The following is a 57,373-nucleotide window of genomic DNA, read 5'->3' on the forward strand; positions in this document are numbered from 1 at the left end:
ATGTAATAATGGATGGTTTGAGAGATGTTAGAACTATTCTTTTAGTTGTTCTCAACGTCTTTGGATTCAATTCTTTCTCGCATGTATCAAGATTTATAAAAAAGAAATAAAAATTGCTAAGTATATCAAGATTTATATTGGATAGTAGTGATGGGTATCCTTGACTTTATAAAGAAACAAAGTTTAAGAAAATTGAAGTTTATAAGATTTTTAATACTAATAAACAAAGTGAGGCTCTGGCTCACATGTTGTGCATCGATAATGTGTATATGGTTGATTGTGAGATGAAGCAAGTGGGAAAGAGGGAACACCAAAAATGAAGCAACATTGACCCGAAGCAGAGTATTATTGGAGTGAGTGAGAGAGAGAGAGAGAGGAGAGAAGTGTTGTAGTAAATTGTTTTAGCAAACTTCTTCATGTGCCTTTATTCCCGTGCGTAAGCAAATGCCTCAATAGTCTTGCAAGGGATCTTCTCAGATCTTGATCACTTTCTTTTCGAATTCAAGCCAGAAGTACACATAATTTAATCATCATTTTGTCCTTTTTTGCCTGGTAGGATTTTTGCGCTACGATACAGTTAAAGCAGTTATTAGTATCTTATAAAATGATTAGGGACGGCAATCGGGTCGGGTATCGCGGAATCCATATCCAAACCCTAAAATTTTATCCATATCCGAACCCGACCCGAACCCGAAAAAACCCGAAAATGAATACCCGCGATCCATCGGATTTCGGATCGGATTCGGGTATACCCGAAACCCGATTTTTTTTTTAAATTTGATATTCATACCCGAACCCAAACCCGAAATCTGAAAATTTGTATAATTATTGATATTTCAAGTGCTTGGGATCGAATACGCGACTTGCATAAAAAGAGTTTTAACGTGTCATTTTCTACCACTTCACCACATCATTAATTGTGTTATTATATGTATAGCTAATATTTAGAAAAATCAACTAAATTGATATCCATTTTTTTAGATTTATCACTAAAAGATGTTTTGTTAACCTTATAAACCTTATCACCGGTTTAAATGATTGAATAATTGTATTTCATTGAACTTTATAATTAGTTAACTTTTAACACAAATGTAAAAGTATATGTTCTAAAAAATATATAATAATATGTATAATATATATTGTGACGCCTTCCAAACCCGGGGTCTAGATTTGGGGGTCACTTGCCACTAAACTAGGCCTGTCAATGGAGCGAAAATCCGACCCGACCCGATCCGATCCGAGGCCATTTTAGCAGATATGGATCGACCTATTAAAAATCCGATCTGGGATCCGATCCGATAAGAAATATCCGATTATATATGGAGCGGATATGGATTTAGGCCGATCCGATCCGTTAATAACCCGATCCGGTTATACATATATATATATATATAATATTTTTTAATAATTCTAATTTTAAACGTATTATCCTCGAATCAAGTTCCATTATCTATATTTCGTTTGGTTCGGTCTCAAGCGTACAGTCCATTTTTATAACCTCATTTCTATAACCCTAGTTCTTTTATCTTTTAGAGCCGCATAACCCAAAGTCTCAATTCATATAACACTTCCATCTCGCAACATCAATTTTTTCATACTTAGCATTAAAATATTGTACAACTCGGTATGTTTTATTTCAAAAAGAGAATTTTAGTTTATAATTTATTTTTGAATTTCATTGTATTTTACGTGTATTTTAATATTTTTTGGAATTGTAAATTTTAAATAAATTTTGTAATAAGTTAAGTTAAAAAATAAATGGAGCGGATATCCGATCCGAAATCCGTGATCCGAATGGATCCGGATATGGATCGGCCTATAAAAAATCCGGAGCCGATCCGATCCGAAACCGAATCCGAAAAAATAAATGGATATGGATTTAGGCCGATCTGATCCAAACCCGATCCATTGACAGGCCTACACTAAACTATAATAAAATAATCACAGCGGAATGATATAATAAATATGACCCCTTTACCTGCACTGGATCGATCACAGGTTATATTATGAAACAGACACTAATACAAACCAAGTGTTATTACAAACCATAAGTCTAATTAGTTTTACAAATTATTCAAATTTTATTACAAACCTTTATACTATTCAAGCGTCCCAAACTATCTATCTGGAAAACACACCAAACTATTTACAAGTGCTTGACCTCTGATCAAACCTGGATCTCAAGCCTGCTCTGGCTTAGCTGAAAGATTAGATTGATAGACAAGTATGAGCGAAAGAAATGCTCAGCAAGCAGTATATAGTTTGTAAGTGAACGACAATAACAATATCTGAGTAAAATCAGAAGCTGATATAAACTTTAAAGTTTAAGCGACAGTTTAATAAAACACAATTATGCACTATGATGTTCCTGATGATCAGTCATGAAACAACACCGGTATCCCGCAGTCATACCGTAAATATAGGTATCGATATCCCGCAGCCTTACCGTACCTATTGGATATCCCTGAAGAAGGCATATATTCGCCTAGTAAGATATTACACTTTCGTATAATAACTCACGTTGGACCGGTGCCTCAGTCTCTTATGCTAACCGATAAACAATTCACAAAATAATTTTTGATTAAAGGAGTCGAATCAATGACATCCGTATCTATTCAACTCCCCATGTCACATGGTCCGGAGTTATTTTAACAACTGATGGCGAAATAACCAGAACAATTAGTTATTCGCTAATCTCAATTCAAAGTTTCACTGTATAAAGTATATCTAAATAGTATAGTTATTCACTATCTATCAAATCAAAAGATTGGTTCTAGCAGAATGATTGCTAGAATACGAGAATGTCAATAAATATAGGAGTATTGATATTCAATATGCTAACAGAGTATTTGTAAACAGTTCTTATATTTGAATAGGTAAAACAATAAACTATTCTGAATTTAGAATAGAGAAGAATACTTGCTTGGTATGCTCAATAACCTCTTACTATAACTCTGTTTATAGCTGCTGGCTACTATCTCCGTCTAACACTTGACTGCACTCCTTGTTACTTGATTCTATAAACAAAAGGATTATCTTAATTGACAAAACCAAACTCAATCGACGTAACTATACGTCTTGACATCTACCCGATCGTTTATAACTAAGCATGGCATTTTAAACTGTCGCAGATAGCATGCATATCATGTAACACATAATCATGATATTCGTATAACACGTAATCACATATTTCATGTAATACATAAGTCAGATCATTAAAAGATACGTCTCAGTGCGTTCAGAATGAAAATCAGGTCAATATTAGCATTTACCGATCAAATACCGACTCAAACTGATACACAAATCAAATTACATTGCAATACAAAAGAAATTAGGACTCAAAAGTATTTTTAGTGGAAGCGCAATATTTTTCTGAGTCTGTACGCGTTCGTTTCGTATTAAACGGACGAACAGTTTAATTATTATGAATAAAATAAGAAATAAATGGAATTAAATCAATTAATAATAATATTAATTGATTTTTAAATATCAAAATATAATTTTAAAATCTTAAAATTAATTTTTAGAAATAGTTTGACTTAATTATAAATAATTTACATTTATTTAACTATTTATAAATAAAATTAATTGATTAATTGATTTTTAATCAATTAATTAAATTCATAAATAATTAACTAAAATAAACTATAAATAATTAAATTAAATTGTATTTTTGAAAATAATTAAAGGAAATAATTTTAGAAATTTAAAATAATTCAGAAAATAATTTTTGGTATTTAAAATAATTATTAAATGATTTTTAGGATCAAATTAAATGATTTTTGAAATAAAGTAAAAAAAAAATTAAACCAGAAACAAGTTTTCAGTCTGGGTTTCTGAAAAGAACAGATCAAAAGCGGGTCGTAATTACATCTAACGGGTCGGGTCAGGCTTCAACCGGGTTGCCAAGAACTCCGGTTGAAGGTCGACCGGAATCTGGGTTTTCCCCAGAAACCGGCGACTTCGCCGGAGTCCGGCGAATTCCCGGCGTCCCTATAACCCCCCAATCAATCCCGTTTCATCTAGTTTTTATACGGAATCAATTCTACATCGTTCCCTGCACAATTCATCAACCCAGAATCAACAATCACCCCCCAGATCATCTTCCCCGGCCAAAATCCAAGCCTATTCCGGCGAACTAACCGGAAAATCCCAAATTCACACCCTTCTTAACCAAACTCAGTGATTCCGGGCTTAAATTAAAGTTTATAGCAATTACAATCTATTTAAAGTTTCAATATCGATCAACAATCTCCTAATATCCCAAGAACTCGAAATCAAAAACGAGAAAAACAAGAACTTCGACCTTAGGCAAAACAGAACCAAAATTTACGTTTTAATATACTAAATCAATCACTGAAATCTCAGGAACATGAATTAGCCATCAAAAGCATCAAACAACTCCTTAATCTTTAAAACCGAATTCAACTAACAAAAAAATGAAAAAAAATGAAATACAGGATAATTAACCTTTGTTGTTGATGTTTGTACCAAAAGATATAGCTTCAAAAGGGCTTTAATTCGGATATTCGAGCTTCAAGAACGGACTACAGAATCATAGGAAACCAGTGGATTGATCTTTAAAGATTCAAGAACACCCCCACACCCCCTTTTCTATTTTCTGAATTTCGTTTTATTTTTTTCTGTAATTTTTGAAATAAAATAAAATAAAATAAAACAAATCTGCTATTTATATATATACAGGAATTTAATACCCCAAAATCAAATAAGGGTGTTTTTATCCCTAAATTATAATGATTAAGCCCCAAAATAATAATTACGGGGAATAATTTTAAAAATGATAAAATACAAAATTAATTTTAAAATTCCCCGAAAATTGCGAATAACTCAAAAATACAAAGATACGGGGTATTTGAAATACGAATAATTTTATAAAAATAAAAAAACGGATTTTGTAGGGTTTGTCGTCCCGGTAGGCTCCCGGTTCGTTGATTTTTGAAAAACGAAAACGATCCCTAAATTACCAGAAAATCCTGAAAACACGTAAAATACATTCAAACGCGCATAAAATCAAATAAAACAGATATCTTAATAAAGACGCTGACAAATACGCGTCCCGATTGCAGATAAGTTCATATAATTGCAATTTAAACATATTTTAATCAATCGAAAATTTTTTTGCCAGCACAAAAACACACATAACAGTTATAACATCTCATATCATGGCATTAATCACTTTAAATTTATAAAACACTTAATATTTATTTATTTAACATATAATATTCACATAATTTTCCTGGTTATTACATATATTATAATATATATATATAATTCTAATGTGTAATATATAAAATTCTAATATTACATATATATTTAATATATAATAATAATAATAATAATAATAATAATTCGGGTTTTCTCGGATTTCGGGTTCAGATCGGGTTCGGGTAGAGTTTCGGATTTCAGATCGGGTTTCGGATCGGTATACCTAATATCCAAATCCAAAATTTTCGGGTTTAAAAATTAAATCCATATCCAAATCCAAAAAATCGGGTTCGCTAAATCCAAAATTTCGATTTCAGATCGGTATCTGTCGGATCAGATTATTTTGTCATCCCTGAAAATGATCCATGTAGAATCAAACACCCATTGCTAAAGTATCTTACTCTTTCATCCCCATTTTACATGTCCCTTTGAAAAAATTACACATATTAAGGAAAATGTTAGTTGAATAAGGTTTTCCATGAAATACCCTTATTTAATGCATTGAAAAATGAGAATTGAGTTAAGTTTTAAAACGTCAAATTTTGGGAACAATAAATACAGGGATAGTTTTGAAAAATTACACTTAAATTTGTATTGAAACAAGAGATGAACAAGTAATTTGGGATAATTTTTTTTTCCAAAAGGGACATCTATATGGGGACGGAGGGATTATCATTTTAGATTTAGTTTGATCAGATTTGGGTTTGAGATCATATTATCCGGATACAAATCATACGAGGATCAGATCTAAGCTGAATATGAGTCGGTACCGTATTTTCATTTTCTAACCGGATAGTTTATGATCCACCGGATATGAGTCATATATGATTCACTAACATTAAATATCATTTTTATTTAAACTATTCGGATGATTATTAGTATATAATAAATATAATACTATAAAATTATAACCATAGAAGTCATACCTTATAAGAAAATTAAAACTTATGTAAGATATTAAGAATTGTAAAATGATTATTTACTTACAAATATACTGGATTAAAAATATATTCTACGTGTGGGGTCGCATCGAATATGAGTTATGGAATAAATCAGGTATCATATTAATATAAAGGCTTAATAACCTTTTTGCCTCAAAATTTGCACCGGTGTACTCATGAAATCCTGAAATCTCCCGGGTATCTAAAATGTGTTTTTTACCCTTGGACCGGGAAAAAAACGGGTGAAAACCCGCCGGTCTAAGGGTAAAAGTTACATTTTCAGTGCCTGAGAGGCAAAAAGTTATGATGATGAATTATACGGGTTGATGGGTATATTATTGCAAAATTTGAGGTTTAAAATAATATCAAGCCTAATATAAAACTTAATAAATTTATAAAATTAGAAAATATTAAATTTAAACAAAAAGAATAAAAAAATAATATTACATTCAATTAACTATAAGAAATATAACAAATGTTATAAAATATTATAAAACTACTTAATAAATATATAATAACAATCGATCAACAAATTAACAAATATATAAAAGGTTAATATTTTATTATTAAAAAGGTTTAGACCGGTAAATAGTATCGACCTAAATTTTGATCTGCACTATTCACCGACCTAAATTTATAACGGGCAATAGGCTACTGTTGGGTAAATTTGCACCAAAATTGTTCCAAATTTAGGGTAACATACCACTCTTGGAGATGGCGTCATAGGTTCATAGCCCTATTGTTAAAAGATATCAATACTTCATAAATAATAACTTTTCTCCTAATAATATAAGACTTAACATTACATTTATATGCGCTCACGAATTAAATTGCTATTGAAATAAAAGATGCACAAGTAATTTGGAAAAAAAATCCAAAAGGGACCGAGTGAGTAAATTATAATTCAACATGAGGGTGGTAATTAAACTATCCACACAGAATAAATTGCCCACATCGCACCATACAACAAAACACGATTTTTAATTTTTGCAGTGCGATTGTAATTTAAAATTTTGCTAAATACGATACATTGCGGGTTGTAATTTGAGCTTTGATACAGTGTTACAGATTTCTGAATCAGAATTATTCGGTTGAGGTACCGATTTACAATTTATCGGGCTATTTTTAAAAAATCGGATGATTTATCGGCGATTTATTGAAAATCGGTCAAATTGGACCAATATTTTTAACCGATTTTTGAGCAATTTATCGGGAATTTTTTGAAAAATAAACCGTTATCAATTGATAGTGTAATTAAAAACGAACCGCAACGCACCATAAAATAATATGTTATATGGTTGACCGGTTGTTATAAGTTTTGTATTCTATAAACAACACGATGAAACGTCGTAGAATAATAACCGGGCAGTTAAGCTTCAGTCACGGGGCATCTGTCTGTTATAAAGTGCACATGGCACTGGGAAGACTGTTGACCATTTGTATTCACACTTGTTGAATCATCTTTTGCTGTGAATTACTACTATATGAAAATTGAAAACTATACAACTAATATAGATTGTATATATAAATGTAGAAGAATATTTGCGGCAACTGCGGCTTCCTTTGTTGCTATCATTCAATTAGATGCCCATTTTCAATCTTATAGGTATTGTGCAGCCTCATTAACTTACTTGTGCTGATTATATTTTCGTTCAAGTAATAATACCTAACTTATACTCCCTCGTCCATCATCCCACCTAATTAAGATTATACCCTCTCTATTAAAATAAAAGCAGTTTTGACACGTATAAAAAAGCTTACATATGTACTTTTTAAAAATATATAGTAATTAAAACAGAAGGGAGTAAATTAATAAATTGCGGAGAGAGAGATTATAAAGGGAAGGTTGTGACGAAAGTGCAAGCAGACGGGACTGAGGAGGGGAAGTAGTAACATTTTGATTACGACGTTACGCGGAAAGAAAACTCCAGAGAGAAAATGACGGCCCAGCCCGCTTTAATTCTGTTATTATCGAATTCAATTCAATACGTCTGAGTTTGTATGAATTTCCCTCCTCGTCTAATATGTGTTTTGAATTTTCAAAACACATGCTACATGCTCATTTACTTTATCATGATTTATTCACGGAAGGAAGTGAAAATACAAATATTATCATTTTTAATAAATTCACAATGTGTATCATCTCTTATGCGAGCTTCTAATCGAAATTCGTACTCACTTTATTTTCAAATAATTGTCGCTTGATATTTTGGTACACATGTTTAGAGATTTCAAACTTCATCAAATTAAATATGAACAAAATCTCAAAACCCGAGACGCTTAAACAACGTTTCAGGCATATCAAAATCAAATCTTTTTGATGGGACAAAATTATTTACCCGTGGAACCGTCTATCTTGAGGTATGCGAATTAGTATCAAAATATTAAAATAATAATATCTAAATAGTTGAAAGAATATAATATTAATATATAAATTTGGACCAAAATTTAAATCAAATTATTAAAATAAAAATTTGACTCTATTCAAATTTAAGTCAAGATTTAGGTCAAAAATCCAACAGCCTATTAACATCACTCTTTAAAATAATATAAATTATTCAATACACTTTATATCCACTCCTCATTCAATTTTATATTATTAAAAATAACTTGAAGTCATTAAGTACAAAATAAAGTGGAAAGAGAGAAAGTATATCTTATCAATTTACTACTTATAAAATATTAGTTAAGAGCTAGCTATAGGCTCTTAAAAATAAGGAGAGAGAAGGGGTTCTTAAGCTTTTAAAGAGTCTCAAATATTCTCTTGGAACTCAAATTTAAACACAGCTCTTTATTTTTTACTTAAGAGGTTATATGAAGAGTTTGTTGGAGATGCTCTAAACTCTCGGGCTTCCCTAAAATTTTTCTTCTAAGAGCAAGTCCAATACTAGATGTAAAATGACTATAGTCATTGTTATAATTTGGCATCAAAAAGTGTTTTTTGGTGTTATAATAGAACTTTAACTCCAATGTTAGTTGTATTTTGAAATCAAATAATTCCAAATTTAACTCATTTTTGTCTTTCCCTCCTATATTAAAGTTTATCAATATTCATGTCATTTATGTTTACGATGATGTGATATGGATGCATAAATACATCTTTGATTTTAAATTTAGAAATCAGGATGCATGTATGCATATTTACATCTAAGGATAGAACTTTTTTGAAGTTGAAATTTTTAGTATTTGATTTCAAATTATGAAAATAACACTATTTGTAGCATTACATTTTTACTTACTCTAAGATATACGGTACCAGGCACACAACTTGCACACACCATAAAATAAAATACATGTGATAACCAAGATAGACAAGTGGGCGAAAGCAGGGGGCGACATCTCCCTATATAAACTAAACCTTCCCCTTGTTGCTTAACCAGAAAAGCGATCGAGTGAGGAGAGGCACACGTACACACACACAACACACACCCTTGCACAATTTGCTCTTCTAAAAGTTGTTCTTTTCTTTTTGATATTTTGTTAGGAGTAACTGTTAGTATTTTCTTCCTCTTTCCCCTCTCTGTAACCTCCCCCGCTTCTGTGCATCCCTTTCTGTTAATCATCTGTCTTTCGTTTCATACACATGCATATATTTCTGGTTTTTATATGAGTTTGTTTTTTTTGCATGCTCAAGATTCAAGCTTAACATAAATTTAAGGGATTAGCAACAAACAAAGTCAGGTGTTTTCAGAATACAGGGTTCTCTTGTTTATATATCTATCTTTTATACAACTTTTTTCTGGGGTTGTTTGTTTGTTTTGTTTTAATTAATCTCTAGGCTTTTTGTTAATATTTGCATCATTCAACTTCAAGGGGCTTGTTTTTTATTCCCCAAAAAGTTGATTTTATAATAGCAGTTGTTATTTTGTAATTTTGTAAAGGGAAGGAACTTGGGGGTTGCTTATTTGAAACCTCTTTCTTCATCACATCCCTGTTTAGTTTAGTATCTTTCTTAGAATTTCAAGACCCGACCCGACCCGACCCTTTTATTATTTGTTAAAGGGCCATGGGAGATCCAATGGATTTTTGGGATGGCAATACTAGCAGTAATAGTAACTATAATTATAATTATAATTATAATTATGATGATAGTATTAGTAATAGTATTAGTAGGAGAAATAATTTTGAAGGTGGTGAATTAATGGAAGCACTTGAACCTTTTATCAAAAGTACTTCCCCTGTAGCTCCTCCTTCATTTTATTGTTTACCACCACCACCACCACCACCACCACCACCATCATATAATGATACATACAACCCTCAGTCTCTCTCTTTCTGTCCCAGTGCTATGTACCCATCCAGCTCCTCAAGTACCCAACAAGGGTATTTGGGTTATGAATTTGGGTCACAGGCCCACACACAGCAATCAGGAAGTTGTATTGGGCTGAACCAACTTAGCCCAATACAGATCCACCAAATCCAAGACCAAATTAATCAGCAATACCAACAGCAGCAGTTTCAGTGGCCACCTCAGCGGACACTAAATTTCAACAACCCAAAGCCCGTGAAGCCAGCGTCGGGTTCGGGTTCTCCACAAAAACCAGGAAAGCTGTACAGGGGAGTGAGACAGAGGCACTGGGGAAAATGGGTAGCTGAGATCCGATTACCCAAGAACCGGACCCGTTTGTGGCTGGGTACATTTGATACAGCTGAAGAAGCGGCGCTAGCATATGACATGGCGGCTTACAAGCTCAGAGGTGACTCGGCAAGGCTCAACTTCTCACATATGAACCGTAATTTCGGGGACTACAAGCCGCTTCATGCAACCGTGGAAGCCAAGCTGAAAGCCATTTGTCAGACTTTGGCAGAGGGAAAGAGTGTTGACGCCATTAACAACAGCAAGAAGAAGAAGAAGCCAAAGACGCATTCCGCTGTGGCGCACCTAGAAGAAGAAGAAGAAGAAGATGTTGTGAAGGTGGAGGGAAGCTCGGATACAAATGGGTCGGTTTCGGATGGATCATCGCCTGTATCGGGTCAAACATTTCCGGAAGAGGATCCGGCTTGGGAAATGGGCTCAGCCCAAAACATTGGGCTACAAAAACATCCATCTTATGAAATCGATTGGGCATCTATATAGTATAGTAGTAGTATTGCTTTCTTTTTAGTACAGCCCAACTGCAATGAACTTTTTGGCAATTGCAGACTCTCATATTAGGGAGGGCTTTTTGTTTATTATTATTATTATTTTTTTAATTTTGGTTGTTGTTCCGAATTGGTCAGCTAATTTTTTTTGCTAGACCATTGGAGGAAGGTATTAATTTAATATTATAATTATTATTGTTATCCAATGTAATTTGCAGCATTATGTTTATTCAACTTATTAGCATCGAACTTACAGTATAATATATATGCCTTGATAAATTAATGTTACAAAACAGATGTGTAAAATTTAGGAGGTACAAAGAGTTCAGAGTCAAAAAGTCAACAATGCTATTGAGCCAGTGACATCCAGAAAAAAGAATTAAATTAAATTTATTATAATTTAGTCTCGATTAATAGAAACGAGAATAAGAGTTTAGTACAGAAAATGTAGAGTATAGTATCTCAATTTTTATTCTCACTCGCAGAGTTGCTTATGGGCATTCTTGTTGACATTCCATGAGGTGATATATCATAAAACTAATGGCTAACGGAATCGATATCGATATACAATTTGAAGAACATTTTGCTTATAATTTTATTCCGTCAAAGATATTTTCTGTAGATGATAAAAAGAAGAAATCGCAAAAGAAAATCGATGTGATGTTAATTGAAAGAAAGTTGAGAAGAAAATCTAGTAAAGTGGGGGTGGGGTTACAAAAAATTGTAGTGGGAATATATATATATATATATATGAACATGGATCCTTTGGCTATGCGCATGAATAAAGAATATTGAGGGAGCCCTGGTGCACACACTTGCTATCTTATTTGCATCATTTTTATTCTTTTCTTCGCTATCTCTCCTTTTTCCTTTCTCACATTTCAAATCATCCTCGCACAATACTTACCATTACTTTCCGAGATCCGGTACGTCGGTTAAACTTTATCTAACACATTACTTCAGATACATCGAATCTATATTTTAAAAGTTCAAATTTAAGAAATTTTTTATCCTTTGACGAAAAATATTCGCGAATAGTCTTTTCTCCTTTTCGTAAAAAATATTCGAATAAAGAAGAAAAGACTATTCACGGAAGGACAAAAAAAATTCTTAAATTTAAATTTGAGCTCTTAAAATAATGATGTAAAGGTTTTGAAATAGTGTATTAAATATGATTTATATAACACTTGATTATTAGGGATTAACATCCTAATCTCCGTTAACCCTTTTTCTCTCCCTTCGGTCGTTGCCTTTACTATTTTCTAAACTTGTTAACGAGTTTTTTACATGACTCGGTTTAGTTTATGACCAGTGTCTCACATTTGTATTCAAGCCCTACTCATTTAAATGAGCCCAACACAATTCAAATTTGTTTTCAGGTCCCACTCGTTTTTATGAGCCAAACACAACTTGACTCATGCTTGGATTGTTGAAGGCCCTAAATACATACATTGCATAGAGAAATAATCAACCAAAAGTCCTATATTACACTTGTCATTTCATTCTCTATTACCAGATTTTAATCATCTCTTAGATAACACCTGAGTTCTGCAAGTAAAAACCCCATATTTGGTTAAAAATACAAAGTATATATAATGACTTTCACTGCAATTGTGAGAGAACCAACATTTATATGTTTCCAGTGCCTGAGGTTTGTTGATAAGGTTACATATTATTCCAAATAATTTTTCTTTTTTTCAACACAAGTAAACGATTTTATTTAACAATATCAATACGACCAGGTGAAGAACAAGCTGAACAGTTAGCCGCGCCTTGTTCCCAGATCGCTTTACAAATAAAATTATAACATTAGGTAATGATTGCAAAAGAGTTTTACAATCTTTAACAATAAGACCAAATGGGGAAATCAAAGAAACGGAAGTAGCAAAGCTTGTACCAGGACTAGACAATTAGTCTGATTATTGGAATCTGGGAGTGGCAGAAATGTGCAGGTTCTGCAGAATGCAACTGAATCCGACTAAGAACCTCCCTTTAAGCCAATAACTTCAGTGTTAAATATATGATCCTATTGGGGTCTTGCTCTAATATTTTACGATTTTAGATGATTTGGTTACTCAACATTCAGCAATATGGGGGGCTTCACTTTTTCCAGCCAAACAAACTGCCCTCGTGATCACGGGCTAGCCAACCGAAGCCATACCTATGTTCAGAGCAAAAACTGGAAGCATCACAATTAAACTTGATGTTACCAACTACAGGTTAGTCCAGTGCTTCACCACAACAGCCTTATCATATTTGCTCCATAAACTATGAAACCAATTCGGAGAACTTAGCCATCCATCCTGGAAGAATTAACTATCACCTGAGATAAACAATTCTTGGCAAATGAAAATTCAATCAAGCAGTAATATACAGACTCTCTGGCAATTGAACAGAAAGGACATGCATCATCTACTGCAACAAACCTTCTCTGCAGATTAGAAAGAGTTGGGGGCCAATTCAAAAGAGCCCTCCAGCTGAAATTTTTGACTTTAGGAGGAATTTTAAGTTGCCAGAACTTACACCAAATATTTGTATTATCTGAAATGTTCCACCTGCCAGTAAACTCCTGAATGAGTTTATTTGCGCTTTTGACAGAATATTAATTGTGACTTTACACACACAAAAATGGAGCTAGAATTCCTAAAAGTTGGAAACTATGGTCCTAAAATTTTGCAACTGCAAAATCTATTAATTATTCAAAAATAGCAACTAACAACCTAATCAACAGGAATTCAAAAAACTTTGAATTATATATTCTCAACAAGATGCATACCATTTGTTTCAGAATGCAGATGTTATGTTATGACACATTGGTGCTGCACTGCTCTAATCTCTCAGTAGTTCTTAGATATGCTCAAACTCCTAAGTATAAGCATAAACTCCAATTAAAACCCCACCCCGCCTATCTGCCTCCCCCACAAAGCACACTTAAAACCTTCTTCTCAACCGCACACCACACCTAAAACCTTCTTCTCAACCGCACACTTTGTTGTAAATCTCACTAACAAATATAGCAACATAGAAGCAAGTGTATAAAGAATTTAACAAGTTTAGGCCAAGACCACAGTTAACAAAACAAAACATGCTGGTAAACAAAATCAGTAACTGAAATAACGTAGAGAGAAAAAAAGATGTACCCGAAACCATAGCTTTTAACAGTGAATGAAATACAGGTTCACAGATACAAAATGCCAAAAAAAATGATCACAGCTGAGTCACCAGGCCTTGCTCGAAGTCCTGGCTGCTCTTGAAGAGAATATTGCCCTTACCTGCTGCGTTTGGGATGCGCACAATATCTCCACCAGGATAAAACAGCTCGGAGTTCATGTTAACAGCAGCAACAAAAGCTCCACTTCGACCAGCACCTCAGTCGCCGGAAAATATCAGCACTTCAGGACTTGTGGGAGAGAAATGCAGAGAGGTTGAAGAGAAGAGAAGAGAATGTAGTGTGTTCTATATTATTCATTCAGTTTAGCCTCTATTTATAAGAGAGGAAAAATGAAACTGTCCACACACTTAATGTCTGAATTAAACTGCTTCATTAATGAAAAAATCAAAACTGATCAGATTCTGAATTCATTAATGAAAAATCAAAACTGATCAGCTATTGAATTTAAATTATTTGTAACAGCTTTTCACATTAACACCCACATTATTATCAGAACTTAAGTTAAGTTCTGATTTGATTCATCAGTTCTTCAGTTCTGATTCTGATATCAGAACTTGTTACAGATCAGATTATTTGCAGGTTCAATATACTTAGACTAAGCCCACTAACAAAGTGACTTAGCCTATTTCAGTACCCAGCCCAATAATCCAGTTACCGATAAATAAATTCGAATTAAAATAATTCTCAAATAAATAAAATCCTCGCCCAGGTCGCCTCGCGTACGCGAGACGCCGAGACATTCACCCAAATCGCCCTTCGACCCGACCCGGTCCGGGGCGGGGCGTGTGTGTGCGCGCGCGTGAAGCACATAACAACACAATGGACCATCACACACCTTAGTAGTTGTATACTACTTATGTGGGTAATACCATATAAAGCACACACCCTCCTTTATTTATTTCAATGTGGGACAAACATTCTCAAATTTTTTCAAGCTTTTCCAAGCTACTTTCAAATCTCATTTCATATGGATTTCATTAAGAAATTTTTAAAACCATACATGAAAATTTAAGTTCAAATATCATTGAACAATTTCCAATCATTAGATTTTAGGATTAACACCAAGAACATAATTAAATTAAGCTCTAAAATCCTAATTTTCTAACACACTTAACGCTTGCTATATAATCTAATTGAATGGTTGGTCAGTACTATACATCTAGAATAGTGTACACAACATTGACAGTTACCAGTTTTGTCGAAGAATTCAAAACTAAAATGGGATGATAAGAATAATAATGGGCATGGATAATGAAAAAGACTTGTTTGTTCTAGATCTAAATCAGTAACGCAAGGTACTTGATAATCTACATAATATCCTGGAAACAGTTGAATAAGTAACCAACACTCTTAAGTTTCAACATACTTATTCTTAAAAGTTGACATAAACATAAATACAATAACATATATGTGGCAGATGGCAATTAATTTAAAGTCATTTTCAACTTCACAGTGCTTGCCAGAGTAGCAGAATCTAATCTTCCGAATCCTGGTATTGCTGGAGGATCATGCTGCAACTGGACATGGGCTTCATCTTTCATGAAACCCAATGCATTTGCAAAACGAGTATCTTCAGTTATCCCATTGTAGAGGGTGAGTATCACGATCACGCCCTAGATCTGCAGTTGCACAGCCATCCAGTGGGCTGCCAACAAGCACCACATCACCGAGCTGGTCCAAGTGGTCTTCTTTTACGCTCAACCTGTATGTTCCAGTTGAGTCATAATCTTTATTGGTTTGTGAAAATCTAAAAATTTCCAATTTGAACAAGCCACAACCGTAAGCCATAATCTGAACTATGATATTGATGCTTAATCATGCAACGACCCCTGCATATTGCAAAATGGCTATAGCAATTGCTATAATATGAATTTATCCTTTCAAGAAAAAAATGTACAGAGGTTTATAGTGGTTAATATAAAAAATAAAGTTGTGTGCGAACTGAAGTACCTTTTTCGTCGAGCAGTGTATTATACTACCCTGCAATATTAGTGAAATAGGTTTACAGCGGTTAATAAGATGAGTAATATACTATGATATGAGGGCAGAGATGCACAAAAGGCCACATGGCCGAACTTTGACCGGACCTTAAAAAACTCGGACTTTGACTGGGCCAGGTTTTTCGGGTCTTGACTTTCACCGGGCCGGGCCGGGCTTTCCGAAAATATCAGAGCCTGTTTGGGCCCTCGAGGCGGGCCTAACCGGACTTTTTTTCGGGCCGGATCGAATCGGGCCGGGTTTTTTCTAATTTAAATCGGATCGAGTATTATTAGAGATTCCGAATAATACATATGTTAGCAACTAGATCATCGTAAAAATATATTAATTTACATGGAATATTCTATGAAAACATTTAAGTTCTACAAAAAATAAACATGTTTATAGAATAATATATTTTATCATTGTTATTATAACAATGATATCCAAATATATATAGTGTACTTATTATATCTTCCTTTATTATTTATGCAACGAAGTATATAAGTAATATTATTAATCACAAATATGTAAATATATATGTGTTTAAAGTATTATTTATATTTATAGTAAATGTGAATTTATAAATATATATGAAAATATATTAGAATAATCAAATTATAACCGGGCTTTTTCGGGTTTTTAATCGGGCCGGGCCGGGCCGAAGCCCAGACTTTTAACCGGGCCGAGTCGGGCCGGGTTTTGCCTAAAAATATAGGGTCCGTCGAAGCCCGAAGCCCGGGCCGGGACCGGGCTGGGCTTTGACCGGGCCGGGCTTGACCGGGTTTGATAATTTATTAATTTATCGATATTTTAATAATTTATTAATTTATCGATATATTAATAATTTATTAATTTATCGAGATATATTATTTGAAATTTTATAACATATACAAATCTCAAAATAATAATTTATTTTCATATATTGAATACTTAAAATAATATTAAAATATATATATGAATTTAAGTAAATTGAAAGGATTCACTCATTTAATTAGATTACGTAATGTCTTGAAGTTAGAGGGCCCTATCTTTTCTAGACCAGCCTCGGTCCTATATACCACGACATAAAATGAACCTTATTTAACTAAGTATATAGTTGGAACTAGGGCTGAGCATAAATTAGCCAAATCGACCGAAACCGCTCAATCCAAACCGACCAAACCGAATTTTACGGTTTACTAACGGTTTGGTTCGGTTTCGGATTGACATTTTAAAAACCGATTTTTTTCAGTTTGGTTTCGGTTCTTACCTCCAAACCGACCGAAATAACCGAACCAAACCGCATATTTAGAATGAAATATTAATATACATATATTAGTAATGTGCAATTAATAATAAATTTATAATTTATAATATATGTGTAAACTAAAACATATAAAAGAACTAATCTTAATATTTTATTCTAAGATATTAATATCTATGTATGTGTTATGTTTTCATTATTTTTATTTTTATTCAATAATACTATGAGAGTTGGTCGCATATTTCTCGTCTTCTTACCTTAATTAAATTTGTCAAAGTCATAATTTTTCTATATATTCTTTTTGAATATGATTATAATAAAAAATATAATTCTATAATATGATACAAACTTTCGATTCTTATTTAAAAGTTCAAGTTTAAATTAATTTTAACTTTATTTTATAGAAAAAATGGTTAAAACCGAAATCAAACCCAACCAAACCGTTTTAAACGGATTGGTTTGGTTTGATTTTTTCACATAACGGTTTGGTTTCGGATTGGACTTTAGGGAAACCGTTAACTTCGGTTTGGTTCGGGTTAGACCCTCTCCAAACTGACCGATACTCACCCCTAGTTGGAGTCAGTTTCACGAAAAGATATCCTTAAAGCAACAATTATATTACGTAATTTCCTCTTGTAATATGAATATAGTACGCCAAAACTTCATAATGCATTAAGAAAGATTCAAGAGGGAGTAAAAGGCGACATCAATTTTAAAAAGAAGCAGTTACAATTGAGGCTTACTATAAAAGTGCATTCTATAAATCTATAATTTTGATGTAACATGTAATTATTAATTTATATATTATATGTGACTTATATGGATTAATAAAAAATATTATCTTATAAATTTAGCGAATTATTAATTTAGCATAAATGGTCCGGCTCGGGATTACAAAAATTTATTAATTTAACGAGATTATTAATTTATCGAATATTAATTTATCAAGATTTAATTGTACACGAAAAAGTTAGAAATGCCCACAATTGAAGATGCTAAGAGATAAATCAAAAGTTGGAACACGTCTTTCTTGAATCAAAGTAGTTATCCATCGAATGAATTGGAACTAAGTGTTTCTTGAATCAAACTCTTTCATAATAAAATAAACACACATGCATTATCTAATCACCCTGCACCTGCAGAATACTGATATTTATGTATACTACACCATTATCATTTATCATGCTAGGGACAAGACAACCAACAACTATGCAATCCGATTCCTAGTAAAATAATACAAGATTACTCTGCAACTAGATTTGTTTCGCCAAGTTGAATAATCTTTGCCTAACTAAATTTTAAGTGGTCAAAGTCAAATATGAGACATCCACTATATATATGTACATGATCAAATACATCACTTTCACAAAAATTCAACTCTTTGCTGTTTCTTAAGAACATGCTTCCAGAGGTTGATGCTGTAGCGTTCCCACTGCCCACTATACATATTTTAAGAATGTAGGTGGGCTCCATTAGGTTCGTGTTCTTCAGTTCTTGTATTTATAGTCCCTCTCGGCTGCTGGCATATGAAAATAGAGTTGTAATTACAAATGGCATTTATAATGTCAACAAGAAAAGTAGTTTGCATCCTTATCATTTGTTGCAGTTTGATTTATAATACGTACGGTAGGACTGATCCTAGTTTCCTGGTTAAAGCCGTAAATCTTGGTGGCTGGCTCGTTACAGAAAGCTGGATTAAGCCTTCTTTGTTTGATGGTATTGTCAACAGAGATTTCTTGGTTAGTACTGTCCGTCATTACTAAATACTCAGTAATCGATTTTATAACGAGTTTGTAAATGGAACCCCTTTGTTGTTGATGTATACTGTATAGGATGGAGCTGGTCTTCAATTTAAATCCGTGACAGTTGGGAAATATTTATGTGCTGAACTTGGTGGAGGAAATATTATTGTAGCTAACAGATCAGATGCTTCTGGCTGGGAAACTTTTACCGTAAGTAACTTAACTATTCTACCATTCTTGTTTTTGTTAAGTAACCAATCGCTCTAAAACCTTAAGGTGGTAAAGGAAAGCTCCAACAGGATCTTATACTCTTCAACAGTTTTAACATTGGAGGATTAATTGCGTGTCTGGAGATTATGTAGGATTAATTGCGTGTCTGGAGATTATGTAATAGTGTGTTACTTGTCTATTTCCCCTCCTGCTTCTATTGATTTTAATGTCATTTTACACACAATTTGGTTGTTAAATTCCAGTTCAACGTACTTATTCAAATATATTGCTTTTACCAACAGGCATGGAGGGTAACTGAGACTACTTATCAGCTGAGGGTGTTCAACAAGCAATTCATTGACGTAGACAAGGATGCAAACAATGTGGTATTGGCTACTACAACTGTACCTGGTGAATCCCAGACTTTCCAGATTGTCAGAAATTCTGATAATGCCAATCGTGTTAAGATCAAGGCTTCAAATGGTTTCTTTCTGCAGGTGAATCACTAATTATTACTAGTTTTCTAATTCTACCTACGATTTCAATTTGCCTGTCTTTATTTATTTTTCATTTCTGCAACTAGTGTTTCAAAATCGCGGTAAGTCTCTTATGTATTGACTACTGCTAGACAGTATGGCAACAACATAGAATGGGTAAAAACAAAATAATAATTTTACTTTTAGTTTTGTTTTGACTGTTTAAACGTAGTCAGTATGCATGTATCATAATGCATAAATAATTACTGAGATTGACTTGCAGGTTGTCACTAATTGTTATTAATCAACTTACAAGAAGTTTTGATATAGCTAGCTAGATAGTTATGTGAATCAAATTGAGTATTATGCAATTCTTTGGGACGCTTATAGGTACGAACAGAGGAGTTTGTGACAGCAGATCACGATGGAGAGAGCGGATGGGGAGATAACAATCCTTCCGTTTTTGTGCTCAACTCTATAAGAGGCCCTGAAGGTGAATTTCAAGTCACTAATGGTTATGGTCCTAAAGCAGCTCAAGTCATGAAAGTAAGCTATACTAACTAGTATCAAATCCTGTCGTATAAATTACCCTGCTCTATCTTGACGTTCATTCGCACCCCTTTTATCCTACTCTTCTACCCTAATCATATTAACATGATTCATAATGTTCCCAATACATTCCACTCAATTGTATGGTGCATAGCTTAAGACTTTATTTCTCTTAGTGATCATGTTGCTTGTAATCCTCAGGAACACTGGGATACGTTCATAACAGAAGAAGACTTCAAGTTCATATCAGAAAACGGATTGAATGCCGTAAGAATTCCTGTAGGGTGGTGGATTGCCAGTGATCCAACACCACCGAAGCCATACGTTGGCGGATCCTTAGCAGCATTAGACAATGCTTTCACGTGGGCAAAGTACGTTAGTTTCTTGTTCACCCACAACTTTATCTAATTAGCCCTATTGTTTGTTCAATCAGCATAGCCGGTCAAGCTAGACGTTCAACTGATATGGTTACTCCTTTTCTTTCTGCCACAGAAAATATAGCTTGCAGGTTATTGTTGATCTACATGCTGCACCAGGATCCCAAAATGGCAACGAACACAGCGCCTCACGCGATGGTTCCCTGGAATGGGGAAAAACCGAGTCCAGTATTCAACAGACTCTAGATGTTATTGATTTCTTATCCGCTAGGTACAGTGAAGGGCCCTTTCTATATATGCTTATCAATAATCGAAATGTTGTTTCATATTTTTTCTAAGCAGTTAAGCACAGACAAGTGAATGCTTAGTTTTATAAAAAACTAAGATGTAAAATTTTTTACTTGAGAATTTAGTAATCTACATTTATGCACATAAATAGGTATGCAAAAGATTCAAGCTTTTATGCAATTGAGCTGCTGAACGAGCCTACAGCACCAGGGGTGTCCCTGGATACTGTGACCAAGTATTACCGTGATGGTTATGATGTGGTTCGCAAGCACTCGTCCAGCGCTTACGTGATAATGTGCAACAGATTGTCAGCGGATAACACTGAGCTCCTGTCTTTAGGCAGCGGCCTAGACAGAGTGGTCATTGATGTGCATTACTACAACCTATTCGCTGATTTTTTTGATAGAATGACAGTGCAGCAACATATCGATTATGTTAACAACAACAGATCAGCAGAATTGAGCATGGTCAATACATCAAATGGACCTCTTATTTTAGTTGGTAAGTGGTGTCACCATGAACAAGTATGAAATGGTATGAATGTATGTATCCTGTGTGGTTAAACATTTGCAATTGCTCAGCAAGCACTTGTGTTGTTTTTGTTATAAACAGGGGAATGGGTGGCTGAATGGGGAATTACGGCAACAAAAGAGGACTACCAAAGATTTGGCAATGCACAGCTAGCTTTATACGGGCGTGCAACATTTGGGTGGGCTTACTGGACTCTCAAAAACGTGAATCAACACTGGAGTTTGGAGTGGATGATCAAGAATGGTTATATCAATATCGAAAACACCGGAGTTACAAAATTGGAATCGTCAACTGTATTCACATGAATTACATCAATTAAAACATCTTACCTCATTAGCCACGTTATACTACTGATTGATTACTGCAGCAAGTGTATTTCACAGAATTAGTAATATCTTTCTTGAATAAATTCTCGGACCTGCGTTTTTTTTGTATTGTTTTTAAAAAATTAAATAAATATCAGAAATTAGAATTGGAAAAAATATTTCCATAAAAAGAAAGAAGAAATGCAGTCCAAATGTACTGTGAAACAGTATACATAAGTTTTTTTTTTTTTGACAAATATGACTTGTAGACTTATAAACTTATAAACGAGAACTATCCATGCGTGCTCCGTATACATAAATTGAGCAGACAGGAGCCTTACAGCCTGCAAAATCAAGCTGAGGGGTACGATGTTGTCGGCGACATTCCCACAAACACAAATACTGTCGTCTCTCCTCCACTTTACTAACAATAATCAACAACAACAACAACAACATCTTCTTCCCAAACAAACCACTAAATATAAAACTAATGTCCGCTCCTCAAAACGTAAATGCCATTCATTTACCCATGATGTTTCTGCTTACATGGACCCCACCTTTGTTGCTTCTCAACTTGAGTCGTGTTCTACTCTTAAACATGTTGAAATTCTTCACTCCATCATTACTAGGTCCTCTACTACTTCTACTTTCTTGTTTAATAATTTGATTTCTGCTTATATTAGATTTGGGGAGCTGATCATTGCTCGCAACCTGTTTGATAGTATGTCTAAACCAAATATTGTTTCTTGGACCGCTCTTCTTAATGCCTACATTACTTTTGGCTTGGATTATCAAGCTTTTAGCTTCTTAGAATCTCTTTTTAATTCTGGGATTCTCCCTAACGCTAAAACTTATGTTTGTATTCTTAATTTGTCTACCCGTAGATTAGATTTTCAGCTTGGCAAACAAATTCAAGCTTGTATTGTTAAACACTCTTGTAGTAACTTGATTGTAGATACTGCTGTTGTGTATTTTTATGCACAATGCGGTGATTTGGGAGATACATTTCGTGCGTTTCTATGGATGAAACACAGGGATGTAGTCAGCTGGACGACACTCATCTCTGCTTGCTCACGGCGACAGTTGGGCGACCAGGCTATTACCTTGTTTTTGCAGATGTTAAACCAGGGATTTACTCCTAACGAGTTTACAATGTGTAGTGTTCTCAAGGCTTGTGGGGATGAGCAGGCTTTGGGATTTGGAAGACAGCTGCATGGGGCTGTTGTAAAATATATATGTAAAAATGATGTTTTTATTGAAACTTCACTGGTTGATATGTATGCCAAATGTGGGGAAATCACATATTCTAGGACAGTTTTCAATGGCATGACAAAGAGGAATACGGTTAGTTGGACCTCCATGATAGCGGGCTATGCTCGAAATGGGCTTGGGGAAGAGGCTCTTCATCTCTTTCGGGTGATGAGAAGGCGAAAAATATCTGCTAACAAGCTGACCATGGTCAGTGTTCTAAAAGCATGCGGTCTTGTTAGGGATTTACTTGCCGGAAAGGAAATGCATGCACAAATAATAAAGAATTGTATTCACGGCAACGTCTACTTGGGGAGCACTCTTGTCTGGCTATACTGTAAATGTGGAGAGTACACCACTGCATATAATGTACTCGAAGGCTTGCTTCTTAAAGATGTTGTTTCCTGGACTGCAATGATATCTGGATGCGCTCGACTAGGCCATGAGCATGAGGCCCTTGGGTTTTTGAAAGAAATGTTAGGTGAAGGTGTGGAGCCAAATTCTTTTACCTATTCGTCAGCTTTGAAAGCATGTGCAAAACTGAAAAACGTCTGGCAAGGAAGATTGATTCACTCTTCAGTTAACAAGACACCTGCTTTATCTGATGTTTTCGTGGGAAGCTCTTTGATTAGTATGTATGCAAAATGCGGATGCGTTTCAGAAGCAACCCAAATTTTTGACAGCATGCCAGAAAGGAATTTGATTTCTTGGAAAGCTATGATTCTGTGTTATGCAAAGAATGGGTTCTGTGGAGAAGCTTTGAAGTTCATGCACAGAATGCAAGCAGAGGGTATAGAGGTGGACGATTATGTACTTTCAACAGTTCTTACTACATGCGGAGATTTTGGTTGGAGTAAGGAGCCTTCTTTAGAACATTGTTTGCATTTGCATGTGAATTAACTTTTGAACAATGCAAAACTCTGTTTCTAATACGGTTAATATATAGAAAATGGTCATAGAAACTACTCAATACTAATGTTAGAATCGTGAACTTTGCCCATTTATCATTAGCCTACACTGTTGTTTTAATATTTTTATCTTAGATAGTATAGATATTATAGAAGTAGGAGAAAATACATAATTATATAAACCTGTCATAATCCAAATCCAAGTAATTATATTTAATTTATTTTCAATTTTCTTTTAGTTTTCCGTTAAGGAGGTTGACGTTGCCAGACATAGCCTAGCCATCAAGCTATCAGAATGCCCTTTCATCATCTTTTCCATGCCTTTTAAATTATTTAACGAAATAAGCTTTTAAATTATTTAACGAAATAAAACATGTCATCTAATTAGTGGTTTAATAGATGTCAAAAGTTTCACCATGACTTGCTTGATATATTGGAGTATACTGAGTGATCTATATAATAATTACCCTCTCTTAAACCGTTGCTCAAAAACTAAAATATACCTTTTCATTACTTATGTTTAAGGAGACACTAATCATTCCTTATTTTGTTTTTATTAATCGAATATTGATTCCTCTTGTATCTTTAAGAGCAAAATACAATAGTCTCCTAACATTTTTAAAAAATATTATAAAAAAATAACTCTTAGATGATAAGTGAATTCTAACAATACTTCTCATATTTGATCCTCGCAAATATAATAATATTAAGTAAAAATTCACTAACAAAGGGTTATGAAAAACAGATGTAATTATGTAAAGTTAGAGTTTCAAGAGACTCTCCTAATATGAAGAGCTTCTAGTTCGCCTCTTTTTTATTAATAAAAATATGTTGTTACAAGGGTGAACCAAGAGATGGTTGCAGATGCTCTTGTTACCCGAGTTGCCATTAAATTCTTAATTTGTTAGCAAACATTTGCCCATGATTAAATTATTATCCCAACAGTTTTCGATAATATAAGGCATATTTGGATACATGTATATATACTATATCATACTCCTATTAAAAAAAGGTCCTGCGCATATGGAATTGAAGCTGAAATTACAAAGGGTATTGCAACTCTTGCAAAGAATAATTGCTATTCTACAGGAATTTTGTTCTGTGGCCTGTAATATTTGAATCTCTGTCAGATGCTATACAATTACAATACCTCCTTTTCAAGTTTCAATACAGCCATAAATGCTTCTTGAGGTACATCAACTTTACCAATGGCCTTCATTCTTTTCTTTCCCTCGGCCTGAAATAATTACATAAATATATGGGAATCTTTATTTAAAATTCTAAACATATGCATATTAAGAATTGTGATTCAGTTGTAGATGAATATGCGGTAAGTTCTTTAGATAATGGTGCATGCAGGCAACAGAGATCTAAAAATTTATCAACAAAGATGAGCTAAGATGAGCTAATAAAGATGAGCTAAGATAAGCTAAGATGAGCTAAAAAACTATCAACAAAAATGAGCTAAGAGCTAAGAGCTAAGAGCTAAGAGCACAATGCATGTTTATCTAATGTCACTATATTAAAAACATTGAATATACAAACTGTAAAATTTTCAATGCAAAAAAAAACCTGTTTCTTAAGCAATTTCTTTTTCCTTGAGATGTCACCGCCTGCATAAACGAATAGAGCAACATCTTGAATGTTATATAAGTTAAAATCGGTAAAATTTCAGTTGCAAGAAGCCTTAGTTTTCGTATTTTATTAAATGAGATGTGCGAAATGATTCCAAGGATATGCACATAATATATATTTTCAAGTGGATGTAAGCATTTAAATTAGATCATCAGGATTCAACCCAAGGCCAGGAGTTTCGGGTGGGCTGTGAGCCTGTGACCACATTTTTAATATTCAAGTCTACTGCATGCGTATGGGCTGTGGTACTCTATAAGTTGAAGTCTTTGAAGAAATTATGGAAGAAGAGGCAGGAGAACTAGCTGATGCTTTCATGGCCAATCTGCATATCCAAGCTCCCTGGGTCAACAACGGTCAGTGGCAGATGCACAATGTGGTTTTGGAAGAGGAGCTAGATGAGGACAACCTCTTCGATTTATTTGATCTGATGAGCTCAAGAAAGGTTTAGAGTTGAGTCACTTGCAGTTCTAATTTTAGTTGTTGGGATAGTTATCTTCAGTCAGTGGCTGATCTAGTAGACCAGTAGTCTGTTTCCGTTAGTTTAGGTCTAGTCTGGTTCTGCTGTTGTCTTTTCCTTAGGTATGTTGTTGGTGTCCTCCTGCTACAATCGGAGGATCTGTATTTTTCATTTCTATCAATACAAGTGGTTTTTTTTTTAAAAAAAAGTCTACGCTCTTACCGTAGCATTTCGCCAGGACATCTTTCCTGATAGCAGATAAAGTTTCGCTGGCAATCACTTTTGTACCTAGGCAAGCCTGTAAAGTAATGACATGCTTGTAAAAATTATATAAAAGGAACTAATGATGCAACGGCGGAGGAACTAGCAAGCCTTTGCAACAATTTTATTATACTATTTTCACGTTCACAATAAAATATTCAGCTTGTTATTACTGTTTAGCTACTATTCAAGGCTAGGGTCATTGCGGTAATAACCTCTCTACCATTTTGGAGTGGAGGTAAAGTTTGTGGGCATCTTACCCCCTCCCCAGCAAGTGGAATACACTGGGTATGTTTGGTTTAGTTTGGTTTGGGTGGAATACTCAGCTATAATTCATATCAAAGAGATAAAAGTTTTGACTGGAAGAAAATCTCACGAATTCTTGTTCATTCATTTTACATACTGATTACCACTCTTCTTCTATAGAGAGGATAGGAAGGGATTTATAAATTCTAAATTTTTTCCTTTATTTTTCACTAGTCCTGGTCCTTGTGGCACACAAATATAGACCAAAGTCCTTTACCTTTGCCCTCCCCAATTATTTTCAATACAGAAAGGTCATTTGATTTTTATAGTTAACTCTACTCTAGTATTACTACCTAATCAAGAATCGTGCTAATAAAAAAATTCAACTTCAAGCTGTATACATTTTTCTGTTGACTCTTAACCATTCATAGTAATCCTCACGTTTCAAATAACCGAACATTGTCTGAATGAGTCGAGGATGAATTTTGTAAACATTTAATGTTATTTTCTCCTCTAAACTAGTATTTGACTTATTAGAGAATGATTTTTATAGACAGAAATGGAAGCCATAGATTTGCATGATCAATAAAATATAATTCAGTTTTTCAGAAAACTGACATCAGTTTTAACCGTCATGTTGCTTGTAAGAAGCCAACAAATTAAAATCATCCCCCCCCCCCTCTTGATCATTATAATTTAAAAGTAACTTGCTCGTTTCATCTGTTCCTATACAAAACATATGTTGATATAATTTAAAGTAATTATTATTCACTGCATTCAATTTAACGTCGCTTGACAAAAAGAACTTTCTGGTAGTATGCTAGTCTGTATGACCAGATACACTACAACAATATGAAAAGGGCTTTTAATATAGTTGGAACAACAAGGTAATGATGAAAATTCTCATCTTTCAAGCGGCAAGACACTACACGATGACAGCAAAGTAGTTTTACTAGCAACAGTAATGATATGACATTCCTAGCTAACAAAGTGGCTTAGACAGACATTAGAAAAGTATTGCATTTTCAAGATATTATCAGTAAAGATAAAAGAAGTCATACCTGAATGGGTACTTTGAACATTTGTCTTGGTATGAGTTCCTTAAGTTTTTGAGTCAGGGCTCTTCCCACAGAATATGCCTAAAATTACAAAGCAAACAACCACACTCTCAGAGCTCAAATTAGATAGAACTTAACTTGCTCTTTAATAAAAGCAACAATAATATCACCAATATGAGTGATTGCTAGCTCCTATGATTCAAATATACATCCATTTCTGACCCCTAACTGTTGTCCGCTACATTCATTTTTAAGAGTTTGTACTATGTTAGTTAAGTAATCACATTAGAGGTTAAAGGATAGACTTGGTTGTTTTTTGTCCAATTCAAACTTTTAAAAAAGATCTTCAAAATAAAAGTCCAATGACTCCCTGTGATGCTCGGACTCTTCAGAAAACCCAGCCGTACCAGTGTCCTTAGGACACGACACTGACACCGACACTTGGATCCGGATCCGAATGCCATCTGGAAAATGGACACTTCATCTTTGAAAACATAAGAGAACCTATCTTTAATTGTTTGTTATACAATATAGTTTAATTCTTCAACTTTTAAAATTGCACCTGTTATGAATTTATAGAGAAACAGATATTATTTTACCCTTGTTTTTTAAAAGTTTATGTACTATTTTACATAAAAAGATAGGTATTGATATAAAAAGTATCATATTATGTTAAAAATAGTAATTGCTCCAAATCCAAGTGTCGGATCCTTATAAAACGTATCCCTGAGTCTTTGATTTTCGAGTTCGAAGAATCGGACTCTCAGACTTGTGTCCGTGTCGGATCCTTCTAAAAGAGTCTGAGTTCTTCAAGGACTAGAGCTAAAGCTATGCATTCAACATCACATTTTTTTCCCACTTCTCAGTGTGCGTGATCAGATCGTTGAGAATTAAGTGATTGTACACATATTATATATGTAAATATAGTTCAGGAAGCTGCACTTGTCTGATGCTTAATTGTTAATGTGCAGCGGCTGCAGCCAATGATTTCATTTAAAGTAATAATGCAATGGAAGCTTTTAATAATCTTGACCTCAAATGTACAACATAACATCTGAGAATATACCTACCGCCTAAGATTAAAACTAAAAAGCAAATATTGAAGGGACCACGACAAATACTGAATTTCCATGTTACACGAGTTTGCGAAAAGAACTTTAAATTTCAATTTGAAAAACCCAACTCCTATTTCGCATGGCCTTCATTCAAGACGGGCACCTCAAGTGAAAGAAACTATACAAATTTTACCTTGTCTTTGTGGACGATTGTAGCCAGAGGTTCTACCCCATCTCCATTGATAAGTATATCAAGCTTTGTCAAATCACTTTCTCTGTACCTAGAAATCAGAATTAGATAAATAGTGGATTAATACATGTATCAACACTTCCTTGACAAATATTAGCATGTTTTACGAACAACCAGCTTTAGCTTGTATAATATATTTTACTACTACAGGTTAACACAATTGCAGAAGATTAAAATTGAATAATCACATATAACTAAACTTTCATAAGGTAAAAATCGAATGAAATCTAAATTAGTTTCAGTAATCTTCACATAATAATTACAAAGGAACTTGGGTAAAAAAACCTACAGAAATGAGGAGCAAAATGGTAGGATTTATAGCATTCTTTGGCTATTTCTTAAACCAGCAGCAAGTAACCCAAGCAACAAGTCAATTGTAATATCTTTATTAAAATACAATTTTTTATTAAATTAGTTCCATAAAAAAATGTTTAACATACTATACAATATATGTTGAGAAATGTTTTGTGTGCTATGGCTGATAACTCTCATTCTCATTTGTTCTTCCAATGCCTTTTCTCTAGACAAGGTGTGGAGGAGGAAGTTTTTATTTAGTTCGCCATACTTTCATCGGCATTCAGGAGTTTTAACAGCTAGGAGATGGAGGCTTAGTATGTTGTTAGTGTTTTCACCGTATTTTATTGGCTGCTTTGGTTTATTTCACTGAGAGGAGACGGGAATCTTATATCGTTACTTTCTTGGCTATTGGAGTAGTTCGTGAAAGTACTTTGCAGAGATGTAGCTCACACTCAATCTACAATGGCAATTGGACGTATTTAGAGGATTCTTGGTATATCTGTACTTGAATTTTTGTTTTGTTTTTAGTTGGTGCTACGTTTCTTTGATAAGCCTAGTCATCAGCTATTATATATAATCAAAACTACATACTACATTACAATTAACATTATTCCTAAATAATAAAATGTAATAAATACAAATTATTTTAATTCATTGCTCAGAATAAAGTCTGTTTTTCGATGTAGGACAACTCGTAAAATGAACGATTTAATCAATTAAAACAAGAATAATAATAGACTCCAGTGAATGAACTGCAGAACACCCACTACCGCAGGGGTTTCCCAACCGCAGAAGGGAGAAAATTTATGGATCATAACCCATAAAAGAGACCCGATTCGATATATGATTATCGTCAAAATCAAGTCTAAGTACTATATTGGGGATTACATTACTTATATAGGGAATAGAATCCCTAATAATAATACCTAACAGACTAAAACCCGTAAACATTCGGGCTTTATTATAAATTAACTACTTAAATAATAAACTTTGGGAATTTTTAAAATGATGTTTATAACTTCACACAAATGACTAAATCCAAAAAGAGAAAAAAAATTGACATGGGTATGTGACATGATATGTGAGAGGGAAGATTGCCTGGATGTTGCCATTTACAATTTCTTGTCTTCTATACCATGCTTTTATTTTTATATTGCCTCTTATCCTTTCTAATATGCTCAAATTCTTGTTTTTCTAAATTATTCAAGTTGGTGGATAATCGATCCATTCTAGTTGAATTTTACCAAACCCAAGTTTTTAGATTAGGATATATTTTTAAAAACTGAAAGAGTTTGGATATAAATTTTGAAATACCGATCCAAACCCGATATATATGTATATATACATATTAAATATTAGATATATATGTTTATGAGTTTACTCTTCACACTTATCTTTTAATTTTTGTATGCTTGTGAGGTATTAGTCGGTTAATAATTTACTGATAATGACACACTATCTAGTTGGCGCAATACATAATATTTGAATGTTTATTTATCTAACATAACCATTTGTGGCTTCAATTTTCGTTTAAATATGGTTACTGTTGCCAACGCATATTGATGATATTGGACTTCATACAATTTTTTGAACTTTTTTAGACATTCAATATAATGTGATTCAAAACTCGATTGAGAGGATTAGGGTTCAATTTTAAAATGCAAAAGTATTTGGATTTCACGAAACCCAATATCCATACCGTTTGTGGCCATCCTAGGTCTTTGCTGAAACATACTCTCTACTCGTTTGGAGTAAGATATAAAGACCACAAATTTCTTACCTTCCCGGACCAGGTGTGCTCCACGACCAGGATATACTAAAAATGTTTGGTTTGGTTCGATTTAGGTAAAGCAGTTGAAAAGAGTAAACCTACGGCATCCAGGATTGTTTAAGTGCTACAGGCATCATCGTAGCCCTGAAGATAAGATTCCCCAAAAATCTACCTATAAGACTTGCCCATATTCCATAAAAACATATAATTTCACAAGTCAGATGACATGAGTTATAGCAATCCCTAGATAACACAAGTAGATACGAAAGTTTAGATTATTGACTCGTGCAATGAAGTAAAGAATAACATTTTAACTTATTTTAAAAAAATGAGCCCCCTAAAATAGGACAAGATGCATCATGTATTCACGTGTACAATTATTATACAATTATTACTGACTGGAGGACATTGATTTACCCGATAAAAGAATACTCCATGCTAGCATAACCCTTGCTTCTTGATTTAAGCTGATCAAAAAAATCACCTACCATCTACAAAAAAAATATATTCCAGACACCCAAGTCAGTTGCTTCACTGCAGCATATGGCTGATAATAGGGAAGCATAATGACAATAGAGAAGCATAAAGGTTTACCTCCGCTAGTGGTAGTTCATAGGCTAAAGATGCTCTATTTTCAGTGATAAATTTCATCTCTTTAAACACTCCTCTTCGATCTTGAGAAAGCTCCATAAGAGGGCCAATGTAGTCTTTAGGTGTTAGCATCTCAATCTGTATATTAAATTTGACTGTTTAAGTCACTGGCAACAAAATTCTCGTACCCTGGTATCAAGTAAAGTGATAAGCATATTAGAGTACAAAGACCTTAACATATGGTTCCTCAATCGACCTCCTTTTTCCTGGTTCGGGAAGTACAGATGGATTTGAACACTCAACCTAGATCACCAAACATAATATTACAAACTAGATAAATTGACAAGATTAAACAGCACATATCATTTTTGAATTTTGAAGAGGAGCAAAAGCTACTGATTTCAAAATATGAAGATGAACTCATAACCAGTCATTATAGCACCTTGATAAGAGGGGGGATTTGGAGCAGGGTAAAAAAATGTTAGTTATATTAGTTGGTCGAAAACATATAGGCCTTCAAAAACCAATCATCGGAGTAGGAACTACAACACATTGAAGCTTGCAATCACTTTATGCATAAAAGTTCAGAAATGATTCAGTAAGCAAAGAGATGCACAATCTTGAATGAACTTTTTATGCAATTGTGACCACAGACACCTATAATCTTGATATATGCAATGCTGAACAAGCCGTACATCCAAAGCTCCTGTATGTAATCCTCAAGGTTGCTTAATTAATTGTTTAATCATTTGATATATAATGTATATATATTCTTGTAGAGTTAAAATTTAAACTAGCCAACGGATCCCCCAGTCATTGAGTCGTTTCATGCTTTTATATTAAGTTACCACATATCCACAGTTGTGCATCTAAATCTCCATATCCATGTCCATGTATCATAAGTTGGTGTTAATAATTAGGAAAATATATTAAAGATGTGGTATGGACCTATCACCATTGTGTGAATACATGAGATGGTATCTTAGAATTCACGACTCTGAGATAAGTTTAAAGAACATACCAAACGAATGTGAGTTAGACACTTCCGAAATATAAAATAAACAAACTTGATAGGAATCCTTTTACAAACTTGACCAGTTGTCTATAAAACAGCTCTGGTGCAATTTTATATTTAAAATACTAGAGCACACAATCAATCAAACACAATGACAACCTTCCTTTTTTCAATTCCACTACTAATGAATACTCATGCCACTATGCCGTATTACTGTATTAGCAACCAATCCATCATAACACTTTCTTCTCCGTATCTACTATATATACTTGTCAATTGACATATCATTTATTTATAACTGCCAACTCCCTACTCATTTGCAGAATTCTTTATTTTTGGATGCAATATTCATTTTGCACCATCATCTTTACAAGTTTCTGGACTTCATATTGGCTTCACGCCTATTGAGCACTAAATACCACGCTTACAAGTGTCTAAATCTGATATTTCACTTTATGTTTTTGTCAAGAGTAAGAAGCTACCAACCGTGGAAGTGACATCTCAAAGAGAACTACTAAAAAATTAAAATGTTTATATATTCTAAATTCATAGGTGAAAGCGATGTTTTATTTTGCATGATCAACTAGACACATAGACTTGATCTACTGGTTTCAACAAAAGAAGTATGTTTAGATGAAGAGAATGCTTTCTTTGAAAGTTTTGATGTCCTAAATAGTAATGCCCAACGCATAAGTCTCAAATATTTACAAGTGCAGGTTGAACATAGAATGTTATATCTTTCTATTTAATATATATATCAGAATCCAGAGCAATGCTTACTTTTATACAATCACATTAGCAGGGAAAATTATATATTTAAAGCAAGAATAAGACCCACCTCACCCCAGAGGTAAACTTCAAGAAACAGTAGAAATAATCTTACTATAGTCCAAGGCATAAATTTTAAGAGCACTTTCAGAACTTCAACATAGCAATCATTAGTAACCTAAAGCTGTAGTCTACTCCAGTTCAGAATACAATAATCAAATTCCAGAATTTATACGAGGATGAGAAAATTACAGTATCACCATTTACGCAATGTACTCGATACACAACACTTGGTGCAGTAGTTATGAGTGTCAAATTGTATTCCCGTTCTAGCCTTTCCTGTAAGATGATTTCCATAATTATTAAAATAAAAAGGTAGTAAACTCTAATCATAATTAGAGAAAATCATTAAATGGAGACAAAACTGGTCCAAACCTGAACAATTTCCATATGAAGTAGACCAAGAAACCCGCATCTAAAGCCAAAACCCATGGCACTTGAGGTCTCAGGCTCAAACTGAAATTTATAGCTTCAGAAATAAATAAGAGCATAAAGAAGTCCCCATTATTCTGTACATTATCATAATATTATGTCATATAACATGATGTTACTGAAATATACTATTTCTTAATACACAGAAACATTCTGTAAGTGTGTCATTTGTTCCCAATACCAATTAAGATTATATATCATGTTAAAAATTTAATACAGGGACAAACAAATAGATTCAGCTCACTAGAGCCTTATTGCTAAACTACCTGTCTTGCATGGATTGATTGCCACCCTTTCCGTAAAGTCGTGTATCATGTGACTTTCATCTATATACAATTATATCAACTAATTCTACCCACCAAAATGGATCTGCAAACATTTTTGGCCTTAATATCACAATATGTTCTTGTTAAGTATTTATTCTTCATAAAATCCTCTATTGAGTGCCAACATCCATCTTAGCATGATCATTGCAATTTTGTAGGCATGTCATAACAAGCACAACTGGCTTCACTACAATAAAAAAGTTCTTGTTTCGTGACTGTATTTCAAAACATTCCTTAAGCCGCTGTTATGAAGTCATCCAGTTTCGTGACTGTATTTCACAACTTCTTATCTGATTTAACAAAGATAGACAACATATTTTAATGTGCTCTTCATGGTCACCTCTCGTAAAACGAAATATCGCAACCCCCATATCCCCTTTACAAAAACATGATTCCCAATAATATCATGTATTCTAATACAGAAGATATATAGTAAATTTAGTTAAGTACACAGGTAATGACTAGAGTCTAGAAGTCCTAACTCTTTTTAATATCATGATAATCTAAAGATGATGGTTTTCATTATGGAGCTAGTAAGAGCAATCAACTTTTCATGTTTCGTAGAGAATTTTGCATATTTCAAAATCCATATCTCAAAGTCCAAGACCGGAAATAATGACCGTTGTGTTATCAGAACCACACTCCATCATTGATTTCGCTACTAAAAGCATTTAAAATAAAGCCTCTCTATATCTTCAAATCCCGAAGACATTTATGATAATAACACATATTTACAACAAACGAATATTGGATTTAGCAGTTAAAAAGTACTTAAGATTCCTTCACTAAGATAATATGTATACTTTAGTGGAACATTACCTTTAATGCAGCATCATTAAGTTGTAGTTTCTCCAATGCATCACGTAGCTCTGAAAATCTATAACATATATCATCATCAAAATTTGGAACTAATAATCTCAAATCAATCAGGAGATGTAAGTACAACGATTAGAAGAATACTGATCGGAGTCAATAGGAAACAAGCCGCAGAACACCATAGGAGTAGACTCCTTATATCCGGGAAGTGATTGGTCTGCCTTTCTACTGTAACCAGTAATAGTGTCGCCCACTCTCGCATCTGCTACCGATCTTATAGAAGCTGATAGGTAACCGACCTGAAATGATAGGTTATAACACAGCATATCCTGAGATGTTAATTACCATTTGCAAAGTGTTGGTAAATGAAGTTATCTGGGTGAAAAAAAAGAGCTAAATTCTCTGGTCTTAAAATTTAATAAAATGAAATTATAAGATAAGGCAGAGGAAATAATTTAGGTAAGCTGTCCAGACACCTAACCATCTGGCACCGGCAGCACTAATCTTGTGCACGTAATAGACACCTTAGGCATCACATGTCCTATAGTAAATGGAGCAATTATATACTCTATCTTTTACCAATATGAACCATCATGCGTCTCTTATACACGTAAAATCTAAACATATCTGTCTAGTGCATGGTAGCAATTAATTCTTAACTCAAATTAAAGTTCTGACTCCCACATTATAACTCTAAGATTCCACAGAACCTTTATCTTGGTTGAAACAGCACATACCATCTCATGAAACAATCCTCTTCAATTAAAAAACTGAGAAGTGCATGAAAAATTCTATCCAATCACATAGTAAAAGAAAAACAATGCAGCGAGTCCTTAAAACTAAAAGTTATAGCATATTAACGCATGATATGCAAGTGAAAAGCTAAAGATGAATGACGGCTGACACCATCCAGGACATGCCTTCAGAAGCACAAACCACTAGATACATAGATGTTGATAGTAATCAAACTTAAATCTATAAATAAACTAGGTACATGTGTGAGTAAAGAGTATATATATAAGAAAACGGGACACATCTACCTCACCAGCATATAACTCATCAACTTGCAACTGATTGGGAGACAATACTCCAATTTCATCAGCATAATAATCCTGCATTTCAAATTTTTATAAATCAAATTTATTAAACCGTTGAACTGTAAGGTTGTACATGACAAAATTGATGTCGAATTCTAATTTCAAATATAAAAGTTTACAAGGGGGTATGCATGTTGGGTTACTTCTCGTGTTCTCTAGAATGTCCTTGGAACTCCTGTATTTCGTGATCAATTAACTCAGTTTTCATTTGTGTTCATCAATTTCAATACCCACATTACAGAAACAAGTAGAATCACTACAAATCCTGGCATGGGAACTAAGATGCCTTGCTCACTCCATCAAGGGTGGGGTTCTTTGCACCGTTTCCCTTTCTCAACCTCAACAAAGGCAACCGGCTTTTTGCAAACATTCCTTGAATGCTAAGTTGCAATATAGATTGTCACCAACCAGATTATGTGAGAGAGAAATTTATCTGTCATGTGACTAACAGGGTTCTAAAAGACCAATTTGTGAAGTTATATTAAATGCATATGATTTCCTGAGCTTGCCTTTTGTGTCATACAGGGAACAACAAAAGACATGGTTACCTTTTTACTGGCCATGAAAACAATTCTGTCACCTTTCTTTATAGTCCCGTCAATAACTCGAAAATATGCAATAACACCCCTATATGCATCATAGTAACTACAAAATATACCAACAAAACCAAATTATTATTGTGCAATATTAAGTGAGGATAGCAGTCGCTCAATTCAACTTTGTAAAGCTAAAACATAAGCATCAATGAAGTTAACATGTGATGTGTATGCTAATTGCCAAGAAAGTGGCATAGCTACATAAGGCATATATGGTGTACCTATCAAAAATTAGAGCCCTCAAAGGTCGTTCAGCAGAATCAAGAGGTGGGGGTACCCTCTCGACGATTGCATTTAAAATTTCGGCTATACCTATTCCCTCCTACAATAAAGATAATACACAAAATTGAAGAATGTTTTGTTTAGCCAAATTTTCTCATATTCTTTAGTGACAGTAATCATGTAAACGGGTATGTGGTCACTCCAGATGAAGTGTATTTAAAGCTAACCTTTGCTGAGCACTGAATTGCATTGCTACAATCTAAACCAACAACCTACACCAACACAGTTCAATTCAAATTAGATAAACAAACTGTTTCCAAAAAAACTAAATGTAACATGCGTACAACTAATTTTAAAGATTTAATAAAATGTAAGCTAATGCCTACAACACAAGAACTCAAAAAATGGTCATCATGCACAAGTACAAACATACTCATCTCATGTGCCTTAATCTGCCACTAAGTTCGGACAATACTGTAATCTTTTATTCACTGTAAAGTTTATGAGCATAAGTTATCTTTGGATATATGTGAAACATGCTATAAATGATACAAAGAAAATATTTTTCCAGGACATGTTTCCTTGGAAATAATATTTGGTCAAATGGTGTAGTTGTCATGTTTTCAAAATCATTTAATCATTTATTTTTTGTCTTAAAAAGCGGAAATTATTTGACCAACTATATTCTCTACACTAGAGTACAAATTTCATTGTATGCATTTATGCTATAATTTAAAACCTTAGCTATGTTAAGGTGAGTACTATGATTCAACACTATCCTTGTTAACATTGTCTGGGCTTCATTTTATTAAAAGTGGAAGGGGGAGGGGGCAGGAACTGAGGAAGGGAAATCAACACCGGACTGACAATGTTTTCCCACTGTTGTAAGGTCACACTACTGGGAGACAGGATATCTCACGATTTTCACTCCATTTTCATGTAGATGATTAAAATTTAAAACATCCTGAAATTTGGGTGAAACTTTCAGTTAGAAACTAGAAATTGAAGTTATTGTGTTCCTAGATAGAAATAACCAAAGGTTAAAGGATATAACCTACAACACAATTCATGCAAAATATATATATATATATATGCATGAAAAGGAGTCACGTAACTTTCACGAAAAAAATAAATTAAATAGAGGAAATAGAAGAATACTATGGTTTCAATGAGAGAAGTAAGATGCTACATTTGGATATATCATTGGATTTTTTTCATGGTTTACCAAAATATAAAAAAGGAATAATTAATTGCTTATCCTTTCATTAATCAACATCCACAAATGATCTAAAATGCAGCTCCCAAACTGGATTTTTGGATAAACATATAAAAACAAGAAAATATTCTCAGTTTACCTCGATTCTTAGCTACTTGGAAAGAACAGTAGCATATGAAAGTATCCTAATTTCTAGATAGTTGACAAATTTTAGCATCTGTCTTTTCTCTGTCAGAAGCTGCTGCAGAGGTTTATGTTTCACATAATAATTGAAGAACAAAGGTCACTTGCCACTTGCTTCGCACAGGAATTTGAGAAATTTTAATTGTGTAGACCTGTGGGTAGCTGGGAAATTTAAAACCCAATCTTTGGCTCGAGCAGCAGTACCAAAGAAAATTGGGCACTGCCCAACATTATGGTAACCAGGGAAATGGCCAATATCAGTTCATATACCTTGTGTACCCACATGCAGTTCATGGATAGAGTGGGCTACAATGCATCATGGGGCAAGTCATTTAATGTTAGAATATAATATAAAGACCTGGTTGGGTCTTTCTGTAACACCTTGAGGTTTTAGAGCAATGGGTTACTCAACATGGTTTCAGAGCTAAGGCTGGCGGGAGACTCGGGTTCGAATCCCAGCCAACATTTAATAGATTGTATCAAAATGTTGTGAAAGAGACGCAGATTCTTATGATAAAAGGAACTAAAATGATTATGGATACATCAACAGAAAAGTCAGTAAAAACATAAGGTTTCTTCAAATTTAGGCAAAATAGAACTTCAAAAAGAAATTACTTAAAACAATCATGGCATAAATGCAATATTGGACCAGTTCACGGAATCCAATTTAAAATTGCTTCTCGGTTGAAAACTAGCCAAACATGCCTACATTTGAACTTGCATTACAATTTATACGAGTAGCTTAGTCTAGAATATCCAAAGCATAATCACAAAATTTAAACAATTAGAACGATGCTTTTAAATGTGTATGGACCAACCTCTTCAATCTCCTTAGCAACTCGATCTGGTTCAGCACCTGGAAGATCTATTTTGTTTAAAACCTGCAGCCACCCATGGTTTATTCTTTATACGTTACCTTTCTCCTATCAAAGATTACAATATCATGATAAAACTAAATACTTGAATAATCTGTAGATAATTATCGTCAGTACACACATGTAGAACATAAAGAAAAATCTTGATATTAACTTTCAAAGTAATATGTTACACCCTATTTTATTCTACTATAATAGGACACCATGTCTGATGTTTTCATGATTTGCACTACTGGGTTGCCTATTCTACTAACTTCTAGAGTTCTCCCATTTAGTTAACATCTGCTGATCCTGAAACAATTTTTAATATGCCGATGCAAATGAAAGCCGATATTGCAAAGAAGATTACCTACCTCTGTTTATATTATTGTTGGAATACTCTAACTTGTATTAAAATATTTAATCGCTTGACAATCATAATTCTGGCAACCAAACCCCAAGTATTAAACTAGTAATGGTACTTCTAAAACATATACCGATAGGAAGAATCCTGATGTGGTAGATTTTTCGAATGTGCAAACGAAGTAATGAAAGATCGAACTTCGGATGATAATTTTATAAGATCAATTCACAGCAAAGGTTTCTTCAACACACGTATCATCTCAGTAAATTAGTCAATTGCACCAACATGTAAACATATATGCTGGTAAGTGCAGGTGTGAAACACAATAGTAAGCAACCAACATACTGGAATTATTTCAAGGTTGTTCTCCAAAGCCAAATATACATTTGCCAATGTCTGGGCTTCTACTCCCTGTCACATAAGGGTTTACAGAATCATTTTGTTGTAAAAATAAATCAGACACAGAAATAAGACAAACATCCCAATAAAAACAAGTACAAACGTTAAAAGTATCAACTTCTATAGGTGAAATAAAGTAAAGAGGTAAGCCTTTACAAACCGCGAAGGTTTAGAGGTTAATCTGATTTTTAACCTTTCGGTTCTGCTTACTCATTCTCAATCTTTATAAATTATTTTTAACTGTTTTATATTTGAACCAATTTCTACCAGAGGAGAAACTACCTGAGAGGCGTCTACAACAAGGAGAGCACCCTCACATGCAGCAAGAGATCGAGAAACCTAAATACCATTAAATGTAAACATATTAAAGATATATCACATACAAAATACCTATAAATTTGGACAGAGACAGACCACAAGGAAAGACAGTAAAAATTAATCTATTACTAATATTCTTGATTGGAGTTCCTCCCTTACATGTTTTTCTTGCTAACATCATGTTCCACAATCATGTTCTGCGAGGACTCCACACAACTTTTGCCTAAAATTACATATTTAATTATAATCCTTTTTTAACTACAAATATAACTACAAAAAAATTCTTTAACATTTACATAATAGTTAAATCTAGTAGCCCATATTAATTGTTTGATATGAACTCTTTACATTGTGAGGTATTACCATTACATATTACATTAGTTATTAACCAATATATTATCAAATTATATTTAAAGGTTGCAGATTTAATGACAAATATTTGTTATATATTAACTTAAGTTATGAATACAACAAAAAACTTACAAATTCATAATTAAAATTAAAATATCGTTGTTTTTAATTATATTGATTATTAAGTTTAGATTTAAAGATACTATCAAGTATAAAGTACTTAATTTTAAAAAAATGTTTTATCATTACAATGAAACAACACCTTGAGGATTTTGTTTGAAATTGCAATGTACAAAATTTACGCTCATATTATTAAGACGAGGTAATACTCGCTCGAATGCATGACTTATATAACAAGTTTGTTGAGAGTTACTTCATAATGAAATATTACAAATGCTAAATCCATAATGGTTATAAAAGGCATTAATACATTTTAGTGGATACGATTGGTATATTGTTTAATTGATTTGATGTTAATATTTCGAATATACTATAACTTAATTTTGAAACAACATCTCAAACGATGGTTGTTCGCCTTTATATTGTCATTCTTACAGATATTAATAACTCACGAGTCATGACAAAAGTTTAGATAACATTATAAATAAATTATGACTAAAAACAATATGTAAAAGTTGAATCTTTTGGCAGAGAAGAATTAATAAATAACAAAAAAAAGACTTTGTTATAGTAAACCGGAAAAACATTAACATCAACCATAAAGCTACATGGTTGATCTACTAGTACCTTCAAATAATATGTAATCATAGAGATGACAAACTAACAATCAAAAGGGGGACGAAATGGAGAAAATAGGTTGCAAGGAATCCTCGAATCCCTTTTTTTAGTTCATATTTATTCAATACAATTGGTTTCATACTTGTCAAGGAGCGATAATGTGCCCGCCTAGGCGACCACTAGGAAAATTAGGTTTTCGGCATATTCTACTACATATATACATTATATTCAATATTATGTAAAAGGATTATGCTTCTAAGTACTTACCCATCTAAAGTTACTTTAGGTGACATACAAAGGATTTTAAATTTAAATACATGGTGAGTATTTTTGTAATTACAAGACTTGATCACGTATTTACAACTTTGCCTTAAAAAAATACTTTGTCCCTAAGTACGTAATTAGGAGCATTTTTTCCTTATGTAAATACATATTAATTGTTTTAATAATTACATTAATGTAATAATTGTTTATTCGATTGAATCTAATACACTTTATTAGCTTTTGTTTGCTTAAATTTAAAAAGAAAAATTATGAATATAATGATTAATGGTGCTAATTTTATGAAATTTACCATTCAAAGATGAAAATAAGCGAAGTCAAATCATATAAATAGAAAACATTTTTCATATTGGTATATAGCTAACTGCCAAATTCACTTAATGCGGGCCAAGGGGTCATCTCGGTTGTGCCTAGGAAGCAACGCTGACTTAATAAGGTATCGACGCCTATTCATTTTTAACCGCTTTTATGCATATATGACGCCTTGACAACAACAATTGACTTTCTCTTGAGTGAAGTATTCTACCGCATAGATGTGTGTTATTTTATAAATCGTATTTCACTGCAATTGCTATGATAAGATGAAAGAAACCTAACATTGCATACTTGTCATAATAAAGGATATTCACGTACCTCATAAGAAAAGTCAACATGGCCCGGAGTATCAATCAAATTCAAGCAATATGGCTCATTATTATACAAAAATCGCATACGAGCAGCCTGCAACAATATCAATCATACTTTCAATAGAAAGATTATTACAACATACAAAAACCATATGTAAGAGCACCGAGCGTATTGAAAATCACATCTAATCATATAAAAATATATCTAACGAGAATGGTAATGAATACTCGTAAACTTTGCTAGTTGTCTATCTGCATTTTTTAACATTTAAATATGAGATACAACATACAATATATAAGTCATTAACTCTATATAGATACCGCATTTGCAAAGGTTAAGGGTTTTGTGGAGCATGTAGGCATGCGATTTAATTTATGTGCTTGACCTTGCCCAAAAACAAAACAAAAAAAAAAGAATTTGACCAAGTAATAATGATGAGAATCCACTCAATAACTTTTTAATCATAGCTCAACTTAAGCACTCTTTGAGAACAAAGACCGAACTGGACAAGTTATCTCCTATATTTAATTAGCATAAGGCACTTCTACACATGTATTTTGGTCGCCTGGTGGTTTGGTCGTCACCAGGTCCTACGTAAGTAAAAACTACTATAATTACTTATACACGGAATGAGGAAGGATATACACGGAGGAACCTAAACCTTACAAAAATCAAGGCTTATTGCAAATTTTGTACTTAACAATTAGGTATCAACTACTTAGCCCACAAGTGATTCTCCATTGAAAACAAAAATAGATTACAAAATCTACAAATTTACAACTTACTTTTAAATGCAATTGAAAAATCATACAAGGTAATAAAATAAATATATACCATAAAAATACAAGTATAAAAAAATGACCATAATAATAGAAATAGGAACGTGATTCCAAGTATGTAACATTATGCAAAGATATAAGCTAATAAATCATAGAATGGAATAACAAACATGTCTATTTAATTGAAATTTGAAAAAGTATCAAATATAACATTCACTTAAAATATAAATTACATAATAACAAAAACTCTTCGTAAAATTGAAGCATTTAGAAGAAAAAGAAAAATAACAAAAAATTCCAAATAAAATTAAGAATACACAAAAAAAATTAAATACTTGAATGTAATTAAATAAAAACATACATATTCCTAAAAATAAAATTTAATCCTAAAACTAAATTTCATGCTTCGTACGGGCACAAAGCTAGTACATATAAATATTATACAAAAGTTAACTTCGCCAAAAGTTTGTAGTGTAGCACGTAGTACAAGATTGAAGTATGTGGGGTTTACAAAATATATTCTCAAGTACAACCACCAAAGTACTGAAAAATTATATGAAAAACAAGGAGTAAATGAGCTAATTCATTAGTCTACTATATGCTACTCCCTATGTCCCAATTAATATGACCTACTTTCCTTTTTTGGATGTCCCAAAAAGATTGAACCTCCCATTAATATTTAAGATTATTACAAACACACATTCATATAATACACTTACTTTAACATCCATTATCTCTTTTTATGGTTAAGATCAAGTCAAGAATTAATTTCTTAAAATGCGTGCTAGTCAAACAAGATCATACAAAGTGGGATGGAAGGAGTATTAATATCTCATATTAGTTACTTTTGAACTAGTAAATATTTCATATTGGTTCCTGTTGTTACTCTCTTTAAATAAGTTAGAAAGCGACGTGACAGGTGACATGACAGGTTACATTTTAACCCAGCTAGTAATCAAATCCATTTCATATTCGCTTTTGCTCTTTTGATATCACTGCATGTATGTATATATTAGAACTTCTCATTCAAATCTCTCTTCAAACTCAAACAATTCTTTAAGTATTACTTTGATCCTACGTGCAATGATATATTGTGATTGTTCACAATCTACTCATCAAATATATATCATATCTGATATCACTAGCGTTCTAATCATATTTTCTTAATCCAAATTTGGGGGTTTTGAAGAGGTAAGTATAATTTTGCAGGGATAAGATTTCTAAGAATTAACTTTGAGTTTGAGATGATGAATTTTTGTAATTCTTGATTTGTAAGGATTAATGTTTGTAATAGTTGCTACAAAATTTTAAATCACCCTAGTTTTCATCTCATTGTTTTGTTACTACAAACGTTCTTCGCAAATTGTGACAAAGTCAGTCGATTACTTCAAACAATTAAAACCCTTTTGAGTGGGTAAAAACTTGCAAACCAAATATCTAGCTTTATTAAATAATCATACCTAGTTGCTAAACAAGAAAACAAACAAGTTACAACATTTGACTCCTTAATTACACTAATACAACTTCGACTATAATAAAAAAAAGTTCATATGCACAAAAATACTTGGCAATAAAATAAACCTGTAGTTTGATGGTTATACCCCTCTCCCTCTCCAGATCCATATTGTCAAGAAATTGTTCCTTCATGTCACGCATCTGAACAGTACCCGATGTTTGAAGTAATTTATCTGCTAATGTTGATTTCCCATGGTCAATGTGTGCAATAATGCAAAAGTTCCTAATGTTTGATATGGGAACCTGTATTGGAATAACACAAATCTCAATATTTGAAGAAGCGGCTACTTTATATGTTTATATATAAAGGGTAGGACTCTATAAAGAACATCGAATAAGAACATCATAACGCTTTTTTTTGACTAATTAGGTTTATTTGCCTTACAATTGAGTATCTATTCTAACACATCTCGGGGATGAGCTAGAATCAAACCCATAACCTGGGACGACAAGAGATAAGCCCTTAACCACTTAACTATCTCATCGCCCTCAACATCATAACACTTTTTTTTCTAAGCTAACATCATAACATTTTATTCTTCATAAAAAATGATTTTCTAAGATTAGAATCATAAATTTGACCAAAATTATATAAAATCTCATCAAAATATTAAAAAACAAATGTAACCTAGAATCCATTATATATTTTTATAATATTGAATGTATATGTAATTTTATTAAATTTGGTCCTAATTCTTCGTCAAATTCCATTTTTATTTGTAAAAAAAATATTTTCAATTTCATGCAAGATTCTATGGTGTTCTTATTTTATATTATTTATTTTAGGTTCTATTAGTTCACTTTTCTCAAATAATGCACTAGAAAATGTTTAAGATTTAAGATTAAAAACGAACTACAATTTTCATCTTCTTCCGGCAATTAAGCCTTTTTACATATAATTCAAAAAAAACGTTTCACTACAACAATTGTGCGTTCTTCCAACCACCAAACAGATCTATTATTCTGGCTATTTTGATGCAGGGCAATGTATAATCATTTGCAGAATCTAGAACAAACTTATATATTTATCCATCATAGTTGACAACTATCTTTTAGATAACTACAAGAAGAGGTTACCTTTAAGGATTTCAATATATTTCCGAAAGAATGAATTAGCTTTATTAGATATATAGTTTTTTTATTGAGTGGAACCATTGGATATTTGAAAACATTGTTTTAGTTTTAATTGTAGCTATGAAAGAAGCACTGGTGGGATTTGATCTTGTAACCCCATTCAATTGGTGATCAGCACCAGTTAAACCTTTATCAACCCAAACTCCCTATTTTTAACCTTTGCTGGCAATAAATGTTTTACTCATACCTATATCAAAGGTTTGGTGGAAGCTTAAAGAAAACCAGAAACCCTCCTGCATATTCTATTCGCACACGTATCTAAACACCAACTATTTCAAGCCCTACTATCCGACCAGATTCCTTGCTTAGCATCACAGGTTTACCAAAAACTAAAGAGAAACGCAAATTAGGTTGGACATTGAAGAAAAGAAAGATGATGATGACGTAGGTTTTTTTGTTACATCAGCTTAACATACTCCCACAGTAGAATTAGCCCAACCTGTTTTATCACCAAAAGCTACAATTTGGTAGACCAATATATATTCAACTTTTTAAATCAGTCCTCCACTTTTCAAAATACATAAATCAGTCCCTCAATTTAGATGAAATTACATAATAGCCCGTTAAGTTTTTATAATTTTCGAAACAGTCTCGAGAAAATGTAAATTTTAAACCACGAAATGATGATTGTTAGAGAACTACGCCTAGATAATTTAGTTTGACAGTTCTGGGCCTGACCCAGCTCTTCAACTAACAAAAAACTGAGAAATGGTGAACACTATACAAGAGCACTCGTCAATGTTGGTGGAGGAGATGTACAGTTATTGGCTGAGAGTAAGCTGAAAGCCTCCATGAAACACCAGCTAATTAAAATTAGAAAATCCAGTAAAGTCATGTCACGTTCGTCTAATTTCCATGTGAATTATTAGGTTAGTAATTTATCAATTAACCACGTGTTCATATATTAATCATTGATTATATTATTTTGGTGCACGTATCAATGTGGTTAATAGCCGCTCTTATAAATTGATCTTTATTATGCATTCACCAGTATTATGCAAGCTGCTCAACATATTAAAATAGGTGCTTTCTGGTATTTTAAGGAAAATTTTGTACCTAGTTGTGCCTCATCTTGTGCAAAATTAAAAAGATGAGTTTCTCCACAGTACAAACTCGATACAACAAAGTCAACAATCCAACAAAGTGCTTTATAGAGATACAAAGTGCTTTAATTGTCAAGGACATGCCATAAATATGTTGAATTTCTTTCTCCAAAAACAGTTTAGCAAAGTAAAAGAGTACCCACTGTTGAAAAGGAAGAGTGACCCATTGATTATTAATTTGTAAGGATGACTGAAAAGGAAAAATTACTGTTTATTGAGTTGGACCAGAGTCATGAAGCAATGCAATCATCAGACTTCGACCTATATGCAATCGTCACACTTCGGCAGCGAGACAAAAGTTGTTCAATCACATCATCCTCATCCGAATTTTGAAACTAGATTCTTAAGCAATGCTCTCTCAATTTTGATATTTGCAGTTGTACGATTATGGTATCCGATAAAGTGGTTTGAATCTATTGGGGGTGAGAGTGGAGCCTCGCCCTAAACCTTATGACATAGTCTTGATTAATTAGTGACATTTTCAGTTGGGAAGTTTTACGACGGGGAAGTTGAAGCTTATAAATAAGGTTATGTGTGACGCATTGCTTATAAATTCTCAACCAAATACATCCATGGCTTTGGAAGTTTGAATAGTGATTTTCAGAATGTTGCTTGTCCTAACACCTATTGTATTGTTAAAGGAGCCCCCACAGATACTCTGATGTGTGCTAGTTCTCATAAGCCATTTGTATGCCAATTTTGGTGCTTTACTATATCCCTTGTGGTTTATTTAACTCTCTGCTGAATTAAGTTTTTTTCAGCAGACTAAAATGATGCAAGACAGAGTTATCATAAGGCTAAAAAACATGGATCCAACAATATTACAAGATTTACAAGCAAACTCTCAGAAAAAATAATATGTTTATTTATTATGGTAGATAATTATCTTTAGATATAAATGTTAACAAACATAATATTTTAATTGATATTAATTAGGTCTATTGATAAAGCTTTATTATACATAGGAATTACTTATTGTACCTGTGGCAGATTATTGATATTGGAAACAATGCTTTTTTGTTATAAATGTAATTTGGGATTTAATTTTGTACCCTGTCATATTTCGGAAGTATATTTAATTTAAGGAATTGATAAATAAGTTTCGTGGATTTCAATTTAAACTCCAATTGACTTGTGAGAGGCAAAATCAATGAATTTCACTATTGAGAAATCATGGATAGCTGTGTAATTAAAATGTCTAAAAAATAAGTAAAAATTGGAGCTTATATATCAATTCCCTTAAGTTATTATCACATATAAAGATATAGATATAGCAGTAAATTAAGGAAAGGATCTCTATTACATATATAATTGTATTAATTAAGATTTTACCTGGCTGCCAAGTTGTTTGATCTCTTGGACTAGGCTTAAAAAGAGTACACTATTTGAGGGTCGGCTGTTAGGAATCGGAGACAAGCTTAGTGGGATTCTGATATAAATCATGAGCAATTCTCAGATTTCGTGTTAGTATTAGTTGAGTTGGCATGTGAAGCTCGTTTTTAGTAGTGATATGGAGAGCCAACAATTTGTGGGCATTGCATTTTTATCCACCCACAGCAGCACTAACGTGTAGTAAACGTTCGATTACAGAACCACCACTTCTCAGAATAATTGAAGAACATAAAACATTACTTTTAAACACTTGCCTTACATATTTATATGGCGAAATCAAAATTAAAGTTATTATACGAATAAAAGTAAATACTGGAGAGTGAAATAAATACAGGAGAGAGAGAGAGAGAGAGACCTTCAATAGGCGGTCTTTGCCAGCTAGAGAGATTTGTTCGACGATGTTTGTGGCGCTACTTTTAGATTGGAAGTCGGTGGTTTGGCAGGAAATGCGAAACCCGGGACGACATCGCCATATGAAATTGGTTGTTGAAAATTTACTAGCATTATAATTATAGTAATAATTATTATTGTTACTACTTGTACAAAATAACAATGGGTTGTGTGTACAAGAAAGAGAAAGAGGAGGAGATAAGAGAGTAGCGACGATGGCGGGCATCTTCTACGTCCTTGGGTTGGTTGGCTGTGGGTTTTCAACCACAAGCGAGTGAGGATCAGGTCTCTCTGTTCAAAGGGAGGGAAAATCAACAAATAGTTGGAAAACAATGGATTCAGCAGTATGACTATTTTCGTCAGCAAATAAATGTATATTGTTCATTTAATTATATGTTCCACCGTAAACGATTTTTATGTTTCCATTAATTATAAATCGGGTAAAAAAAATTAGAAAATCGGTCAAAATTTGGGGAACACATAATAAAAAGTCGAATCAGTTGAAAAACGGTCAAGTAAATCAAAAAAAAATCGGCGATTAATTGGAATAAGATTCAGATATATTATGATATTAATTTATAAACATTAAATTACTATGATTATATTAGTTATTATTAACAAATATAAATTTTATTTTTAATAAATAATTATATACATTGTAATAAAAATACTTGTAAGGATTAATCGGATTTCAAAAATCAAATCAATTGGGTACCTTGTAGAGAATTAGTCGGGAATTAATAAGTTAAATCAGGGATTTTTACAATACAGATTATTATTAACTTGGACAGTGGGACAAACTAGTCATAAACTATAAATTACTTAATATCTAATATGAACTAATGATACCAATGTTGGTGATAGTGTGTTGCTGTATGTACAGTTACGTGATAACTCAATATGATAATAACACTAGAACAAGACAGGTTAATAATATTACGTCTACACAAAAATCAGGAAGAATGAAGATAAGGCAAATACAAATAATCCGAAGATTAGAAGAAGGCCTGAAGTCTGTCTACAGGTCACTGAAAGAAGTTTATTAATATGATCATGCATCAGTGAAGAACAAAGATTAAAGACTTTCAGGGTTTCAGAAATGTTGAAGATTCAGTATACAAGTGCTACCGGAAGATTTCAGTGTATTGACATTAATTGAAGCTAGACAGTGTTCGAAGTATAGGAATTTGAAGAATTGAAGATAGGGTATAGACAGACGTTAATGAAGATGTTGTCTAGAGTACCATAAAGAATTCCAGTGAAAGTACAATTGTTTATTGACAGTCACTGTTCGAAACAGTAACGTTGAGGCAAGCTTAACAATTTAATCAAGGCTATAACACAAAGACCTGAATCGGGGTTAGTCGTCTGTGATCCAGACTAGTTGCACTAGGCGTCAACAGCTCGTGAAATGAATCTAGATATTATTTATAGAAGAATTGTTAAGTTGAGGAACGTACATGGATTAAACGTTTATCTGTTAAAGTGCGAGAAGAGGTGTGCAGGGTATACGGCTCTACAGCTCAGGGGACTGACGAAGTTCAAAGTTTAATTAGTAAATTAAATAAATTTATTTAAAGGACTTTAATATAATTTATTTAATAAACTTGAATTGATTTATCTTATAAACTTTAAATAAGTTTATTCTATAAATCTAAATTAGTTTATTTATATAAGTTATATTTAAGTTTATTTTATAAATTAATTTAATTACAATTTAAACTTAAAAAGATAAGGAAAAAAATAAAGAGAAAAAGAAAATAGAAAAAGAAAAAAGAAAATCAAAAAGGAAAAGCAAAAAGAAAAACAAAAAACGAAAATAATGAAATAAATGTTCGGGTAGTTAGTCTGTTTGTTTTGGTATATACTGGTCGCCACACAAGTTATATATTTGGTTGATTAAGTTTCAAGTGGCACTGGTACACTCCTGTCGCCACACAAATTTATTATACTCCCTCCTGCACCCCTTGATCGCTACAGAAAAGATAAAGCTAGTCGCCACAGAAGTTCTCTCTCCTCGACCACAAATTTTATTGGATAAAAGTCTACACTTTGCAACAAAAGACAATGAGCCATTCATTTTTCTGTTCATCTTCTCTCCTGAAAGAGAAGTGAAAATGACAGCAAAGATTTACAGAGAAGCTCAAGTTTTTTGTATATCCGTTTAACTTCTCACCGGAGTAAGTTATAATGCCCGTTTTAATTCTTGTATATTCATAGGGGCATTATAATCGTTACCTGATAATTAAATCATAGTACAAACAAAAGTTATATCATTGTATAGGATTTGATTTGTTAATCCTTGTAGTAGCTAGGAACTTTGTTGTTCCTAGATTGTAGCCTGTTAATTTATTTACCGGAGTGTAGCAACAGCCTCAAAAATTTATATACGAATATATATTTCCCCGAATATCTTGTGTTCCTTATTTTTATCGTTCCAAACACTATTACTCTCAAGAACACGAAACCACTAACCGAGCACTAAATTTATATCCGCTAAAGATTCGAAAGAATTTTTAATTTAGTGATTATCGTATTCAACTCCCCTTCTACAATAATTCGGGACCTAACACCAAGTCCTTTTTTGTAAACATGAATTTTATTATTGAACTATTTGTTGAATTAGATTTTCGTCAAAGACTTAGTTTCAAGATTGAATTTATAATAGGGATAATAAAATTAAAGATTTAAATATATAAACGCAATTAGGGTTTTGGAATTTTTGGGATTTTTCTTGAGAATAGGTTAATCTATAATAATTTTCGAATCTATCTTAAAGTGCCTAAGTACCCCTATTTACAGGGATTAAGTCCACGTAGTTATATTCAATTTAGATTTTTATTTTGGTTACAATTACGCCCAACTCATGTTCTGTTATTTTGGGAACAAGTAATTTTTATGTATTCCGATCCTTCTAAAATTAGGTTTTTGCTGCAATAATATACATTTTACCACTGTCTTGAACACTGGGCTCCATTTTATGGGTTATTAGATCAAACTCAACATTTTTGTAGATAACTAATGGTGTTTTCGGAAGCAGTTATCAACGAATTTTGATGTAGTCCAAATAATTCCATATAATTTAGTCTTCAGAAATAGGTTTATCGGCCCATCATTCGGGTACAAAATTGATATATTTCTTGTATCAACAGGTCCCCGATATTTTTTAAAGACGATGACTACAATGAATACTTAAATTTTTAATTTTGAAACTTGAATTTTTTTTTTCAGTTAACGCTATCGGACCCATAAAATATACAAGTTATTCTCGTTTGTGGCCAAGTATTTGAGTCTTCGGAAACAGTAAATCAAATCTGTCACTGGCTCGTTGTCATCGGATACAAGCAGGTCTTGGAGAGCTGGACATATTTTTGCTTTCATTTTACTTTTTGTTGTCCGTGCTTTAAAACATATCTATATTAATACTAAAACAAACACCGTTGACATCAGCAAATTGTCGCGTGACGCTTTATAAACTTTTCTCTCTCATAACATTAATTTTCTATTTCAAACTCCACATAGCATTAATTACTACCTCAAATAACTGATTCTCCCATTAAAAAATTATAATTTTTTTCCCTCATTAATTAATAAACTCCACTAACTCTCTTTTTTCCTCCTTTTATAATTTTGTCCTTTTTTCTTAATTTTAATATAAATGTATTCCTGAAATGATTAAAAAATTTTGTTTATTCATGAAAATTAATTTAATACATCGTGCATAACACGTGAACTAATCTCGTTTGATATATTTACACATGTCATATCACGTGGTGTATCAAATCACTTTTGATTGTTTTTTTGTTTTAGATAATTTACGATTACTTCCTTATACTCCAAATCTCTCGTATGGGTACCAATTTGTTGTTAGTACTTCTTCTTCATATTTTACCACTGGACACGAGTTTCCTATTGTTCCCTATTTTCATACCCATCATGTGTTTCCAGTGATTCCAGAGTTGTCTCCCGAGCATAGTTAGGCATAAAAGTAGGTTTTTATGGTATTGAACTTATTTTTTTTTTCTTTTATCTCGAGACCACACTAACCTTCTTTTTTTTAATCGTAGATGTTCGCTTCTAATCAGTTTTGGTTGCATCATGAATTTTTTTGTTATTTTCATCTTTGCCCTATATTTGAAATAGCTAAAACTGTGGGAAGTCTTTTGTTGAAAGAAACTGATGTCATATATGTTAGTGTGTGTTCCCTAGAGACAACACTATAATGTTTTAGTTTAAAACATTTTGGATTATTATTGTCTATGTTCAATCGATTATTCACTTCATAATTTATTATGTCTTAATTACTGCGATATAAATGTTAGATTAATAAATGTTCTTGGAATATGATATAAATTTTATATCTCTAAGTACGTGACTTGAAAATGAGATTATGAGAATAGTATGAATAATCCTAAAAGTCCCTAATCAAGTGTTATTATTAAGGGACAATAATAATGCATTAAGATTTGTGTGTTTGCTGACTGATGATCACATCTCATTGATCATAGGTACTGTGATACTAAAGTCAAAAATACAAGCAGATGTAAATGTACACGGTGCTGGATAGACCCTATGTGAGATTCTACATGTCTGCGTGTCATAAGTAATTTTCACTGTGATAATGATGTAATGGTCCTTATACTTGAAATCATTATATTTTTTTATATGAGAATTAATGTACTTTGATTACATTAAAAGTTACCTTTGACAAGATAATGATAAAAGTGTATTTCGGGTATATTATGAATTGTATGAGAAATATGAATGATCTATATGAAATTTAACCCTCCTATTTTAAAAGTGATATTATTGGCCGCTTGTGTGAGCTAAACTATGAAATCTGTGGTCACACTCAAATGTTGATTTGATATGATAGTCTACTCATTGATCGAAAGACTTGAACTAAACTATGATGAGGATGACACATTACATGATGAGGATGACACATTACATGCCTCTATTTTAAGCTATAATATTTAGTTAAAGCGATTATATTACATTGTACATTATCACGACAAGTTTAATAGAATCATCGATTTAATTATTATTACTTGGGTATCAATGATGTATTACTAGATGCCGCTCATTATTTATAATTTTAATATGAGATATTAAAATTATTGACATCGTAATAATAACTTACAGGGTCACACACAAAGAATGTTTGAAGGAGAAATATGTTAAATATAAATTTAAATTAAATAAGTAATTTGTTTTATTTATAATATTAATTAAGTATGACTTAACTAATTAATTAAATTAAATAGAAAAATTACTTAAACTAATTCTGAAATAAGTTATTAATTAATTAAGTGTGACTTAATTAAATAATAAATTTGAATTTCGGATTAGTATTAATTGTAATTAGATTTTATTAGAAAACTCATTTCTATCTCTATATAAACTCTTTGAGGACTGATTTATATACATAAATGATACATGATTTTACAAAACCCTAGCCATTCAAGGCGAAAGAGGAAGAAAGGTACAAATGAAGTTTTTGGGTGCTAGTACACATCAATCCTTCAAGAAAAGCGCTCGTGTGAATACCGTAGAGCATAGATCGCGAGAGCAGGATACATGAACTCTTAAAACTTCTTTAAGGTAAAGATTCTTACTACGAGTTAAATATTTATTTTTGTATGGATCCTTCGTAGGGTTTCGATTTAAAGATATCATTCTGTCATTTCTGCACCCATTAGTTAAAGATATCATTCTATCATTTTTGCACTCATTAATTATATGTACAAATTGCATGTTGAAATTGTCTCTGCATTTATTCTCCTTTAATCATACATATTTATGTTGATCTTAATATAATTCATATGCAATCTTGCTAATTATAATCAGTACCTTGTTTATCTTTTTGTATCGTGCATGGGATGACTGTGGAAAAAGTGCAAGCCGTGCTTCAGAAGCAAATGATCCTTCATGTAGTCTCTTAGTTATTTTATGATGTCGATCCTTGACCTAGATATTCTTCTTCTCGGTGATCGATCTCACCGACCATGTTGAGGTGGTTATACGCTTGGGATCTTTCGAAGTCGGCGTCGTTCATTGACAAGTTCTCATTCATGATCTTTCAGCTCCCTAATTTTTCTTTGAGTTTCTTCATTACGGAGGCTTCCAGTCTAACGCCATCTTGCTTTCGATGCCTTTTTCTCTGCGTCGGCAAACACGCGATTCATTTCTTGTTATTTTTCCTTTTTCAAAATGGTTTTTTTTTATAAAAAAAATCAGCTATTTTTGTCACTTATTCTACATTTTGGGTGTTCATGCTTGATTTGTACCTCACGCTATATGTCTTTCTTAGTTAACTGAATATTATTATATATATTTTTTTGTTGGTGAGATACAATCTCGAACATGAACTGTACCAAGATACAATAAAATTTATCATCTAATCGAAGGTCATGCATGATGACTCCGAAAACTTAGACAATAACGCCTTAATGTTTGAATAGAGAACACCCAAAAAGATAACTTAAAACCTTAATCACTTATATGTGGTTGACGGTCGCGCACGCGCCCTCCGCTTAAAAGTCCCGCACTTGAATAAGAACAACAAAATATCCAGTAACATAAATATTATCGGTTAGGAAATGTAAAAACTTTAAATAAATGTTTCACTTAGAAAAATATTATATTAAAAATATAGTCAGTTTAACATTGTATTACAAATCTGACCAAAAGGGATTCCTTTGATTAGATTCATGAAACTATTTGAAACTTCTAAAAATTGAAAAGACATATAATTACAAAATTTTACCCAAGTTTTGAAATAGGGTGTTTCTAGCCACTCTTGCACTATTAACACAAACTAACTTCTAAACCCGTGCAAAGTATAAGCATGTTTTATTATAATTATTTTTTTAAGTATTATTGATAATATGAATTATATTTGTAAAAGTTTATATTAACGGATATGGATGGATTTGTACAAAATTTAAGCACAGAAAAATCTTATTTTGTATAACATACAATTTGATTGTCCTTTTGCGCATTGTTTATTGTTCATGGCCCGTCCTGCTTCGATATTCCCGTGTTATCCTTTTGTTGTTCTCTATGCAGTGACTTTTTTGCCCCTCAAATTTATTAATATTTGAAGATTAAGGTTTGATTCGTTGTCAAGACAAAGTCATTTATCAACATCTATTAATTGTCGAGAAATTGACTAAGATGTCATTATTTCAGTTAAAAATGCCCAAATGTCACTTCTGAAAATTATGGCCCAAACTATTACTTTATGACGGGGTACCGTGTAGTGTTTTGAAAATAGGGCAAAATCCTACACGAAATACCGTTTTGTTATTTTTTTATATTTTAAGGTACAAAACGTTAGATGAACTAATATTTTGTATTTATGTTTTTTTCCTTATTTGAGTTACTTTTGGTGTATTATTTAGGGGTCGGGAAACATCACTTAATATTACGTTTTCGATATATATTTTTTATTTTTTATTTTTAAAATTTAAGATTATACTGAAATTTAACAATTTTTAACATTTAGGGTTCACCAATATCCTTCCGGGTTTTAAAAATATTAAAAAATAAATTAATAAATATTATACCAATTTAGGGTTTAGGGCCTAGAGTTTAGAGTTAGTCCAACAGGCTTTTAATAAGTTTCTTATAAATATTATAAAATATAAACTCTTAGTGATTTAAAATATGATTTTGAATTTGAACTCCAACTATGATTTTTATCTTCATCCCTTATTATTAAGATAATAATAAATTTGAATGAGATATGAAAAGAAGAGAGAGAAAAGAATTAAAAAGAAGAGAGAAAAGAATTAAAAATAAGAGAGAAAAATCAATTTTTTATTCATAAAAAATGAAATAAGGGATGACTTTTGTGGTTTCTTAAAGATAAGGCATGAGAGAGGTGTTTTAGTGATTTAAGGAACCACCAAGACACTGTTGTAGTGTATTTTTTTGTCATATTTCTTATATTTGGAGTTAAGAGGATGTTTAAGGGCGCTGTCGAACTTACACTAAAATCCTAATTTAAGTTAGGGTTTAGGCCTACCGAGTAACCAAAAATGTAAATTTTAAATTAAACTATTTTAAATTTAAAAGTGTAATTTAATTTTAATAATTTTTAACATTTAGGTTTCACCAATCCCCTTTTGGGTTTTAGAAACAATTTAAATATTTTTTTAGTATTTTAGGAATTAACAATTTTTTATTTGAGGTTGAAATTTTTTTTTTATTAAAAACATTATAGGTGTAAAACCCTACATAAATTGGTATTTTGGGGCCAAAACGCTACATGATGTAGTGTTTGGAACCAAAACTCAACTTAAACTCGCGTTTTGCCACCTTTTTTTTATAAAAAAAACAGACAAAGTCAAAACGTTTTTTGAAATAACGTTTTTTTTTATTTTTAAATTATTAAAAAAACAACAAAACAATACACAAGGTACCGTTTTACGGGTTGAAAAAAATACCTTAAACGCTACACGAAGTTCCGTCGTGAAATGATATTTGGGGC

The 57,373-nt window shown here is 32.7% G+C and overlaps 4 protein-coding genes and 1 long non-coding RNA gene across 7 annotated transcripts; 3 read left to right on the top strand and 2 right to left on the bottom strand.

Moving 5' to 3' along the window:
* The first annotated feature begins 9,482 nt into the window (after positions 1-9,482).
* On the top strand, positions 9,483-11,450 carry LOC141711488 (ethylene-responsive transcription factor RAP2-4-like). The gene has a single exon (XM_074513949.1). The coding sequence runs from the start codon at positions 10,174-10,176 to the stop codon at positions 11,242-11,244; it is 1,071 nt and encodes a 356-aa protein (XP_074370050.1). The 5' UTR covers positions 9,483-10,173; the 3' UTR covers positions 11,245-11,450.
* Positions 11,451-12,884: 1,434 nt separating this feature from the next.
* Positions 12,885-14,237, bottom strand: LOC141710534 (uncharacterized). Its single transcript, XR_012570955.1, has 3 exons — positions 14,026-14,237; positions 13,676-13,804; positions 12,885-13,572 (listed from the first exon to the last, which is right to left on the bottom strand). It is a non-coding gene; the product is annotated as an uncharacterized LOC141710534 (long non-coding RNA).
* Positions 14,238-19,044: 4,807 nt separating this feature from the next.
* LOC141711489 (putative glucan 1,3-beta-glucosidase A) lies at positions 19,045-22,226 on the top strand. The gene is made up of 8 exons (XM_074513950.1): positions 19,045-19,383; positions 19,477-19,596; positions 19,899-20,093; positions 20,463-20,618; positions 20,823-20,992; positions 21,114-21,269; positions 21,438-21,787; positions 21,899-22,226. Exons 1-8 carry the CDS (start codon positions 19,195-19,197, stop codon positions 22,120-22,122), a joined length of 1,560 nt encoding a protein of 519 aa, XP_074370051.1. The 5' UTR covers positions 19,045-19,194; the 3' UTR covers positions 22,123-22,226.
* Positions 22,227-22,410: 184 nt separating this feature from the next.
* LOC141711490 (pentatricopeptide repeat-containing protein At4g18520, chloroplastic-like) lies at positions 22,411-24,455 on the top strand. Its single transcript, XM_074513951.1, has one exon. The coding sequence runs from the start codon at positions 22,492-22,494 to the stop codon at positions 24,268-24,270; it is 1,779 nt and encodes a 592-aa protein (XP_074370052.1). The 5' UTR covers positions 22,411-22,491; the 3' UTR covers positions 24,271-24,455.
* Positions 24,456-25,280: 825 nt separating this feature from the next.
* On the bottom strand, positions 25,281-49,221 carry LOC141711491 (translation factor GUF1 homolog, chloroplastic). 3 transcript variants are annotated; one of them, XM_074513952.1, is made up of 22 exons: positions 48,842-49,220; positions 44,924-45,100; positions 42,570-42,656; positions 40,530-40,586; positions 40,194-40,259; positions 39,449-39,511; positions 37,459-37,503; positions 37,231-37,331; positions 36,962-37,058; positions 36,357-36,428; positions 35,461-35,615; positions 35,320-35,377; positions 34,118-34,198; positions 33,935-34,021; positions 32,131-32,202; positions 31,903-32,037; positions 31,726-31,799; positions 29,184-29,271; positions 27,939-28,016; positions 26,593-26,668; positions 25,851-25,891; positions 25,281-25,515 (listed from the first exon to the last, which is right to left on the bottom strand). In XM_074513952.1, the coding sequence occupies exons 1-22, from the start codon at positions 49,100-49,102 to the stop codon at positions 25,420-25,422; spliced, it is 2,067 nt and encodes a 688-aa protein (XP_074370053.1). In that variant the 5' UTR covers positions 49,103-49,220; the 3' UTR covers positions 25,281-25,419. The 3 variants fall into 3 exon arrangements, with proteins under 3 accessions (XP_074370053.1, XP_074370055.1, XP_074370054.1); XM_074513954.1 differs by lacking the exons at positions 25,281-25,515; positions 25,851-25,891 and adding an exon at positions 25,910-26,511 and having other exon boundaries at positions 48,842-49,221; XM_074513953.1 differs by lacking the exons at positions 25,281-25,515; positions 25,851-25,891 and adding an exon at positions 25,910-26,514 and having other exon boundaries at positions 48,842-49,221.
* Positions 49,222-57,373: the final 8,152 nt, after the last annotated feature.

The sequence above is a fragment of the Apium graveolens genome, chromosome 3, assembly GCF_009905375.1.
Source record: "Apium graveolens cultivar Ventura chromosome 3, ASM990537v1, whole genome shotgun sequence".
Lineage (NCBI taxonomy): Eukaryota > Viridiplantae > Streptophyta > Magnoliopsida > Apiales > Apiaceae > Apium > Apium graveolens.

What these genes read in the sequence shown, in the direction of transcription:
- LOC141711489 (XM_074513950.1), top strand. Translation starts at nt 19,195, where the DNA reads ATGGCATTTATAATGTCAACAAGAAAAGTAGTTTGCATCCTTATCATT. An exon ending in AAGCAGCTCAAGTCATGAAA is followed by an intron (nt 20,619 to 20,822) that starts GTAAGCTATACT and finishes TGTAATCCTCAG; the next exon opens with GAACACTGGGATACGTTCAT. An exon ending in TGGACCTCTTATTTTAGTTG is followed by an intron (nt 21,788 to 21,898) that starts GTAAGTGGTGTC and finishes TGTTATAAACAG; the next exon opens with GGGAATGGGTGGCTGAATGG.
- LOC141711488 (XM_074513949.1), top strand. Translation starts at nt 10,174, where the DNA reads ATGGGAGATCCAATGGATTTTTGGGATGGCAATACTAGCAGTAATAGT.
- LOC141711490 (XM_074513951.1), top strand. Translation starts at nt 22,492, where the DNA reads ATGTTGTCGGCGACATTCCCACAAACACAAATACTGTCGTCTCTCCTC.
- LOC141711491 (XM_074513952.1), bottom strand. Translation starts at nt 49,102, where the DNA reads ATGCCCGCCATCGTCGCTACTCTCTTATCTCCTCCTCTTTCTCTTTCT. An exon ending in GCAAAGACCGCCTATTGAAG is followed by an intron (nt 45,101 to 48,841) that starts GTCTCTCTCTCT and finishes ATTCCAATACAG; the next exon opens with GTTCCCATATCAAACATTAG. An exon ending in ATGGAGTATTCTTTTATCGG is followed by an intron (nt 29,272 to 31,725) that starts GTAAATCAATGT and finishes TCTGATTTCTAG; the next exon opens with GTACAGAGAAAGTGATTTGA.